General features: G+C 34.8%; 1 protein-coding gene and 1 long non-coding RNA gene across 3 annotated transcripts in view; one reads left to right on the plus strand and one right to left on the minus strand.

Annotated features, from left to right (window-relative positions):
• The first annotated feature begins 5873 nt into the window (after positions 1–5873).
• LOC136029948 (uncharacterized) lies at positions 5874–34934 on the plus strand. 2 transcript variants are annotated; one of them, XR_010618146.1, is made up of 3 exons: positions 5874–6006; positions 6798–7002; positions 34492–34934. It is a non-coding gene; the product is annotated as an uncharacterized LOC136029948 (long non-coding RNA). The 2 variants fall into 2 exon arrangements; XR_010618147.1 differs by having other exon boundaries at positions 5941–5959.
• A 5868-nt stretch (positions 34935–40802) lies between these two features.
• The window catches only part of LOC136029953 (mitochondrial E3 ubiquitin protein ligase 1-like), a 43150-nt gene continuing 11863 nt past the window's right edge, over positions 40803–72089 (minus strand). Inside the window, exons 2-4 of the mRNA XM_065708507.1 lie at positions 60238–60446; positions 53716–53948; positions 40803–41336 (exon numbers count right to left, since the gene is read on the minus strand). Of these exons, the coding sequence (XP_065564579.1) occupies positions 40879–41336; positions 53716–53948; positions 60238–60446 (900 nt within the window). The 3' untranslated portion in view covers positions 40803–40878. The remainder of the gene's footprint in view (positions 41337–53715; positions 53949–60237; positions 60447–72089) is intronic.

Consider the following 72089-nt stretch of genomic DNA (forward strand, 5'->3'; position numbering starts at 1 on the left):
ATGCACAGACAATGGGAAAGCCAAGAATGTTGTTTATTCGCAATTTTTACGTAGTTTGAAACACATATATAAATCTATCTATATTCACAGGTGGGACACAGGGACACAACTACAATGGCGCATAACTAATATGGCGCGTAACGACTTACGCGCGCGGGGGGGCTTGGGGGGGGCGCGAAGCACCCCACCAACTAGGTGTTGGGGTGGCGCAAAGCGCCACCCCAACAGCTAGTATATATATATATATATATATTTACTAGCTGTTGGGGTGGCGCTTCGCGCCACCCCAACACCTAGTTGGTGGGGGGCGCTTCGCGCCCCCCCAAGCCCCCCCCGCGCGCGTAAGTCGTTTACGCGCCATTGTAGTTGTGTCCCTATGTCCCACCTGTGAATATAGATATATATATATATATATATATATATATATATATATATATATATATATATATATATATATATATATATATATATATAATATATATATATATATATATATATATATATATATATATATATATATATATATATATATATATATATATATATATATATATATATATATATATATATATATATATATATATATATATATATATATATATATATATATATATATATATATGGTTTTAAACTACGTAAAACTTGCGAATATACAACATTCTTTGCTGTCCCATTGTCTTTGCATATAAATAGATTGTCAGGTTTACCGACTCTTGAACATGCAACATATAATGGTCCATGGGGAAAACAATCTGTATTCAGATCTATACCTCATGATTCTAATGATTGCCCTTGAGCTTTGTTGATGGTGATTGCTAATCGACCATTCCCTGTCCCGGTGTCCCGGTCGTCATTTATATCCCCCTGTTTCCCCCGGTGTCCCCGTTGTAGTTGTGTCCCTGTGTCCCGGTCGTCATTTATATTCCTGTGTCCCGGTCGTCATTTGTATCCCGGTGTCCCGGTCTGTATATACATTCGTTTTTTAGTTTTGTTTTTTCTCCTTTATTTTTTTCCTTTTTTTTTCTTTTTTAGTTTATTTAGATTTTTAGATTTTTTAGTTTTTTTTATTAGTTTTTAGTTTTTTTTTCTTTTTAGTTTTTTTGTAGTTTTTACCTTCTTTTTAGTTTTGTTAGTTTTTTTTTTTTTTACTTATGTCCTGGTCGTCATTTATACTCCCTGTGTCCCGGTGCTTTGTTGATTGCTAATCGAACATTCCTTTTGTCCTGGTCGCTTTCTCTTTGAGTGTCGTCATTTATTTTTTTCTTTTTTAGTTCTTTTAGTTTTTACCTTTTTTAGTTTTTTTTATTTTTAGATGAAAATTTTTTTTAGTTTTTTCCTTTTTTTCTTTTTAGTTTTTTATTGGTTTTTACCTTTATTTTAGCTTATTTTTCAGTTTTTTCCTTTTTTTTAGTTTTTTTTTATTTTTTATTTTTTTTTAGTTTTTTTACCTTTTTTTAGTTTTTTTAGTTTTTTTAGCTTTTTTACTTTTTTTATTAGTTTTTAGTTTTTTTTGTAGTTTTTTGTAGTTTTCTATTGGTTTTTACCTTTATTTTAACTTATTTTTCAGTTTTTTTCCTTTTTTTAGTTTTTTTTTTTTTTTTTTTTTTTTTTAGTTTTTTTACCTTTTTTTAGTTTTTTTAGTTTTTTTTAGTTTTTTAGCTTTTTTACTTTTTTTATTAGTTTTTAGTTTTTTTTTTGTAGTTTTTTGCCTTTTTTTTAGTTTTTTCAGTTTTTTTTTTTTTTAGTTTTTTATTGGTTTTTTACCTTTATTTTAGCTTATTTTTCAGTTTTTTTCCTTTTTTTTAGTTTTTTTTTAGTTTTTAGTTTTTTTAGTTTTTTACCTTTTTTAGTTTTTTTAGTTTTTTTAGTTTTTTAGCTTTTTTTATTTTTTTTATTAGTTTTTAGTTTTTTTTTGTAGTTTTTGCCTTTTTTTAGTTTTTTTTAGTTTTTTAGCTTTTTTATTAGTTTTTAGTTTTTTTTTGTAGTTTTTGCCTTTTTTTAGTTTTTTTAGTTTTTTAGGTTTTTTATTTTTTTTTCGAACATTCCTTTTGTCCTGGTCGCTTTCTCTTTGAGTGTCGTCATTATTTTTTTCTTTTTTAGTTCTTTTAGTTTTTACCTTTTTTAGTTTTTTTTTATTTTTAGATGAAAATTTTTTTTTAGTTTTTTCCTTTTTTTCTTTTTAGTTTTTTATTGGTTTTTACCTTTATTTTAGCTTATTTTTCAGTTTTTTCCTTTTTTAGTTTTTTTTTTTTATTTTTTTATTTTTTTTAGTTTTTTACCTTTTTTAGTTTTTTTTAGTTTTTTTAGTTTTTTTAGCTTTTTTACTTTTTTTATTAGTTTTTAGTTTTTTTTTGTAGTTTTTGCCTTTTTTTTAGTTTTTTTCAGTTTTTTTTTTTTAGTTTTTTATTGGTTTTTACCTTTATTTTAGCTTATTTTTCAGTTTTTTCCTTTTTTTTTTTAGTTTTTTTTAGTTTTTTAGTTTTTTTTAGTTTTTTACCTTTTTTTTTAGTTTTTTTAGTTTTTTTTAGTTTTTTTAGCTTTTTTATTTTTTTTATTAGTTTTTAGTTTTTTTTGTAGTTTTTTGCCTTTTTTTTAGTTTTTTTAGTTTTTTAGCTTTTTTATTAGTTTTTTAGTTTTTTTGTAGTTTTTGCCTTTTTTTTAGTTTTTTAGTTTTTTAGCTTTTTTATTTTTTGCCTTTTTTTTAGTTTTTTCAGTTTTGACCTCACCTGATCCAGTTTTTTTTCAGGTGACGTCACCTGATCCATCCACAGATCCACACACAGACAACTTATTTTTATATATCCCCCCCGCGCGTGTAAGTCGTTAGGCGCCATATTAGTTACGCGCCATTGTAGTTGTTTTCCTGTGTCCCACCTATGAATATATATATATATATATATATATATATATATATATATATATATATATATATATATATATATATATATATATATATATATATATATATATATATATATATATATATATATATATATATATATATATATATATATATATATATATATATATATATATATATATATATATATATATATATATATATATATATATATATATATATATATATATATATATATTCATAGGTGGGGACACAGGAAAACAACTACAATGGCGCGTAACTAATATGGCGCCTAACGACTTACACGCGCGGGGGGGGGGGCTTGGGGCGCGCGATATATATATATATATATATATATATATATATATATATATATATATATATATATATCGCGCGCCCCCAAACCCCCCCCCCCCGCGCGTGTAAGTCGTTAGGCGCCATATTAGTTACGCGCCATTGTAGTTGTTTTCCTGTGTCCCACCTATGAATATATATATATATATATATATATATATATATATATATATATATATATATATATATATATATATATATATATATATATATATATATATATATATATATATATATATATATATATGTTTTTAACTAGGCAAAACTTGTGAATGTACAACATTCTTCATTGTCCCATTGTCTGTGCATATAAATAGATTGTCACGTTTAACGACTCTTGAACATGCAATATATAATTGTCCATGGGAAAAACAATCCGTATTCAGATCTATACCTCATTATTCTAATGATTGCCCTTGAGCTTTGTTGATGGTGATTGCTAATCGAACATTCCCTGTGTCCCCGTCGTCATTTATATATCCCCCTGTGCCCCCCGGCGTCCCCGTTGTAGTTGTGTCCCTGTGTCCCGGTCGTCATTTATATTCCCCGTGTCCCGGTCGTCATTTGTGTCTCGGTGTTTTTTTCTTTTTAGTTTTTTACCTTTTTTATTTTTTTCCTTTTTTTAAGTTTTTTTCCTTTTAGGTTTTTTCTTTTCTTTAGCTTTTTTCTCGCCATATTAGCTACGCGCCATTGTAGTTGTGTCCCTGTGTCCCACCTGTGAATATAGATAGATATATATATATATGTTTGTAAAACTTGCGAATATACAACATTCTTCGCTGTCCCATTGTCTGTGCATATAAATAGATTGTCAGGTTTGTCCCGGTGTCCCAGTCTGTAATTTCTCTTTGAGTGTCCCAGTCGTCATTTGTGTCCCGGTGTCCCGGTCTGTAATTTCGTCAGTCGACAAACATGACTTCAGTCAACAGACACACAAACAAACAACTTATATATATATATATATATATATATATATATATATATATATATATATATATATATATATATATATATATATATATATATATATATATATATGTATATATGTATATATATATATGTATATATATATGTATATATATATATATATATATATATATATATATATATATATATATATATATATATATATATATATATATATTATATATATATATATATATATATATATATATATATATATATATATATATATATGTATATATATAAATAAATGTAGGGTCTGTCCGTCCGTCTGTCTGTCACTAAGTATGACGTCGATATATATATAAAAAAAAAACTTAAAAGAATTAAAAACTATTTTCTATAAGAAAAAGACTGAAAAAAGGAAAAAAAAACTAAAAGAAAACTAAAAACAGGAACAAAACTAAAAAAAAATAAAAAAAATAAAAAGAAGCAACTAAAAAATAAAAAAAAATAAAAGAAAAGAAGAAACTAAAAAAAATAAAAAACAAAACAAAAAAACAACTAAAAATATGGAAAAAAACTAAAAAAAGGAAAAAAGTTAAAAATAAAAAACTAAAAAAAAGAAAACTAAAAAAACGACAAAAAGACAAAAACTAAAGAAAGAGAAAAAATGAAAAAAAATATTAAAAAAAGAAAGACTAAAAGAGAAAAAAATAAAAAAAAAGGTAAAAAACTAAAAAGAAAAAAAACAAAAAAGAACTGAAAAAAAAATTTAAAAACCTAAATTAGGTAAAAAACTAAATTTGATGTAAAATAATCCTTTGGCCGCATAAATCCTTCAAATAATGACCTGCGTACTTTATCCCCCCTTTTTTTCCATGAAAGTTAAAATTGATACTGGGGTAAGGAAAACTAGATTTCTGATGTCAGATTTAGATTTGTAATGCTTGATTTTATAGAAAACGACCACTTAAGCTCAAAACTACGTCCAAATTGAAATTCCGATTTTTCCCCCCTTCAAGGGGGTTTCGGATGGTTGTGCAAGAGCATTTCTGCTTTTTTTGCGTGATTACGCTGCTTTTTCAAAAATCTGTTACAATTTCCTCGAGGTCAAACCGTTTTTTTTCCTCCACTCATTTCATCTAGTGGGATTTGCTTTCATATTGCCTGTTTATACTCTGTGCTAAGCCATATTTTTCTGTGGTGTTTTACGGGCTGAGTTTATTTGTCTTTACATATGCTGATGATATATTACTTATTACCCGTTCAAAGTTTAGCGTAATTAAGACGACCCAGTTTGTTTCTAAGTTGTTTAAAAAACGACCTTATGCTTAACGCTTAAAAGTGTAAATGTTTACTTTTCAACTCCAAACACTGAAGCAGGGATCTGAGTCATGATTCCTTTGCAGTTAAGATAGTTCCAGCGTTGCGTTGGCTTGGGATTAATATTTCCTCTTCTGTATCAGTTATCTGTTCTGGTGAACTTTTACACGTTGAGACTAAACTTAAAGTCGGTCAAGCTGAAATTGTCCCGAATCAAGGCCATTATTCTCTTATCCCCCCCCCGTCATAGAGTCACCTGTCCCTTCCTTACACAAAATGCTATGTACGCCCATGCCCCAAGTGTGATCTTCATTTTGGTAAAATTACACAAACATAGTTAATTGGAGTCGTAAGCATATTAATTTGGCTATGGATCAAAATTAAGTAAACATTTTCAGTCATTTCATCAGTTTTCGGAAGGCTTTTTGTGTGGAAGTTCTATAATAAGGAAGGCTCTCCCCTGGGATAATCAAACTTAGATAAGCCAGTTTAATGATCCAAAGTTATTAAGCTTTGGTAATGCTCCTCTAGTATACTGTTATTACTTCAGTAGTGAAGAAAATGTAATATTATTTGTTTGTTTATTCAAGTGAATTTTCTCATTATCAAGAGTATGTTCCTAAGTTAGATTGATATTTTGAATTGAACAAGGAAATGAGTGAATTTATGTTCTTTGTCCTGTGGTGGCGCAGTGGATTTGACCTTAGCTTGGTAATACGGGACCCAGAGATCGAATCACGCTGCAGTAATGCACTGCAGGGCCGACGCAAGGACCTTAGTAGTCAAGAAGCGTCGTTAATTCTTAAATAATAATAATAATTTATGTTCTTTTGTGGCTTATTGGCAGTTCATTTTATAAAAAGGGAAGTGATTAGCGAAGGAGAAAATGCAGTTTGATAAAATCGCAAGAAGCTGTCTTGTCTTAAGAGGGGTAATCAATTAACCTCAAAAAATGTCCTTCTCAAATGTCAATTTGAACAAGTTCGTTTCTTTTAGGCTCTAGCTTCAAAGCATAGAGTTGATTATTAAGTGATACATTTACAAGGGCATTTCTTAAAAATAAGCATAAATGCTAAAAAATGACAAAAGAATTCTTGAGTTGATTTGGTTTAGCCCACATTAAAATACACTGAAGAGCGTCACCATACTAAAACACATGCAAAAAAAAAAAATAATACAAACAGAGTCTTCGCTAAATGGTTTGTAAACTAAAATCAAAACATATAAAGAACCCCCTTTTTGGGATTTCTCCTGCTGTCTGTTTTGTAGTCTTGATAAAATCGTATTCTGCATGGCATGGATTTCATGTCTCTAATTTTGTAAGTATCAAACACTGTCACATTTTCTTTTTAAGGGAACGGAAGGCTCCATACCTCGATCAAAGCCGTTCAAGTACACTTATGAGAAGGAAATAGTGATGTATGCATATTATAAGAAGTTAGATTATTTTTCAACTGAATGCATTTATTCCCCAAATGCTTACCGTGGATTTGCAAGGACGTACTTAAAAGATCTGGAAAAAATCAGGCCATCTGCTATTATTGACATTGTACATTCAGGTATGTGACATTCACTGCATCCATCTACAAATAATACCCAATTTATTAATTTTACCTATATTTGTTAATAATATTAATACTTCTGATAACTGAAAAATAATTAAAAGTTGTCAGTGTGCTAGGGTACACACCACCAGGACCGGATCGACTAGGTCATGGGCCCGATTGGAAGTTTTTTGGCGAGGCTCCCTCTAAATATTAAAATGTAAATAAAATTTAGTGATATGTATATATATATATATATATATATATATATATATATATATATATATATATATATATATATATATATATATATATATAGTTTATAGCACCGGGAGACCAACGGCTACGTCACAGACTTTTATGTATTGTCAGTGTCACTAGTCTATATCCCAGCCTGTTGCCCCAGTGAAGCAACAGGTCGCTTCTCCACTTCTCGCATTTTTATGTAACCCTTAGCAAATTTGTATGTGTGTCGCAATATTTCTTCCAAGAGATCCATGGGATTATGAGAGATCCCATTATTTAAAAGATGTGCAAGGTGTTCTTTATCGGGGTCTAAAAAGTATATGTGGTTATATGAATGTGGTTCGAAATCACCTTCAGGGGTCTGTGACGGTTTTGCTGCTAAATTGGTTTTGTGATAAACTTGTCCAGCTACTTTGGAGCTGAAAACACTCCGACTATTGATGGCTCAATCATCGCTTACTTTGAATGAAGCTAAAGCAAAACATGAATTAAATTTTGGTATTTGTTTGTGGAATGCTTTGGAAAGCAAGTTATGTACTATAACAGGCCAAACCAATTTATTTGGAAATGGTGGAGAAAGCAATGCAGTTCGACCAAGCAAGCAGCAACGTCCAAATAAATCACCTGTATTGACTATTTTCCCAAGGGAAATTGGAAGACTTCACAGTGAATACATACAACATTGAAGGGTGCCAATGACTCTTAATTAAAACCTGCATAGTTGACGAAATCTTTGCAGGTTTTTAGTAAATTTTGCGCCACAATTTGTTGGCTTCGAAGATTGCGATGGCGTTATTACTCTAACATAATATTCTTTCTTCTTCACTTTCATTTTTGACTCGTTCTGATTCTCACTGTCGCTTGTCTTCTAATAGCTTAGTTCTTTGTTCTTCGTTGTCATTTTTGACACTTTCTGATACTCGCTTTCACGTTTCTGCTAACCTTAAAGTTCTTTGTTTTTCACTTTCATTTTTGACACGTCCTGACTCCTGCTTTTGCTTGCAATTCTTACTGCCACTTATTTTCTAACTGAATATTTCTTTGTTCTCGGTGTCGTATATCTTCTAACAAAAAAATTGTCCTTTGTTTTTTATTTTCATTTTGATTCGTTCTGATCCTCCTTGCCGCATGTCATGTAGCTGCATATATTGTTTTTATCTTCACTTTCGTTTTCGAGTCGTTGTAATTTTCGCTACCACTTATCTTTTAACCTCATATCTTTATGTTCTTCAATTTCGCTTTTGAATCTTGTAATTGTTGTTTCGCAAGTATTATAACTACATATTTCTTTGTTTTTTATTTTTGTTTATATTTACTTAGGACGTTTTTTCTCTGTCCTTTGTCTTTGCTGCTCCAATTGGTCTTGTCACTTTTGATGGTTTGAAGGTTGTTCATCTTCACCTGTAGATTTACATTTTTCGTTCTCTTCATCTTGTCTCATTTGATGGTCCAATTTGTTCATTTTGAGCTTACATTTTTGTCCTTTTTTTCCCCTCATTTTGAGCTTACATTTTTGTCCTTTTTTGTCCTCGTTTTGAGCTTACGGTAATTATTTTTTATTGTCCTCTACATATTATAAAGCTGCTGAAAATACCTCTTGAAACTTACATCACCAATTATGAATGCATGAATTTACACTTTTATAAGTTTTTGTTCAATAAATCCTTCTAAAACTGGTTGAAAATCTAATTTCCTTGAGTCTCTTGAGTCCTGATTCACTGCTTATATCAGATAGGGTTTTTTTTTGGTTTTAGCCTGGAAAACGACCCCTCTCCAAAAACAATGCTTACTGGAATATTTAGTAATAGGCTGTTTCATCATTTCTAAAAAAATGTTCTTTCTCAAGCCAGCCCGGGGTCCTTTCAAATGCAGGGCCCGGTTGGGCCTAATCGTTCCAATCGCCCTTTATCCGGCCCTACACACCACTGGCGTTTTATAACATAATTTAATGATTTCGTCATGTTCTAACAGTTACCATGGCGAATTTTAAAATTACCAGATATGTGTTGTTTTCCGTCAGAGTAGAGGGCTATTTCGTCCTTAACTGCAAAATAATTTAAAACTACAAAAACTAAGGATACTTTACATAGCTTAGTGTTCTAAGTTACATAATTAAACTGTTTAGAGAAGATAAGGCCATCTGTTGACATTTTTCATTTAGGTAGGTTTGATTTGCTAATATTTAGTATTAGATCATTCTTTACATGTAGCAAGGATAAATCTACCTGAATTGATACTAAAATGAGATCCAGCTTATTAGGATTGTGGTTTTTCAAATACAAACGACTCCGATAGGAAAAATATGCATTTTGGATGTTTGGTAACTTATATTAGAAATTGCGGAATTAACAAAAAAGCAGACTTCCGTACGAACATACCACGGGGAAAAGTTATGATCTAATAAAGATGATTTTTGTTTTTTAGACTATTCCTCCTGAAAATTCTGATTTCACTTCTCCCTTCCTTTTGTTGCACTGATTTTGTTATTCCTAGTTATTAAATCAATGGGCACGAGTGTAATTGTTCTGAATCGTTTTCTTACAAGGATCCAGGCCTAGCCCTTTTGTTCTTACAGCTCTTGCAGTTCTATCCTTTATAGCACTTATCTCAGAGTTTTTATTGTTTTGTTGGAATGACGGATGACTGTCAGTATTGTTTGGTGTTTGTGGGAAACAGCATAATTCTCTTCAGTGTAACTTCTAATTATTTATTAATACTACTATTAGTTACAGTAGCAACTTTTGACTATTCTAAGAAACTTTTGTTATTCTAATTTTATTACGCTTACAAAACAGTGTCCTCCGACACTTTCAAAAGAAAAATATTCATTTTCCATTTTTGTTAATATGCAATTATGTCAATAAACCATCCTCCTTCAGTTTGTGCTGCCTTCACTCACGCTTGCCAACGTTAGTTTTTCATAGATTAAATGTAAAAAAAACGAGTTTTCATTAACAAAAGTAAAGAGCGAAAGTATTTCTTCAGCAGAGTAAAAAAAATTGACATTATAATGAAAAATCAACTAAAAGTTAAAAGCAACAACCTAAATAAAATTGAAATCTATAGCCTAATAAACTTATCAGTTACAAAAATTAAACTAATATTCAACTCAAACTCAAAGCGAATAGAAATTACTAAATAACTGAACAAGGAAGTTGTCTTTCTCGTACCCCAATTATATTTTTTGAAAACAGTTATTATAAAAGTTAAAACAGTTAAAAGAAACTGATATTAGACTTAATAAAAAAATAAATCAGTAGCCTAGAATGTACCCAAAATAAAATTGATGCATGTTGTGAAAATTACGAGTTTTGGTTGGGGGGGGGATATCCACCCTTCAATCGCTCAATCTAAAAAAGGACACTGCAACTTCTGATTACCAATCCAATAAGCCCATTCCGAAGTTTATACGATCACCCTTTCTGTAGCCTTATATGTCCCCAGGGCATAACTTATAACCTTGTCCTGAGGGCTCTGGGGGGTTGTCATCCTCAAAGACATGATTCCCGGAACTTTCATTTACGTTTAACAAAACGACTATCTCAAAATTTTGATTTGATGTGTTTGGGAAAATGGTGGACATGGGATGGGGTTAGTTTCCCTCCAATCACTTCCGACTATTATAAATAGCACTAACTCTTTCAATTTTAAATTGAATGAGCTTTCTTCGAAGTTTCTATGACAACAAGTGGACACATCAAAATTTCTATCAAATGCATTCCGGAAAAATACGAGGTGGGGGGGGTATCCACCCCACCATCATTCTGAAGCTCCAAAGGGCACTAAAACTTCTGATTAGCAATCCAATTAGCCCTCCTCAGAAGTTTATACGATCACTCTTTCCGTATACATCTTATTTGCCATAGGACATAACTTACAACCCTTGCCCTGAGGGCTGTAGGGGCGTTGACATCCTTAAATAAATAATTTCTGGATCTTTCAACTACGTTGAACAAAATGGCTATCTCAAAACTTTGATTGGATGTGTTTAGGGAAACGGTGGGCCTGGGAGGGGGGCTAGTTGCCTTCCAATCACTTTCGACTATTAAAAAGGGCACCTACCCTTTCAATTTGCAGAATTAGCTTTTTTTGAAGTTTTTACGACAAATCCTTCAATACGAAATGCCCTAATTAAAAAAAAAAAAAAAACAATACAAAAAACAAAATACATTGTGCCCTCATCGCTCTTTACTTAGGCAGCGCTATTGCGCTACCTATGATAGACAAGTGTAATAAATCTAGTGATGATTTTGAATATTGAAAAAGAACCAAGGAAATGACATTCAAAAAAGATGTAATGATCTTTTTAGACTGAAATTTTAAGTAATAAGTATACAGCAAATCATGAACCAAACTTCATAAAATGTTTTTTTTTTGGGGGTTTTTCATCTAAAATTAGATTTCAAATTCTTCAGGTTGAATTCTGAGGTTTCACAAGATATCTCACAATGTGTTAAAATATATATTCATTCAAAAAATATCAACGTAAGGTCATCAATTAGATAGAAACAACAGAAAACGTACGGATTTCGATTATTTCAAAAAACAAGCAGAAAATATGTCAATGAAAGCTCACATTAGGTTGTTAGAAAGTTCGAGTATGGCAGTCATTGGCATCTTGTTTCAAGGTTTAACTACATTTCAAAATAAACACTAAACAAATAATAATAAGCTACAAGTCACCATACTTATAATGAGGTATCTGTTATATTAGTTTCAGATTTTCGTGCCTCTTACGCAGGCTTAGTGAGTGTTTGTCAAAATGCTTGACAGTATTCAGTCAAAAAAAAACAAAAGACACACTTGTATCTGGCAATTACAAAGGGCTACCGCTGGAACTGTCTGATATGTTAGTATATTATGACTTTTTTTTTTGAAGTGTCATATCAAGTCTAGTGAGGTTCAGCCGCACTGCTTTCTTCGTTTCTTTTTTTTTCTGTCTATTTTTAATGGGTTTTTCTACTGGCTGATAGCAATGTAAATATTGGATTTTTTGGAAGGGATATTTAGCCTAAATAACTAAGCTTCTGGCGTTTTTTTTTGTACATGTTAATATGACGTTAAACGTCAAGTTAAAAGCTAAGCACTGTCTTACAGTGAACGTGCTTTTACAGTTTTTTCTGTCAACAATCAAGATAATAAAACTTTCTAACCTTTTGTCTTTGCTCTTCATTAACAGGATGATGCTTGCCAGCCTTTATTTTGATTGTTCCTTGGGAAATGAACCTATCCCATCAATAATTTAATACTAATTAAGCTTTCAAAGCCTTCTAAATCCTATTTTGGAATATGTTTCTAGTCTTGGATTGTTTTCATTTTGAATGCAGGAAATTTGTCGTAACGATTTGTCTTTCTGGATAATTTGATTATTGTACCTTTTTTGCTTAGTAATTGGACGTTGATAAATTGAGCGGAGTGTAGGTAGATAGAAATGGGTGTTTTGGGAGTTTTTGACTCGCTTGGTGATTTGTTACGATTTTGTGTTTCCTTCTATAGCAGGTTTTCAACTATAATGGTAAATCTGTCAACGAGAATGACAGAAAATGAACTCTAATCATGAATTTTTTATGAAATGAGTTAAGATCAAGGATTAGACGTCAAAAATCGAGAATTTACAGAAAATGAAGGCTAAGTTAAATTAACATGTTATGAACTGAGTTAAAATCAAGATGTAAGCGCTAACACAAAATGGAATCAAAAGGGGCTAATTTATTGAATGTATAAATAGGTAGGCAATTTGTGTTACACACTATTGTCATACAAACAAATATACACGAAGAACTTATAACTTATAATTCTACAATTAATCATTTGTCGAGCGGAAAAAGGTTTATATAAATTACTTTTATTAAGCTTACAAACGTTGAAAGTGTTGTTTTTTGTTGCTTTTGACTCCCAAATATCCGGAAAATAAAATATAATATCTCGAATATTTTCGGAGAGGAAGACGTTGATACTCACAAAAAATGTGTCCTATTACTGTCCTAAACATCTTCTCATGGGTTAAATTTTATTCCATTTTCCCATTTTATTGCATACAATCTACTACACACTAGTTCAGTTTATTATAATGTAATTGATAAATGTAATGAAGTTTTTTTTTTCTTTCCTTCCTTTTCTAATAAGTCAAATGAAGTGATTGTCTAAAAGTAAAAAGAAAAGAGCTTTGCCTAGTTGAAAATGAAGGGTGAGCTTTCGCATCTGTCGCAATCAATGACCACCACTCTTTATGAATTGATTAGATTTGGCGATTGAGCTTTCAATAAAAAAAAGAAGATGCGCCTGAATACAAGTGAGTGGCTACAATTGGTACTAAGCTAACACTAATATACAGCAATACTAATCTTTATTATCCATTGAGCTAGAGGGACTGAGTAATCATTTTACTTATTGAATGTATTGATAATAAGGTCTGGAAATGTGGGTAAAACTTTTCAAAAGAGACTTCAAAATGCACTTTTCATTATCGCTTCCAGTTATAAAAGAGACCGGTTATCTTTTGAGACTCAAGTAGTACTTTTTTTGTAGAGTACAGCTTGAATTAATTAAAGAAAGTAGCTTATGCCTATGTTAAATGAATGCATAATTGAGTATGCTTGAGTGAACAAGATTCTTTTTTTGAACTATAAAATGGATGGTTGAGTCGTTTTGCCTCCTCCACCTTGCAGTCCCCTTCACATTACATCCTTTTAGATTATGCTGAATTGCTGTGTATTATACCTCTTTACCTCCTCCGCGAAGACGTACTTTCTTTGAGGCATTCAGTCGTATTTGCATTGTTGTGAGAAGTAAGTTTGTTCTTTAAATATGGGAATTAATAGATACTTTTTATTAATTCCTGTCGAGTAGATGAATGTTCCTATAAACGCATGCCTGTCATCCGTAGACCAAATCTATTTTTGCCATTCAGACTTTGAACTCACCTTCAAAAGTTGCATTAAGAACCCATTTGAACTCTTGGGCGAGTCTACCTTAGAGAAATTCCAAACGCCCATATTTTACAGAATAAACTCCAAACATTTTTGGACAAATCTGTCAGTGACGGTCAACATCCGTCAACATTGTACATTAGCTTAAAAGTTTATATTGTGAAAGGTTTCTCGTCTAGTTTTGTAAATTTAAGTATCGCTGTCTGCTTCCACCTTTAATAAAAATGATGCTACACCAAAATGGACCCTGTATGCTTGTTTTTCCAAACTATATAAGTGATTGTATTAGAGACACTGAATAGCAGCAAATGTACTTATTTTGCTTATCAGGACGAAGTTGAATTGTGAAAAGTGCAGCAAAACAGTACTTAGAATTAAATTTTTTAACAGTGTAAGAACTGCTTACTTTTCTTTTCCTGTTAGAATTATGGTGTACCTTTTATTTCGAATTTGCGGTGCTGAACACAATTTTGAAAATGGTAACAAAAACGTAATCAGAAGATGACATAGACCAAAAAGCATACCTAGACTTAATTTAATACTAAGTAATATTTTACTTGGTAATCTGAAAGTACTACTAAAACTAAATATCTTTATATTTTGGAATAGCTGCTGCAGTAAATAACAAATTGCATTTTGGTCTCCTTCTTGACTTTAGTTTCGTTTCATTTTAGTCTTATGAAAACTGAGGTACATTTCCTGTACTATTCAGCTGTACTTTGTTTTTTGGCACAAACCAAAAAATGTGGGAAACTGATTATTACGACACTTTGAGCGCTTTAATATGTATTTAATAGGAATTAGAAATTACTTCTCGTACTAATAATGTTGCCCGACATAACTTGAAAAATTCAAAACAAGCTTAATTTCGGTTAATTAAAATTTCTTGAAATTAATTTATTTCAAATTTGGATTGCAGTTTAATAGCTGGGTTTATTTTAATTGAACTTGAGATTGCCTAAAAGTTGACACATTGTTTGTTCATAAACTCTTGTTTGATTATAAAAAAGGAAGGCCTAGGTTAGAATGACGATGACAAGCTGGGCTAAAAACCAATGCATGCGTCTGCCTATTGTACCTTTTGGTGAAATTCCGCAAATGTAAAGCAAAAGTAAAAATATTGCTGTTATTTTAATTTAGTTGATTGTAAATTTGGTTGGATAACGCAAAAGGGCCATTTTTTTCATAGAGAAACTTGTTTCCTATTCTATCAGTTCCCGCACTCTTTGCTGCAAACGTTGTAGCATTCTTTTTGACCATACTTCAAAGTTTGAAGTTAAAAAAAAAAAAATGTTCTGTCACAATTTGCCCATATTAGATCATCAGAAGAGAAATGGCATTAAGCTAATAGTAAATGCTAATATTAAGCTAGTAAACAGTAACATTTATCGTTACGTGTTGACCTAAAATAGGCTAGGGGAACTCATCAAACTTTGAATGAAGTGTTCAAACCAAATATATACGTCTTTTCATGTCGCTATTGACGACATAAGCGTGAAAATGCAAGCGGCTCTAAGTGTTGTAGACACTTTGTTAAAGGCACTAGCCAGTGCTCGTCAGGACTTCCTCGGAGAAGTGGCTTGAATTTGAGTTTTCTTCGATTAAAGCTCCCTGTCGAGTTTTCTCGTGCCTTAATGTGGCTAAAATCGTACCTTCAGAACTGAACAGGAGAGGAAAGATCAAAGGGGGTTGCATATAGCTGTAAACCAAAATGTTGTGGTGGATACTGGTGGTCTTATAAGCAGCTTTGGCAAGAATTTGATATACATTAGAATATGAGAAGCATCACAGAACTATCTGTTTGATCCAGAATCCAGAAAGGCTTGTAAATAGTACAGTTCTATTGGGTTAATCAAACTTTTTTGTAATAATAAATAAGCTTAGAACTAACCTTACATGCGAATTCTCATAGAGAAGGAGACATTGACAATAAAAGACTGAGTTGATAGCAAGTATTTTAACTTCTGGCAGCTCTTAGCTGACGGACTTCCCTCCTGAACCAAAATACTAAATTAGTAAAACGAGCATCTAAAACCATCCTTGGACAATTCCTATTGAAAGCATTTAACTTATCTTTCTTTCTCGAGCTTCGAAAATGGCCAGAGTTCAGAGCCATACTTGGCCACTGTCATTACCGCAGCCTCCAATATTCTAGTTTTACTTCAAAGCTTATTTTACTGTTTTTCCAAACCTGCTTTATCTAAAAAAAAACAAAAAACACTAAGCCTTGGCTATTCTACTTTTCATTCTTTTACTGTAGTCCCCATCCTTACTAATAATCTTGCCCAATTAAGGGAAGCTATCCACTTGATTAGTTTTGTCGCTACTTAACATCACATATTTACCCTCATTTATTCCTAGTCTAAGGGATTTAATCTGTTTAACATTAATCCTCAGGCCTTCTCTTACACCTTGAACCCTCAAAACCTTCAAATGCTTATTAACTTTAACAAAAATTCTGTCTAGTACCCTTGAATCATCGTCTTTAGTCTAGGACAATTATAAATCAAAACTTAATTTCTTTATCGTGTTCCTTAAAACAAATTCTATCAAAAATCTGTAGAAACAGAAATAGGACGCAACCTTCCTTAACTCCTGATTTCACACCCAACCAATTATTAAGTTCACTTCCTGCCTTAAATGCTGCATTATTCTTGTACAGAGCCCTTATCATTTTAATGTAGTAATCTAGTATGCTGTACAAGGAAATCAATTTATCAGCTAAATCAAATGCCTGTTTGTAATATGTAATACTGGCGACTAAAGTTTTCTGGTGATCAGACATTTTTCAATTATTAACCTAAATAGAGAATTTTGGTCAGTACATACAGTTTTTTCTTAGAATTTTATCTGGAGCATCTCAAAGTGTAATAAGTTCTACCATTCTAAGTAGTTCACTTCATGCAAAAATCAAGCTAATACTGCTGTAATTACTACAGTGATTCTTTTTTGCAGGGATTCTTCTTATAATTGGATTTATTTAAAGTTTTTCCAAAGTCACTAGATTCGTTGCCTTTTTCAAAACTCGTGTTTTTGTTCTTTATTATCTTGTCTCTTTCTTCGCAAGCACCGTATTCAAAACTCATTTACCATGCCATGAGCACCCAAGGTCTTTTTCAACCATTTTAATACTGTCTCTGACTCTTCCTTGCAAATAAATTTTCCCTGACTCCCAAATTGTAGATAAAAAAAATAAAAATCTATTCTTTATCATTTCATACAACTTTGTCACTGTTTAGAACATTCTCAAAATGTTCTGGTGTCTCTCCTTGACACTCTCACCTTCGCTATTTATAATTGGGACTAGTCTGAATTTGCAACTTCCTCTCGATTATTAACATGTCAATACAGTATCTTACTATATGCCGTCTGGCCACATCTTCCAAATCCTTGATAATTTATTCGTTCGCTCTTCTTCAAATCTCCTCTATTCATATTTTGATACCTTCTCTACTTGCCTTATTTATCTCGTTCTCGTAAAAATCATCACTCAGAAACTTCTTACGCTAACCACTTCTCTCTTATAAGGACCTTAAAATGGTTCCGCTATTATTCTTAGCTGTTTCTCTAACGTCCTTCCCTATATTTTTTTCTGGTACTTCGCAAACTATTCTCCTAAAATTGCTCCTTCAATCTTCTGCGTTGTCCAATTGTAGACTCTGCAGTTTTATTTCCAACTGTTCTTGGAAGGTTCTTTTCAAATTTTCATCTTGGAGTATGTCAACGTCAAAATAACTTTCCGGGGTATATTGCCGTTCCTAAATTTCAGCTTCAGATTAACTCTAGATAGTACTAGGTAATGAGGTATTTACTTTTAACATCAATAGCGGCACTCTTATATATCCCAGTGTCCTGTATCAATCCTATCAGTCTTTGATTTCAAATAACAAAACCAATAAGATCAGTCGTCTTAGGATTATGTGAGTACCATGTTAACTTATTGATCATTTTTTTTACCAAATACCGTATAATTGTAATAATATTGTTGTATCTTCAAAAATTGCAGCAGTCTATTACCATTGCTTTTTTTTTAGTTCCTACACCGAATTAAAGAAAATTAGGAACAATATTAAAGCTTAAAACGAGCAGAAATTTCTTTGTATATGGGGGGGGTTGCCCCCCCCCCTCAACATCCCGTTCATCACGCTGAAGCATTTTAGAACTTCAAAAAAGTTTCTTATTCTAATCAAACAGCTATTGTGTTTCAGGAGTCGTTTCTAAAGAATGAAGATTAAAAGTCGAACTTTAGCATAAAAAGCAATAACATTTCAAAGGAACATTTCTGTTTCTTTTGAAATGTTATTGTGATTCCTTACTTTCAGTTTAAAAAACTTGTTTTTTTTTTAATTTCTGATCATTTTTCAAATAATGCTGGGATATTCAGCTCCCCTCCTTGGGAAATTCCCTCCTCCAGCAGATCTCAAAGTGAAGTTTCTCTCACGTTAAATCTCCTTCCGAACATTTTTAGTCTAACTAAAAATCCCCCATGAAAATTTCCTGAAGATGATTACGCCCTGAAAAATTCTTCTTATAATACTTTAATTTGAAAATGGCTTTAATTTCTGATCATTCTTCAAATCATGTCGGGAATCCACCCTCCGTAGAAAATTTATCACAAAATCCCCCCTCCCAGTGGAAATTTGCTCTCGTGGAAAATTCCCCCATGGAGAATTTCTCCCTAGGAAAATACCCCTCCCCCATGGAAAAATTCTGTAGAAAATTATAACGCAGCCGACATTTTTTCCCGGAATGCCTTCACATGTTAAATTTAGTCGGCAAAGACAAAGTAAGACAAATGAAAAGAATATTGTATACCAATGCGGACAAATTCCTCCCACATTAAAGTTTCCCCTGGAAACCTCGCACCCCGGAAATCTCCCCACGGAAATTTCTCACCATGGAAAATCCCTCCAGTCAGAAAATGCCACCACCACCACAGAAAAAAAAATTTAAAATGTCTGTATACTTCCCAATTAGAAACGTCGTGTTATCTCTTACGGAATAGCTATTGGACCTTTCAACTAATGGCTATATCAAAATTTTGACTGTATTTCTTTGGGAAAAATCGGCATGTGAGGGGGCATAGCTTCCCTTCAATCTTCCTGATCACTTCAAGAGTGCACTCAATCTTTTGATTCCCTATCAAACGAGTCCTCTCCCGATCTTCTAGAATAGCTGGTCCGATACGATTACCGTGAAAAAAAAAAAACAGCAAATAAACACGCATCCCTAATCTTTTTTCAGGCAAAAAAAAATTGCAAGATTCCACACATCTGTATATAGGAGCTTGAAACCTCTACATAGGTTTCATTGATATACTGAATTTAATGGAGGAATTTTCATTAAGATTCCTTGACTTTTTGGGCTGTTTTCTCCCTTTTTCCAAAACTGGGCAAATTTTCTTGGGCTCTTAACTTTGTTGAGTAACATTAAACTTAGTGGAACATTACATTTTTTTTTTAATCAGCATAAAAATTTTATTCTTTTGATGTATCTATTGCTATAAAAACTGGGTTTTTTTTTAGATTTTTGGTTACAGTTGAGCCGTGTCGCTCCTTAGTTACAGTTTGTTACCATAAATTATTTTATTTATCTAAGCTAAGATACCATCTATTCCTATTTGTACCGACCTGGAATCTCGTTTATCTATCTATCTATATATATAAAAATAAGTTGTCTGTGTGTGTGTCGAGTGACGTCATGTTTGTGTGTCGACTGACGTCATATTTGTCGACTGACGTCATTTTAAGGATTGAGCTGTATGCGTCATGAAGTTGTTTGTCGACTGACGTCATGTTTGTCAACTGATGAAATTACATACCGGGACACCGGGACACAAATGACGACCGGGACACAGGGAATATAAATGACGACCGGAAACCTCAAAGAGAAATTACAGACTGGGATACCCGGACACAAATCACGACGAGGACGCAGAGAATATAAATGAAGACCGGGACACAGGTACACAACTACAACGGGGACGATGGGGGCACAGGTGGGATATATAAATGACGACCGGGACACAGGGATTGTTCGAATAGAAATTAAAGACCGGGACACCGGGACACAAATGACGACCGGGACACTGGGAATATAAATGACGACCGGGACACTCAAAGAGAAATAACAAACTGGAACACCGGGACACAAATGACGACCGGGACAAAGGGAATATAAATGACGATCGGGACACAGGGACACATCATTAGAATAATGAGGTATAGATCTGAATACGGATTGTTTTTCCCATGGACAATTATATGTTGCATGTTCAAGAGTCAGTAAACCTGACAATCTATTTATATGTATAGACAATGGGACAGCGAAGAATGTTGTATATTCGTATGTTTTACGTAGTCGAAAATATATATATATATATATATATATATATATATATATATATATATATATATATATATATATATATATATATATATATATATATATATATATATATATATATTTTCGACTATATATATATATATATATATATATATATATATATATATATATATATATATATATATATATATATATATATATATATACTAGCTGTTGGGGTGCTAGCACCCCAACACCTAGTTGGTGGGGCGCTTCGCGCCTCCCCCCCAAGCCCCCCCGCGCGCGTAAATCGTTACGCGCCATTGTAGTTGTGTCCCTGTGTCCCACCTATGAATATAGATAGATTTATATATGTGTTTCAAACTACGTAAAAATTGCGAATATACAACATTCTTGGCTTTCCCATTGTCTGTGGATATACAAAGCTGTATGTACTAATAATGACGTCATATGCAAACGATCTTTTTACAAACAAACAAACATGCATACACACAACTCGTTTTTATATAGATAGATAGATAGATAGATACAATACAAATTAACTGCGTAACACTTGCGAATATACAACATTCTTCGCTGTCCAATTGTCGCTGCATAGAAATAGATTGTCAGGTTTACCGACCCTCGAACATGCAACGTACAATTGTCCATGGGAAAAACAATCAGTATTAAGATCTATACCACATTTTTCTAATGATTGACCTTGAGCTTTGTTAATGGTGATTGCAAATGCTAATCGAATTGGGAATTGCAATCTTTTAAATTGAAAAGGCAGATCCGTTGGAATCATGGGAATGCGAGGAATAAGAACAGCCTCACCCTCAAAAGGCCCTGTCAAGATTGTGGCCTCTATTAGGTTTTCCATTGTTTTTTTTACGGCAAGTCGCGTGCCATTGCAAAGCTTTGGTGGGTTGATATTTCTTAAAAGTATTATTGGTACGCCTTTTTTTAGTTGTAGCACGTGTGGTGGAAACCCTGAAGGATCTATGGAATTTAAAAATTCAGATGGATAATTAACCGCTTCATTTGGTTCCAAAAATGTGTCGACTGACTTGTAAAGGACTGCCTGGTCTCGAATCTTGGTCAAAACAATATTGTTGATTTCGTGGACGTCTATATTTTTGGGTGCGAGAATCACTCTTTCACTTAGCCATTTATTATTTTTATAATTTTTTAGAATATTCGGAAATACTGTTTCAATCAATTCATTTTTGGACGTCACTAAATTACAGAAATCAGCAGGTAGTTGTATACGTCCTGAAATTGAGTCTACTGGGAGCTTTCTGTTTCCAATTGCCAGCAATTGATCTGAAAATGTTTGACCAGAGTCTTGCGAATATACAACATTCTTGGCTTTCCCATCGTCTATGCACATACAAAGCCGTATGTACTAATAATGACGTCATATGCAAACGCTCTTTTTACAAACAAACAAACATGCATACACACAACTCGTTTTTATATAGATAGATAGATAGATAGATAGATACAATACAAATTAACTGCGTAAAACTTGCGAATATACAACATTCTTCGCTTTTTTATATAGATAGATAGATAGATACAATACAAATTAACTGCGTAAAACTTGCGAATATACAACATTCTTCGCTGTCCAATTGTCGCTGCATATAAATAGATTGTCAGGTTTACCGACCCTCGAACATGCAACGTACAATTGTCCATGGGAAAAACAATCAGTATTAAGATCTATACCACATTTTTCTAATGATTGACCTTGAGCTTTGTTAATGGTGATTTCAAATGCTAATCGAATTGGGAATTGCAATCTTTTAAATTGAAAAGGCAGATCCGTTGGAATCATGGGAATGCGAGGAATAAGAACAGCCTCACCCTCAAAAGGCCCTGTCAAGATTGTGGCCTCTATTAGGTTTTCCATTGTTTTTTTTACGGCAAGTCGCGTGCCATTGCAAAGCTTTGGTGGGTTGATATTTCTTAAAAGTATTATTGGTACGCCTATTTTTAGTTGTAGCACGTGTGGTGGAAACCCTGAAAGATCTATGGAATTTAAAAATTCAGATGGATAATTAACCGCTTCATTTGGTTCCAAAACTGTGTCGACTGACTTGTAAAGGACTGCCTGGTCTCGAATCTTGGTCAAAACAATATTGTTGATTTCGTGGACGTCTATATTTTTGGGTGCGAGAATCGCGCTTTCACTTAGCCATTTATTATTTTTATAATTTTTTAGAATATTCGGAAATACTTTTTCAATCAATTCATTTTTGGACGTCACTAAATTACAGAAATCAGCAGGTAGTTGTATACGTCCTGAAATTGAGTCTACTGGGAGCTTTCCGTTTCCAATTGCCAGCAATTGATCTGAAAATGTTTGACCAGAGTCATCGTTTTGCAATCGGACACGCATATTTGTAGTTAATTTTAATATTTTTAGGTGTGCCCATAAATTAGAATTTTTCAGGCAAGCATTCATTTCCTTGCTGTTCTTTTGATTCCTCGGCACGCTTTCTTTTCTGACTTTCTCTATCAGCAGCAAGTTTTTTGGCATAGACTCTTTGAGCATCTTCATCGGCTTTTGCCATTGTAAGTTCATCAGTCATTGTAAACTTAAACATTAATAGATTTCTACGTGAACATATGTCTTAAATATCTTGAATGACGTCACCGTCAAAGCAAAAATAACGACAACTAATTTCATGACGTCAGTCAACACAGAAACATGACGTCACCTGATCCACAGACAGACAACTTATTTTTATATATATAGATATATATATATATATAATGTCTATCTCTATTCACAGGTGGGACACAGGGACACAACTACAATGGCGCGTAACGACTTACGCGCGCGGGGGGGCTTGGGGGGGGCGCGAAGCGCCCCACTAAATAGGTGTTGGGGTGGCGCTTAAGTTGTCTGTGTGTGTGTGTGTGTGTGTGTCGAGTGACGTCATGTTTGTGTGTTGACTAACGTCATTTTTGTCGACTGACGTCATTTTAAGGATTGAGCTGTATGCGTCATGAAGTTGTTTGTCGACTGACGTCATGTTTGTCAACTGATGGAATTACATACCGGGACACCGGGACACAAATGACGACCGGGACACAGGGAATATAAATGACGACCGGGAACCTCAAAGAGAAATTAGAGACTGGGACACCCGGACACAAATCACGACCGGGACACAGGGAATATAAATGACGACCGGGACACAGGGACACAACTACAACGGGGACGCCGGGGTACAGGCGGGATATATAAACGACGACCGGGAAAAGGGGATTGTTCGAATAGAAATTACAGACTGGGACACCGGGACACAAATGACGACCGGGACACAGGGAATATAAATGACGACCGGGACACTCAAGAGAAATAACAAACTGGAACACCGGGACACAAATGACGACCGGGACAAAGGGAATATAAATGACGACCGGGACACAGGGACACATCATTAGAATAATGAGGTGTAGATCTGAATACGGATTGTTTTTCCCATGGACAATTATATGTTGTATGTTCAAGAGTCAGTAAACCTGACAATCTATTTATATGCATAGACAATGGGACAGCGAAGAATGTTGTATATTCGCATGTTTTACGTAGTTAAAAACATATATATATATATATATATATATATATATATATATATATATATATATATATATATATATATATATATATATATATATATATATATATATATGTCTATCTCTATTCACAGGTGGGAAACAGGGACACAACTACAATGGCGCGTAACTAATATGGCGCGTAACGACTTACGCGCGCGGGGGGGCTTGGGGGGAGGCGAGGCGCCCCACCAACTAGGTGTTGGCAGCTAGTTTTATAATAACTTTGTGTAAAAATTTTTTTTCTCTCTCTCTCTCTGTTTTTGGAGGGGCATACGCATGTACTACTATGACTGATCCTTGTTCTTTTCGGTCATCAAGTTTGCTGCTCGAATTTTTTTCATTAATATCTTTCCAAGCAAGATTTAAAATTCTCCTTATTGATCATTAGTACATGCCATTCCTAACCTGCAAGCATAGACACTCTTTCTGTTTTCTGTTTCTGTTAAGTTCATAATAAAAAGCAGAAACAGAATAAAAAAAAAAGACGGTCTGTTTTTTATTTACTTGTTCTGTTCCTGTTTTTAAGTTAAACATAATTTTAAATTGTGAAGAAGCGGGCTTACACATAATACCACATACAATTTTTGGAATTGGAGAGCCAATATCAAGTAGAAGTAAGTAAGATGATGGCACTTGGTGTGTATAACATATCAAATAATGCAGCTATATTGTTTTAGGTAGGCCGAATAAGGGGCCTAGGAGTCAGCTGAAAGTAGATGTGTGTCAATGGGAGAAGAGTAAAAGCGCAATTTTGTTCCCCCTGATAAAAACAAATTATTACTTACTATATGTTAATCAGTCAATTGAGCATCAAAATTGCACAGATACTGTACAGTAGAAGCAGGATATAAACAAATTACTTCTTGTTGTACATCCTGGTTCTATTGGCAGGACCTCTACATCCTCAACTACAGGGGGAAATAATCTGCACCTTTACTTGTATTTACTTAGAATCTTGAACGGTAAATTGAATGATATGCTTATTTCGGAGCTGTGTCATTAGAACAGTACAGTAAACCTAAACAATGTAGATGTGTATAGATGATATTTGATAGAAGAAGATTGATATTCATAGTGATTTTCATTTTTCAACTCTAAAGCTCTTTCAAAAAGAAATATTTAAAGAGATAAAAAACAAAATCAGCAAAATTAGTTCAACATGATTGAAACCCTATCTGAACAGTTTATTTACTTCAAACACATGGGAAGCCCGTCATCTTCTCGCACGGTTTCATTCAATCAATAGAAAGTGGTTTTGTCTATACTTTGGTTTTGTCGACTGCAACTCATTTTATACAACCAGCCAAACCGAGAAATAGCTGCATAAAAAGAATGCTAATGGAATCCGATGATTTACATTTGTTGAATATTTGTACCAAGTATTTCTTTGCATTTAAAATGCGAATTCTCCTATTTTTCTGGCGTTTTTTGCAAATGTTTTACTTGATTAAGATGAAATCAGCTGATGCAACGAAGTGAAACTAGCCTCAAATTTAGGAATAAATGGAATTCACGATTGCCGCAAGTTATAATTATAATTGTCAAGTAAAATTAATAATGCAACATATCAAGTTTTAAGATACCATTTACTTTTTTTTTTGCACAACCTCAAATTAGGTTCCAAAGTTCGTAAAGCTCCTCCTCATTCCTGTTACGTTATAAATGAGCAGGTGTAATGATTTCTACAATATTGCAAAACAAACTAATAAAAAAAAATTTGAAATAACAATTTGCATTTTTTCTGTTTTTCAACAGAAAACGTTATTATATGTTTTTGAAACCATACAGTAGGTACTAATATAATTGAATAAATAAATTTTAAAACGAGCCACACTTAAATTGAATATGCAAATCAAGCTTGAAATAAACAAAAATCACAATAAATAAATGTTGGGTATTGCGTCCTTCTGTCACTGTAAAAGTGTAAAAGCTACTGCGTCATTGGCGCTTAACTGAAAACTATATGTGTCATGAAAAGTCTTGGAAAGTACAAATAAAATCAAACTGAATATTTGACATATAATGAAAGTAATTTTTGAAAAATCATCAGTTCAAGATTTTATTTCACTGTAATTTTTATTTTCATTTTCAATGCTGTAATAACGGGAAAAGAAAATGTTTGTAATTTAGTTCGTTTCCAGTGAAGCGCCAATGACGTAGTATGCTTTAAACTTTAACAGTTAGGGAAGGGGGCAGTATCCAAACTCTTGTTTGTAGTGAAACTATATTTGCTTTGAACATTCTTGGAAACAACTAATAAAATTAAACTTAATATATTATATATAATAATGTTAATTACTGGAAGATCATCAATTCAAAATTTAATTTTGCTGTAATTTTCATGTTTATTTTCAATTTTGTAATAATTACAAAAAATATTTTTCTTATAGTTCGTTATTAGTAGAGTCCCGATGACACAGTAGGTTTTAGACTTTTAAAGTGAGAGAAGGAGGTAATATCCAGAACTATTATTTGTTATGATTTTTTTTCGTTTCAAGCTTGATTTGTATATGCAATTTATTTTCGCTCGTTTTAAGCTTTATTTATTTATTTACATTAGTGCCTACTGTATCTTAGTTTGCTATGGTTGTTTATTTAATTTCTGTTCGTTTTGGGTTTCATTTATACTTCAAAGGCAAAACATTTTTATTCATTTTAAGCTTGATTTGCATATTCAATTTAAGCTTTACCCGTTTTAAGATTTAATTATTCATTTATATTAGTAGGCTACCAGTTGTATCTTTTTTTCGCTATAATTGTTTATTTAATTTCAGTTCGTTTTTGGTTTAATTTATTCTTTAATAGTAATTTTTTGTCGTTTTGAGTTTAAGCTATTGTAGATTTCGATTTCTTCTGATCGTAAGTGTAATATGGCCTTTACTTTTCTTTCAAAAACTTCATTTTGGAAAGTTTTTAAAAATTAATTTCATAAGTAACAGGAGGCTTGAAAGCACCATCCAGGAGAGATCTAGGAAGATCCATCTTCAGATGAATATTTCTGCCAGAGAAACACAAGTTAAGCTAAAGGCTACTGTAAGGTATACCAATCAGGCCAGCTGGACTTTAGACTATTGGTCTGCAAAGGGATCTGGCAATATAGAGGCCCTTGCCTATTACCCCAGGGAAAATGAAAAACGAGTAGAAGTTGCACCAATGTACTTTACATTTCAAGAAGGTTAAACATTCTTTCAGCAATCCAAGTTTCACTGAGGAGGTTTGCGCGGACATATAATATGTTTCGTGTTGTGACTGATTCTGGGAGCAGTTTCGTCAAAGCGTGCAGGCTAGGAGCAAATTCCTGATCTTCATGTTTTGCAAATTCTCATCATTTATATTTGGCACGCGCTCTTGGATTTTGGTTCTCTCGAAACCAATTATACCCCCGAAGAAAACTGCTCGGAGTTCCCTGATGAAGCCGAAGATGTCAAGCCAACTGGTGGAAATGATTCTGAATATAAAAACTCCGGAAATGAAAATAAGTTCTTTGAAAAATCTGATGAAAATGATTAAATGTTTACGGAAGAGTATGACGAAATTAGTAGAGAAGAAGAGTCGGGGGATTGGGGTGAGTCAGGAAACGATATCGCAGCTCTGGTTATCCCAAGACACGCTTCACCTGCGTAAACCATTGACGAAACTGTGAAAATTAGTGAAAAACATAAAATTTTTCACTTTCCAGTATGATATTTTCAAAAATACTGCAAAAAGGGTGGCTTTAATCCTCCTTTCCTTGTTGATAGGAAAGTGCGGAGCCTTTGAACTTTTTTTTTACATCCAACGGTGGCAATGATACCATTAATAATCTCTGGCTTTCGTCTAAGAGCTTGATTGTGCTAGAAGCTGCTATTTTTGTGCATGCTCCCTTTTGCGACGCCACTGTAGTCAAAGTGCTTCTTTATATGTAACTGGCAGTCGAGGACACTTAGTAAGGGCTTGAATTTTTTTTGTAATACTAGAGCCAGTGATGGCCCCATTGTTGTACTCCTTAGAGAGCTCATAGTCGTGGAGTTAAAGAAGTATTTTATGACAAGCCAAGATTTGTATCTTGCTCTTTTCCTAAAGACAGCATCTTGATTCTTCTGCATTCGAAAATTTCTCACTTGTTGATCACTCAATCTTTGAAACCATCTTAGTGGGTTGATCTGGTTCTCAGTCTTTGACGCCATTTCTACAGGAGGTATTAAGTAAGGCTGCTGAAACCGCAAGAGTGCCCACTTCAACTCGACTTTGCACAGCTACAGTCTTTGATACTATGGCCGAATCCAGTGAGGAAAGCTTGTTCAATTCGTTTTTAAACACATCAGATCTCAAAACAGTAAGGTTACGCTCCTGCAACGTCAGCAACTTTGCCTTAAATGGCTTCAAATCGTACAAGGAGGAATTCTCTGTCTGTCTATATGAACGCCGTAAAACCGACAATCCTGTAAGCTTTTTCTTTTTTCATTAATTTGCATAAATACAGTAGCACAAATTCAGAAAAATCATGAGGAACAGTGCTTAAGAAATTATTTTAATTTTTCTACCAAAAGGTGTATTTACACCTTTGAAGTAGTGACAGATCTAGAATTTCGGGAGCTCGGCTAAGAAATAAAATTACCATTCTTAGACTGAGTACTTATAGTAATTATAGCCAAGGGTGTCATTTTCCCTTTTCCTTTGGGAATAGACACCAAAAATGTGGCTACAGCATCAAAATCAGGCAGTGGTATAAATTTCTATAATAGAACAAGTTATTTTTAACAATAAGTTTTCAGAAATCTTAGAAATAAGCTTTGAAAAAGTGCAATATTTATTTTTTATTTTTGCATCCCTTTGAAAAACTTTTTAAGTGAAAAGAATACTTAAAGAAAGACTCATGCAGCAAAGGGTCCAAGTTTCTTTGACATTCAGAGTTGAGTGCTATCGTTTTACTGATTCGCTTAAGAATGAATTCGTTGGATGGTCAGAACAATATTTTCTGGTGCGAAGCACCGCAAGAATATGTGAACTACCATTAAAACGTGTATTTTTCTTTTGATTTGTCTCTTGCCCTCGTTTTCTAAGAAATAATTAAGCTTAAAAGGCTGTTTTGAGCCGCAAGGCGACGGAAATTATTGAATTGTCTGTAATAAGTGTCATTTCCTGGTGTATTTTTGTTCTTTCACTCTTTCGTTTATGCTTCGAAAATCAAGTTATTTCTGCTAGAAAAACGAAGAATTTCAAGCTAGCACGCGAATTTCAGGGGTTAGTAAGTCGCCACCAGCATTTCCTAGACACCTTCACTTCGAACTTGTTTACAAAATAATAATCTACTTTTCATACCAAATTAAGTAAATCTAAACCATATGTAGACCTACATCTTAAAATGTTTTTTTTTCTCATGTAAAAAGTATACTAATGTGTTTTTGTATTTACTGTACATAAATTTATTCCTTTTAACTTTGCATAATCCGTTATTATTTGTTTAAATTCAGCATTAAAAGTTGCATTAGGAATACAATAAAATACTTGGAAGCTTTTATGTAAGAGAAACTCAAAACGCCTATATTAAAGAAAGAAACATTATCAGACTAAACCTACCGGTAACAAATAAAATATGATGACATCATTTGAAATTAGTGTGTAAATCTTTATTCCGTTCATGATGTAAATGCCATTGCAGCTAATAGTGTTGTTAGTATTCCTTTTGCTGCTTCCATCTGTAATGAAAAACGATTCTTTTGGAAAATTGACATTTCGCGTTTCTTTCCAAGATGAGTTAGTGATTATACTCATGCTGGTTTCTAAAACAAGCAAGTCTGCTGATTCACCGTGTCAAGACAAAATCTAATTTCCATGGAAAAGGTAGCAAAGAGTTTTCAATATAAAGGAAAATGTTTTTCCGCATTAGAAAAGTGGTGATAATGTATTTCTTTGAAGCAGGCTGAACTCCGTCTGTATTTCCAACCGTAACTGTAGTTCTCCTCCCTTACTGTCAGGTAGTTGCCTGCAATGCTATGTACTTACTCCTGTTATTAATTACAGGTTTGATCACTTCTAGTTTGAAATTTTGTTGGTATAATTTAATCAAAGGTAAAGTGAAAAATGAATAGAAGCCCAAATAACAGTCCGGCATTTGTTTTTTGAGATCAATATTAGATAATCATTTGTATTTTCACCAACTACAGCGAAATGTGAAATATTATTAGTGATAGTCTTTTCGAATTGTTCAGGCTTTTACAGCTTGTAACCGAGCGGGGTTGATTTTCTATGGCAAACTTGTTTAATTTTGATCACCGTATCCGTCATTCATCCTTTCCCTATTTTTAATCAAGGCATTTTCTAGTGGATCGAAGAAAAAGCAGAAAGAAGGACTACGTCTAAGAAAGAAAAAATCATGCCCAAGCAGAATGATTCATTTAATAATACAATTTACTGTATGGAAAAAAAGAAGAAGGACAAATCACTTCCCAATTTCTTGACAGTAGGCGCTGGGGAAGGAAAACAGATAAAAAGAGAACTTCCCTCTTTAATTAATGTTGACAGTATAAATAATTGATTCAGAAATGAATCAGTGTTCTTGGAAAATAGGTTTTCTCTTCGGGATTTTGTCAGGCTTTGTTACAAAAAACAAGCTTGTGGTTCAAGTCGGCTGTGTAGCAAGATATTTTAATCATCCAGTCTGCGAGAGCCTGAAGATGCTTACATAACAAAATTTGTTGCTTATAATCCTGAGCACAGTAGAAGATGGAAATATCAAACAGTTCGTGGTAACGAACTGTAGTAAGGAGCGATCCGGCTCAATAGTAAGAGAAACTTTAAAAAATAGGATTTTGATACTAATAGATACATCAAAAGAATTGAATTTTTATGCTGATTTTAAATATATAAGTTTCATTAAATTTGGTCTTACTTATCAAAAGTTACGAGCCGAGAAAATTTGCCTTATTTTGGAAAATAGGGAGAAATCCCCCCCCCCTAAAAGTCATAGAATCTTAACGAAAATCACACCATCGGATTCAGCGCATCAGAGAACCCTATTGTAGAATTTCCAAGCTCCTATCTACAAAAATGTGGAATTTCGTTTTTTTGCCAGAAGACCAATCACGGGTTCGTGTTTATTTGTTTTTTTTTTGTTTTTTTTTTTCCCAGGGGTGATCGTATCGACCCAGTGGTCATAAAATGTTGTGAGAGGGCTCATTCTAACGGAAATTAAAAGTTCTAGTTCCCTTTTTAAGTGACCGAAAAATTGGAGGGCACCTAGACCCCCTCCCACGCTCATTTTATTCCCAAAGTCAACGGGTCAAAATTCTGAGATACCCGTTTTGTTCAGCATAGTCAAAAATCTAATAACTATGCCTTTGGGGACAACTTGCTCCCTCACAGTCCCAGGGGGAGGGGCTACAAGTTACAGACTTTGACCAGTGTCTACATATAGTAATAGTTATTGGAAAGTGTACAGACGTTTTGAAGGGAATTTTTTCCTGGATAGGGAGGAGGTTACGTGGGAGGATCTTTCCATGGAGGAATTTGTCATGGGATGAGAGAATTTCCATGAAGGGGGCGCAGGATTTTCTAATATTATTTACAACAAAAAACAATGAAAAGATAAATATGTAAAAAGTTTTTTCAGCTGAAAGTAAGGAGTAGCATTAAAACAAAACGAACGGAAATTATTACGCATATGAGGGGGTCATCTCCTCCTAAATACCTGCTCTTTACGCTAAAGTATTTTTAGTAAGTTCAACTATTTCTTCAACGGCCTTTGTGATTTAGGGGTATTTCTTAAAGAATTGGGACACAATTTAAGCTTTAGTGTAAAGAGCAAGGTATTAAAGAGGGGGCAAACCCCCTCATATACGTAATAAAAATATGCGTATATAGAAGTTCGTTACGAAAGTTAATTCGGAACTTACTTATATTTTTTATTAATAAAAACGATCGTAAAAAATTAAAAGTTCTAGTTGCCTTTTTAAGTAACCAAAAGATTGAAGGGCAACTAAGCCTCCTCCCCCACTCCTTTTTCCTTAAAATCGTCCGATCAAAACTAAGAGAAAGCCATTTAGCCAAAACAAAAAAATATGCAAATTTCGTTCTAAGTACTCACGTGCGGGGAGCCAAAATCAAAACATGGATTAATTCAAAAACGTCCAGATATTAAATTAAAAAAATAAGTTTTTTTAACTGAAAGTAAGGAGCGATATTAAAACTTAAAACGAACAGAAATTACTGCGTATATGAAAGGGGGCTGTTCCCTCCTCAACGCCCCGCTCTTTACGCTAAAGTTTTTCACTGTTTTAAAAAGCAGATTTGAGAGAAAGAGTCGAACTTTACCGCAAAGAGCGGGGCTTTGAGGAGGGAATAGCCCCTTTCACATACGGAGTAATTTCTGTTCGTTTTAAGTTTTAATATCACTCCTTACTTTAAGTTAAAAAAAACTTGTTTTTTTTTTTATTTAATTTCACTAAGACCAACCAAGATCCTTTCCTTCGAAAAATTCCCTGAAGCCCGCGCTGGTATTTTTGAAAATCCTCATGTTTGAGCGTAAAACGATTTTATTTTAAGCATTGATGCCACATTCCTATCTACATAAATTATTTATTTCAAGCCTATATATATTTAAAATTTCTGTCCCTGAGCTTGCAACTTCTATGGATATGAAAATAATATATTCATTCGAAACATTGCATAGAATTGTGCCTGTAGTATTGAAAGCTTGTGTCCCATTCTCGGTAGCTATTATTACCTGAGGTTTTACAGAAAACTTTGCCTCATTTGATGGGATTATGCTGATCATACTCATCATTAGTATGTATTTATGCTGATTAAAGTTTGAGAAACATCGTTTAAGAACCTGCTTCCCAATTGTGATCTATGGAAGCTTCAGGGAAGAAATTCTGAAAAACAATAGTCTGTTCTTTTTTCTACTTCAAACTCATACAAGAGGTAAAATTGAGCTTGTGGAAGTCTGCACCAGGAAACGAGGCAGACTTATTATCCTAATTAGGAATACAGTTGTCTGTCAAATGACTGAGAAATGAACATCTTTTGAAAAAAGTAAAGCATTCTGTTCTGAAGCTCATTATTTTCATTTTCAAATAAGATTTTTGTCATCATCTGTTCACTAGTTCCCATGGGCGGAAACTTTTGTAAAATGAGGGGATTCAACTTTTGGTTCATGCAAATTAAGGTGTACTCGAGTACTCTAAGTAATTTAAACGTTTCAGAACCCAAATATTAACTCGAGAGTTAAAGGTCTGAAAGCATTAGGGTTAATAAAACGTTGAGGGGAGGTAAAAGAAGTGTCTTGGAATGTAGAGTGGGATAGATGAATCATTTATTACCATTGATCGGTTAAGTTAGTTTTGTTTATTAATAGAATATATTTTTTCGGGGAAAAAAATTCTTTCGACTAAATTTCCTGGCTGGCCTATGAACTCACTGTAGCAAGTTATCCTAGGGGCGTACCAGGAATAAAGAGTTTTTTTTTATGAACAAACTACACAGCAAAAACTGATACTGCAAATAGCACCGTACATCTTTCCTCGCTGAGTTACCTCTGGAGTCACCGTAATAAAAACAACAAACAATTCAAGCATTCCTCTATCCTATTTCGTACATCTCAGACCACAATTGAAAAAAAAATCAAAATACGTTTTTTTCATAACTTTATTTCTAAATTTTTCAAACCTTTTTATTTTATTAATTTTTTTTATCATTACTACTCCATAATTTTATTCCTCGATAAATGAAGGGGTACTTAGATCTTGCAGTGATGGTAGCTAGAGCTGTCATCTCCTTCCTCACGGAGTATCGTAACTGTGGCAATCAGACGTAATCTGAAACGTGCCAGAGAAGCATAAAAGTATCTTATTGTTTTTTGAAAAATAAAAATCTCGTAAGCCAGCAGCTGCTTACATATTTAGCCTAAAATATTTCAGACCTCAGTGCAGCCAACGGTATCTACAGACGATTTCAAGATTGGGAATATGTTTAGTAGTGCGGTATTTAAACCTCCCAATGGTTCCAATTCCCTATTCAAAGGAAGTCTCTATTTATAGAAAATATGTAAATACATTTATGCATGTAAGTTGTCTTGGATCATCTCCGTATATATTGTCTTGGTCATTCCATTGTATATTTTCCCCACCATTGAGAGATCTCAAATGGACTTGGGTATACTGCTTATTTACATTTACAGGAATCTGTCGACATGCAAGGGGTGAACCCCCTGCCTTGGTTGCAGTTTAATTATGTTTAGTGGAAAAGCTTACCGGGAAAAAAGTTATCAGAGTTTTCCAACGAATATATTGAGGAAAAAAAGACAATTAATATGTTAATCAGTATAAGAATTGGCAATTCAGATGTTGTAGCTTCTTTAGTTAGTTATGATGTTTGTATTTTTCAGGGGAGCAACTTTCGATTAAAGAGGGAATTCGACTACCTATTCAAGGAAAATGTACTCGCTGTAGTTATATATCAAGTCAACCAGTGTGCAAGGCATGTGTGATGTTGGAAGGACTGAACAAAGGACGACCCAAGTTAGCTGTAGGAAAAAGTTCAAAAGTGTGGGATTTTTTGGAAATTAATGCTTCTATAGAGGGCAATGTTTTAAATAAAGACTGCAGAACTGAAAAAGAATGTTGTGGAAGGGGTGGTTGTCAGACACAGGGCTTGAAGTTAACGCCAGCAGAAATTAGAGAAATGACTGACAAGCTCGATTTTTGATTGCGGTATTGGCTAGAGTAGCTTCTTTTTAGTTTTTCCAGTTACTGCAAAATTTATCTTTATGAATTTCTGTCGTTGAATGGGGACTTTTTCAATGAGCGAATAAAATTGTTTCTTAAAATATACAGTTGTGTCTAAGTTGTTGAAGTGAGTAAACTGTAACCAAATTTTGTTTGCATGGGCTTGTAGAGTTGAGGTAATAGACCTTGTTGGCACCAGCTCCTTCCCTTGTTAAGCTGATCTAAGAGGATTCGAAAACATACTGACCAAGTTGTTCAAAACAGAAACAGCGATAGAAGTCTTAAATTATCTTTTTGTTTGTAATTTGAATCTGTCCTTTGAAATGAGATGATTGCCTTAAATTCAAAAGCCAAAAAGATCATTAAAATCTAATACACCAGTCCTTACTTGATTCGACCAATTTTCCCCGCAAATGACAGTTAAGGGGAAATAAGAATTTGAGATTTTAAGATGAATTTCAGATTTATCACTTTTAGTGGGATTAAATGAGTGGTTAAGGAGCAAAATCGTTCTTCTTCTTCTTTGACTTTTCTTCTTTTGGAGACGTCAATGCATAATATTTATGTAATGCCAGACCCTGCGGCAGTTGGGATCGAACTCCGTATCCCCTATTTCGAAACAGAGATGGATCCACCGTTAACATAGGGCTTTATCGTCAAAAAAAGATTAATGCATTCAACTTTATATAAGTTTATAAAAACAATATAAAACGGTAAAACGCTTTTAGGGTTCAGGTTGTAGCATCATAGACTTGACTTCATACTTTCATAAAGTGATTTCCAGAACACTGGGATGGCTACTCTAATTAAGAATAACGATGTAGATGTTATCATTCTAAGAAGCTAATCTTAGCTCGAACGTAGAGACTTACTCCACGCCCAGAGACTAAACTATCCTTAAAAAATAGTAGACTATAGCAGATGACTGAAAGTTTATAATCAAAACTAACTGTGAATCTTCTGTGTCATATTGCTCCCATCTTTAATGTGTCATCTTTCATCTACCGGCGGTGCTGATCTCCGTTTCTTGGCCCTTCAGCCAGGAAGTGCAATGGGGGGCTGCGGGGCAACCATCCTGTGCTTTCGCACATCCTTCCTGTTTACCTTCCCCAGATTTCTCCAGGTACCCATTTAGAGCTGGGTCGACTCTGGCTGAGCTTACAGAGTCACTCCTCTGACCCCCGTTTCAAACTAAATAATTGGGAAATGATCTTGTTCTGTTAGGCGTGGGACCAGCTTGGCTGTGGTAATTCAAAAGTCTTTATGTGACAGTTTTCCTAAAGAGCCACCAGTATTAAACGAAATGTGTAAAGTTTATTGTTCTATTCTGCTCTCAAGATATGGATTAAAGGCCTCTATTTTTTACAAAATGTAATACGCCTCCTTTTAATATAAATGACAAAAAAAAAAGAAAAAAATTTCAACTAAAAGTAAGGAACAATATTAAAACTTAAAACGAACAGAAAATTATTACCTATATGAAGGAGTTACCCTCTCCTCAGTACTTTGCTATTTGCGCAAAAGTTTTATTTGGAACTTTTAAAAAAGCTTATTATTCTAATAGTTATTCTAAATTAATTGGAACAAAATATCAAACTTTAGCACAAAGAGCGAGGTATTGAGGAGAGGGCAACCCCCTCATATACGTAATAATTTTTGTTCGTTTTAAGTATTAGTGTTGCTCCTTCTTTTCAGTTGAAAAAAGTTGTTTTTCTTTATTTAATTTCTGATCGTTTTTTCAATAATGCTGGGAAACCCGGCTCCCTCTCCATGGGAAAATCCCTCCCGCTATCCACGATCAATTCCTCCGTGGAAAAATCCTCCCATGTAACCCTCCCCCTCTTCCACCAGAAAAATTCCCCTTGAAAAACTTATACTTTCCAATAACCAATACTATATATATATAACAATGGGCAAAGTTCAGAGTTCGCAGCCCTTCCCCCGGAGACTGAGGGGGTCAAGTCATCCTCCAAGACTTACTTATTACATTTTCGACTATGCTAAAAAAAAATAGCTATCTCAAAATTTGATCGGGCGACTTTGGGGAAAAATTTGGCGTGAGAGGGGGGCTAACTGCCCTCCAAAATTTTTGGTCACTTAAAAAGGACACAGGATTTTTTTTCGGTCAAATGAGCCCTCTCTCGATCTTCTACGATCCTATCCCTCGAGAAAACAAATAAACAAAAAAAATACGCATCCGTGATCTTGCTTCCGGCAAAAAATGCAAAATTCCACATTTTCCTACACAGGAGCTGGAAACCTCTACATTAGGGTTCTCTGGTATGCTGAATCTGATGGTGCATTTTCATCAGGATCATTTGATTTTTGTGGGCTGTTCCCCCCTTTTTCAGAAATTGGGCAAATTTTCTCAGGCTCGTAACTTCTGATGGGTGACATTATATTTGATGCATTTTATATATTTTGATAAGCATCAAAATTTGATTATTTTGATGTATCTAAAGCTGATTTTGCTTAGAAAGAATAGAATTTTTTACAAACTTTAACTGGAATATAGATCGCACAGAAATTCTATCCAAGACTTTTCGGGATCCGAAGGACCTTGTCTGATTTACATGAGTGAACCTTATTATGGCTTTTAGCGTTCATTCTTCTATATCCCCGTAAAATTACGATAAAGATGGCTGCTTGAATCAAACTAGTGGTCGCAGAATAGGGAAGAGGGTTCTTTCAAAGGGAAATTGCGAGCTCTATCGCCTGTTTTATGAGTTGAAACTAATGGGACAGTAATAAATCTTCTTCTCTGTCTTTTTTGGCACAAATCCGGTCGTTGATAAACATGATTTTTGAATAAAATTCACAACAGTTAATCTAAAGAACAAGATTAAAATACACAAAAAAAGGTTTTTGGAGCCAAAATTCCCAGAACACTCTGAAACCATGTTAAGAAAAGATGAAATGCTCGTTAAAAAACAAGTTTTTTCAGGTGAAAAGGAGCAATATTAAAGGTTAAAAACAAATAGAACTTAACCAGTGTATATGAAGGCTTGCCACCTCCCTCGACCCCCTTCAGCCTTTACGCTAGCACTTTGGCTTTCCCCCCTGGCGCTTCAAGAAGGAATTATCTAACACAAAAGCAACGTCGGATACGATTTTTTCTAGGTAAATTAGAGACTTGAAATCACTTACTAGTAATATCTTACGCACTCTAAAAGAAAATTAATTTGCGAATAAACTTTTCTTCTTGTTGTTCCCAACCTGACTGTGTTGAAATTTGCTTAGAAAGATTCACTATACAAAAAAAAAAAAAAAAAAAAAAAAAAAAAAAAAAAAAAAAAAAAAAAAAAAAAAATAAAAAATGCATCAAATGTATGGTGCCCTATAGAAGAACCTCGACAAACTATACCAGCGTTCTTCGTCACACTTTTCTTCAACTGTTTATTTATGGGAATGCGTGAATTGACTCAATTTCAGTCATCATCCAGCCACTGGTTGTCCTGCCCAGTGTCTTACTACGAGGCAGGTTACTTTTTGGAACACCCTGCCGAGATTAAATGGAATTAAGCCATTAACAGTGGCTACACTTATGGATGGCAGGTGGAATGTACTATTTCGAAAAGTACATTTTTTCTATTATCACTGAAAAATTGCCCCCCTCCCAATTGATTTTGGAAAACACCCCCCTCCCCCCACCCCTGTATTTTCATTAACTAGCGACACTAGCCAGTAATAGCTCAGAAAATCATGCCTAGGTTTAGAGGGGGGCGACCCTACTAGCCACTAGGAAGTGGCTCAAGAAAATATGCCTTCAGGAGGAATTCTAAGTAGGTAAAAGAAGTTCATTTGCTAAAATCAGTCCTGAGTATCAAGTGCCTCGAGACGTGGAGGCAACGGAACAAGCTTTTTTTTTCTCTTTTCAACACCGTTACATTAACGTGTAAATATTTTTCACACCAACTATGGGATCCCCTCATCAAAAAACTCTGCAGCCTGACCATTAAATTAATTAGTAATTGTTTCTTGTCATCGTTGAGTATGAAAAAATATTAAAGGTTATGCACAAAATTCAAAATCGCCGGCGCGATACCGTTCTACTTCAGGATAATTCACGGTTTTACGTTGCGGTATTCCACTATCTATTCCGGACTTAGCACCATGAGATTTTCATCTGCTTCGAAGCTGAGGAATTTATTTGTGGAGGGCGCTTAGAAAATGATGAAGGTTTGAAAGGGACTGCTACTAGCTCGTTTAACGGTCAGGTGGCAGAGCTCTTTGATGATGAGATCCAAAAGCTAGTCTTGAAAAATGTTTTGATTGTTAATCGTAATTGCGTCGGGAAGTAAAAAAAGGCGTACATGGTACAACTTGCGTTCATAATTAAAGTTATTTTGCTCTAACGGTTCTTACTTTCCAATGACCGTTGCATACTAATAAAAAGAAACTAACCTGATACTTGGTCACTGGTTATTGACTAGTCTGTTTGCTTTAACAGATAGGTTTCTTTTCTGTTTCACGCAACAAATCACTCAGTAAATGAATATTCTAAATAATCCGTAAATATCATGAGACAGAGAAAAAATTGTAGCTCGAGCTACTTCAATCAGAGTTGTTCAAACGGAGGGAGGGGGGTACAACCGGGGTGGCTGCCCCGGGCGCCGTTCTTATTTTTTTAAAGACGTAATTGGGTTACGCTCGTGGCAAAAGCAAATATATCTCCAGCCAGTGCAGTCAAATAAAATGTTTTCAAAGGCTGCGGTTGAAAAGCAGTGTATAGCCTTGTAGGAAAGAGCTTATGACACTCATAATAGTGTGTCGTCAACTTTGCGTGTAGCTTCAACTTCTAAATCAAGGTACCATTTTGGCAAATTGGGTACGCTCGTGCCAAGACCAAATATGTTGAGTCCAGCAGCAACAACGGTTGAAAAGCAGTATTTAACCATGTAGGAAAGAGCTTATGAACTCCAGATTGTGTCGCCAACTTGGGAAGTAGCTTCAGCTCCTTAATTGCCATATAACTTTCAAAGCTTTCATTTTGTAGTTTTGTCTGATGAATGGATTTGATGATCTTAATATTAGGAAATTCATTCTAATGGTAATCAAATTAGTATTTGACCAAGGTAATGTGTGATTTCTAAAGACATCGTAAAACGAAAAAAGGCTGATTGGCCTTTTATAAAATAAATTAGAAATTGCCTTAAATATTTCATCAAAACCTTAAACTCAAATATTCTAATTTATCCTTCTAGTATCAAAAATTGTATGTTTAAGAAATTGAATCACTTTTTTTCTTAAATATAAAGGAGTTATCGAAAGATGCAAAAAGAGCACAAAACAGCTTTTTTCCCTTTTGTTTACAAAGGAAGAAAAAAAGAAGAAGAGAGATTAAGCTCAAGGTCACACGGATTTAACATAAATTTTAAAAGGTCCACGTCATATCACAAAATACCCAGCATGCTTCTCGATATCAAAGTCGTGACATAAAAAGAAAAAAAAATAATAGTAATAATCACATCAGCTGGCTGACATGTATTTATAGGCAGCAAATTATAACTTCAGGAATTTATTGTAATTCATTGCTATGCTACAAATATGAGTTTAGCAAAACACTGCAATTTGAAAGGGTTTAAAGTGTGTTATATCGTACCAGCAACTTTTAAAGCAAATTAATCAACTTCCATTATCAATTAATGGCAAAATAGGAGCCATAGAAAAACTTTGTGTTTGAAATTCGAGACCTTGGGTTACTGCTCCTTCGATACGGAGAATTCGAAACTCTCTCGCTCTTGCAGTACATGTCCCGAGCAGGTGTCTTAAGTAGTCAGTTGTTCCAAAAGGTCAGGGGAAAGGTTTTTAACCAAACAGTCCCAAATATTACAAAATATTACACATTTGACCCTCCGCCTCACCGGGTCCTGGACCCCCCTTCTGCCTCACGGTTTCTGTGTATGCCCTTTGTTTCAGTGTTTTTCTTTAAACGGCTTAGCTAAAAGCTGACAAATATGAGAGGAATGCGTAAGTTAAAAACAATATATTTTACCATTAGCATATTTTGCCAAAAATAAATGTAAACATCTAAACGACGAAACAATTCAACTAATAAATGCACGTGACATATCACTAACCCTGGCTCTGCATACTGGACAAGACTCGCGAATCCTAATTCCACAGTCCAGACAAGTGCACACATGTCCACAGGGAAGCAAAATCACCTCCTTCGGATTCGTAAGACAAACAACACAGAGTTGGTCTTCCCGCGTTGTCTCAACTGAGCCTCTGTCCCTTATCACAGATTCATGCAACTGTCTAAGTCTATTCTTCTCTCTGTTTTGCTTAACTGCTTTCCAAGCAATGTAAAAGATGATAGCGATACCAATACTACTAGTCACTATCGTTAGGAGCTTGCCGCGTGTTTGCTGTTGTTCAAATAGGCGAATTAAATGAATTGGAGACATCGTTGAAAGTATAAACGGTTTTCCATTAGAAGGAGGTTGAAGAATGAGGGCTTCATCTTTGGAAACAACTTCTCCGTAAGCAGTAACAGGTGTTCCTACAGAAAAAGAACTAAAAACATGACAAATTTACGTAAGCCAAATCAATGTCTTTTACTTATACATTGAAAAGGCAGCAGACTTGCCTATGAAATGAAAACGCTAAAAACAATATACTCTTAACCTTGTCTCTCGCAGGCAAAAAAAAATTCACTGGATACACTAGTGTTGTGCGTTAAAACATGTGAGTGATAACATAATCAAATATATACATTTTGAATTCCGCCGAATTAAGTCACTATGTTGCAAAACTGAATAGGTGTATTTCTAGGGTTTTTTTTAGATTTTAGCGTCAAAGCCAATGACCTATTGTCAAGTTAAGACATTCACAAGGATACGTATTAACTGATAACAAGAAGTGAGACAAAAGACTTTAGGCTGGAATTAAGGCAATCACTTGAAAAATTGGTTAAATCTACATTTAGCACCTTTAGGTTTTAACAACAAGGCCTTAGATTGGCTCTCAACTTCGCTTATTCTATTATTATTTATTTATAATAAATAATTTATTATTATTTATGAAAAAAAAATCAAAGCTGACAAACACGTTTGGCTATCATTTCTTATTGAATACAAACTAGATCTACGTTGCATTGGCAACGTGAGGTGTTGCGGCAACGTTTGTTCGGCTTCGCCGAGCAAAGTGTTGCGAGAGCAACACTTTGGTTTTGTGTACTCGCTTTGATTAAACTCTGAAGTTGTTAATCTGTAAGGATCTTAAAATAAACAAGTCCCCTACATGTCTTACCACTGGAACCAAATTGGTCTTATCATCGAATACACCGGAAACAAATCATAGGTTCACCAACTAGCAAAATATGCGACTCATTACGATGATGTTGAGCTAATAGCAGACTGTTTTTTAAAACTCCCCTATATGTCTCACAATTGGTATCGGCCTATTTTTGGTTTCAGTGTGTACCTTACTACTGAAGTTGTCAACCCCTTTAAGCTTTAAAACTGGTACATCTCATGAAGGAATCTTTCAACCAAAAAATGGATGACATTTTTTGACACAAAAAAAATTATCTGTCTTAATTCAAAAGTTGACTTTTTGCCGTAGGCCAAGTTTCTAACGTCACCACCTAGAAAGGAGCAAAGGAATAAACTCTAATTTCTCTAGCAATGAGATAACTTTTAAAGTTTTAGAGACACATCTGATACACTTCTCTACTGCAATCCCAAGTGTGAAAAACCGAATGATAAACTCAGCTGAAAACGCGAACAGAAATGGGTAGAAACAATAGATAACAGCACTTTCGGACCCGTGGGAAAATACCACTTCTTTGTTTCTGTAATTTTTTCAATTTATCAGTCAAAGAAGATATATTGGCTGTGGGGCCGGGTAACTGTCGCATATATTAAACACTTATAGATTTTAGTCCATCTTCAATTTGAAACTGGTGCCTGCCTGCTTGCCTGCTAGAACGGAGCTTTCCATTCAAAAGCAGAAACATGATTTGATGAAACAAAAACTTCAGATAGTTCTCTCTGACATAGGCTACAAAATTCCACTTCACTTCACACACTATAGGCTCTGGCTCAGGGACAAGCAAAAATCATCCTTTTGGCCCCAGGCAAGAGTTCTACGAAGCTTTCCAAAATGTAGTCATATTCATCAATCCGACCTAAGGTCCAAACTTTCCGTAATAACCGCAGAGGTTAGACCCTTGCCACTTTCTAGGAATAAGCTGAATCGGGGTGCTAGGAACAAAAAAAAACATCACAAAACCAAAGTGTTGCTCTCGAAACACAATTTGATTAGTCCATACTAGAATGTATGGATACAAAACGAGCCAGAGGCTCGTTTTGGTTTTACAGATCGACTGGTTGCGTTCAGATCCCTTTCTATTCCAGAACCCTTTTGAAGGTAGGGGGATGGGTTAAAAAAATGGAAAAGTATATGTTAGGCTACAATTTTCCAAGAGGGGATTCTAACCGCACTTAGGGTAACCACCCCCTTTTCCTGCAAGGAGGCCATTGCACTGCCTGGCGACCCCATATAAACATAAAACAAAAAGATGAACACATTTGTTTTGATGATTTATTTATTAGGTAATAATATCAAATAGTTCGTGGTAACGAACTGTAGTAAGGAGCGACCCGGCTCAATAGTAAACGAAACTCTAAAAAACGGAATTTCGATGCTAAAAGATATATCAAAAGAATTGGATTTTTATGCTGATATTAAATATATAAGTCTCATCAAATTTAGTCTTTGTCATCAAAAGTTACGAGCCTGAGAAAATTTGCCTTATTTAGGAAAATAGGGGGAAACATCCCCCAAAAGTCATAGGATCTTAACAAAAATAACACCATCGAATTCAGCGTATCAGGGAACCCTATAGAAAAAGTTTCAAGGTCCAATCTACAAAAATGTGGGATTTCGTATTTTTTGCCAGAAGACAAATCACGAGTGCGTGTTTATTTGTTTGTTTGTTTTGTTTTTTTTCCCCCAGGGGTCATCGTATCGACCAAGTGGTCCTAGAGTGTTGCAAGAGGGCTCATTCTAACGGAAATAAAAAGTTCTAATGCCCTTTTTAAGTGACCAAAAAATTGGAGGGCACCTAGGCCCCCTCCCACGCTCATTTTTTCCCAAAGTCAACGGATCAAAATTTTGAGATAGCCATTTTGTTCCGCATAGTCGAAAACCATAATAATTATGTCTTTGGGGATGACTTACCCCCCACAGTCCCTGGGGGAGGGGTTGCAAGTTACAAACTTTGACCAATGTTTCAAACAGTTCGTGGTAACGAACTGTACCCGGCTCAATTGTAACCAAAACTCTAAAAAATGGAATTTTGATACCAATACCTACATCAAAAGAATCGCATTTTAATGCCGATTTTAAATATATAAGTTTCATCAAGTTTAGTCTTACTGATCAAAAATTACGAGCCTGAGAAAATTTGCGTTATTTTAGAAAATAGGGGGAAACGCCCCCTAGAAGTCATAGAATCTTAACGAAAATCACATCATCAGATTCAGCGTATCAGAAAACCCTACTGTAGAAGTTTCAAGCTCCTATCTACAAAAATGTGGAATTTTGTATTTTTTGCCAGAAGGCAGATCACGGATGCGTGTTTATTTGTTTTTGTTTTTTTTTTTTCCCAGGGGTGATCGTATCGACCCAGTTGTCCTAGAATGTTGCAAGAGGGCTCATTCTAACGGAAATGAATAGTTCTAGTGCCCTTTTTAAGTGACCAAAAAAAATGGAGGGCACCTAGGCCCCCTCCCACGCTAATTATTTTACCAAAGTCAACGGATCAAAATTCTGAGATAGCCATTTTATTCAGCGTAGTCGAAAAACCTTATAACTATGTCTTTGGGGACGACTTACTCCCCCACAGTCCCCATGGGAGGGGCAACAAGTTACAAACTTTGACCAATGCTTACATATAGTAGTGGTTATTGGGAAGTGTACAGGCGTTTTCAGGAGGATTTTTTTGGTTGGGGGAGGGGTTGAGAAGAGGGGGATATGCTGGGGGAACTTTCCATCGATAATTTGTCATGGGGGAAGAAAATCTCCGTGAAGGGAGCGCAGGATTTACTAGCATTATTTTAAAAAAAAAAACAATGAAAAAATAAATACGAAAAAGTTCTTTCAGCTGGAAGTAAGGAACAGCATTAAAACTTAAAACAAACAGAAATTATTACCCATTTGAGGGGCTCACCTCCTCCTAATACCTCGCTCTTTACGCTAAAGTATTTTTAGTAATTTCAACTATTTATTCTACGGTTTATTTATTCTGGGGTCATTCTTAATGAATTGGGACAAAATTTAGGCTTTAGTGTAAAGAGCGAGGATCTGACAAGGGGGCGAACCCCCTCATATATGTAATAAAAATATGAGAATACAAAAGTTCTTTACGTAAGCTAATTTATAAGTTACGTAAATCTTTTACTAATAAAAATATTCGTAAAGAATTAAAAGTTCTAGTTGCCTTTTTAATTAACCAAAAAATCGGAGGGCAAATAGGCTTCCTCCCCCGCTCTTTTTTTCTCAAAATCATTCGATCAATCAAAAAATGCAAATTTCGTTTTAATTATTCCTCTGCGGAGAGCCAAAATCAAAACATGCATTGATTCAAAAACGTTCAGAAATTAAATAAAAAAAACAAGTTTTTTTAACTGAAAGTAAGGAGCGACATTAAAACTTAAAACGAACAGAAATTACTTCGTATATGAAAGAGACTGCTTCCTCATCAACGCCCCGCTCTTTACGCTAAAGTTTTTTACTGTTTTAAAAAGAAGAGTTGAGAGACAGAGTCAAACTTTAGCGTAAAGAGCGGGGCGTTGATGAGGAAGCAGCCTCTTTCATATACGAAGTAATTTCTGTTCGTTTTAAGTTTTAATGTCGCTCCTTACTTTCAGTTAAAAAAACTTGTTTTTTTTATTTAATACATACAGTAATGGTTATTGGGAAGTGTAGCGACGTTTTCAGGGGGATTTTTTTTGGTTTGGGTGTGGGGTTCAGGGGAGTGGGATATATAGGAGGATCTTTCCTTGGAGGAATATTTCATGGGGAAAGAGAAATTCAATGAAAAGGGCGCAGGATTTTCTAGCATTACTATTAAAAAAAAAAAAACAATGAAAATATAAACATGAAAAAGTTTTTTTCAATTGAAAGTAAGGAGAAGCATTGAAACTTAAAACGAACAGATATTATTACGCATATGAGGGGTTCTAAAAATACTTTAGCATAAAGAGCGAGGCATTTAGGAGGAGATAAATACTTCGCTCTTTATGCTAAATTATTTTTAGTAATTTCAACTATTTATTCTACGGCCTTTCTGATTCAGGGGTCATTCTTAAAGAATTGGGACAAAACTTAAGATTTAGTGTGAAGAGCGAGGTATTAACGAGGGGACAAACCCCCCTCATATATATAATCAAAATATAAGAATATAAAAGTTTGTTATGTAAGTTAATTCTTAAGTTACGTATATTTTTTACTAATAAGAACGTTCGTTAAAAATTAAAAGTTCTAGTTGCCTTTTTAAGCAACCGAAAAATTGGAGGGCAACTAGGCCTCCTTCCCCACCCCTTATTTCTCCCCTTTTTGGCTTATTTAGCCAAAAAAGTAATTAATATGCAAATTTCATTTTAATAATTTATGTATGGAGAGCCAAAATCAGACATGCATTAATTCAAAAACTTTCAGAAATTAAATAAAAAAAACAAGTTTTTTGAAAAGAAAGTAAGAAGCGACATTAAAACTTAAAACGAACAAAAATTACTCCGTATATGAAAGGGGCTTTTCTTCCTCGACACCCCGCTCCTTGCGCTAAAGTTTGATTATTTCTCGCAACTCTATTTTTTAAAACAACAAAACACTTTAGCCTTAAAGAGCGGGGTGTTGAAGAGGAAAAGCCCCTTTCATATACGGAGTAATTTCTGTTCGTTTTAAGTTTTAATGTCGCTCCTTACTTTCATTTCAAAAAACTTGTTTTTTTTATTTAATTCATGTAGGGTACATATGAAAATAAATATTACCAGAATTTCTTTACACACATACAAATCTAAAACTAAAAATTGCACAAAGAGTCGCGAAATTACATTCATTATAGTTAAAAAAATTATATGCCCTATTTTTCATCGAAACTGCATCTTTTTTTTTTCAGTAGCATAAATAAAAGGGAATTTTGTTAACGTCTTAGTTCACTCAAATATATTTGAAGGCAGGGATTGAGTGGTAATTATTAAATTAAAAGCAAAGAAAAAAATTTAATGAGATGGATATGCCTAATTTTTTTTATTGCATAACTAATTAAATCTTGGAATGTTTGATGCTGTCGGATGTAGGACCTCTTGAACATTTTTTAGCGATGATTAATACTGAAATTTAACATGTATTAAAGCTTAGAAAGTAACTTGACATAAATACGTAGTGCCTACTGGCAGAAGAACATTTAACGCCATATCAGCGATTGCAGGCAATTCAAGTTCTGATTAAAATTCAGGTAAGGGCTGTTTTGGAAACTATAGTTTTAAGTTAAAGTCACTAGAAAGCTCAGCATATTCTTCTTGAGCTTTACGTGACAGGCGATCAATCTCACTTAGCCAATCCAAAACAGCTTTTGAATCCAAGCAACCTTTTTAAAATCAATATTTAATATAAAATATATACAGGATTGCGTTTCAAGAGCTTTTAAGCGATCTACAATAATTTCTACAATAAACGGTTTTAGAATTATTTCTCTCGGTTATAAAACTGTCGACACTGGAAAGCATTTCGAACAATTGTTTCCTACCATACTTTACCAAATGTTCATGTTTTCTTTTATAAATCTTTCATCTTTATCATTTAGACAAAACTTTAGGTTCTTTTGGGGGTTTTTTTTTGTATGTATTTATTGACCTTGGCATGATTTCTGAACTTTGATTTCTGGACTTTGTTTCGTATGTCGTTCCGATTTTGATTTATATTTTAATATTTAATGCAACAAAACATGAATATTAGCCTCGGAACCATCCCTCGTACATTTGTTAAGAGCACCTTGTATAATAAAAATTTTGCATGCAAGTTACGTGGTAATGTTAATTGTAAAACAACTAATGTAAATTATTTATTAGAATGTAAAAACACTGTTTACAATATGTCGGGGAAACAACTAATAATATGTATATGAGATTTTCTGGGCATAAAACAACAATTAATAAGGAACAAACTAATAACTATCTAGTTCAACATTGTAATAAGGGTACTTGTTCCATATCAGACATAACTATTACATTTTAGAAAATTTGGATTTAGATAACTTAAAGAAAGAAGAGGAGAATAGCAGACTGCGAAAACATGAGGATTTCTGGATCCATACTCTCGGTACAGCTTATCCTTTTGGGCTAAATGATCGAGTAGCTAAATATGGAGACATGTCTCAGGTTGTTGTTAAATGTATTGATGGTTTTATGGGCCATCCTTTTTTTTACTTGTTCTACTATACGTTAAAAACGATCGAGAGGGCATTTGAAAAATAATAGAAAAATGAACTGGATTTAAATAAGTTTTCTACGAATCTATGCCAGCTATTTTAGGCTAAGGGTATGACTTTTGTAATATAATGTTTAAATACGTTATCAGAAGGAATTTAATAAAACTATTCTGGATTGTTAAAAATGATACAGCTCTTGAATATAAATTTAAAGTAATATACGATGCAATTTGCATTCTAGCTACAACAAAATTTATTTCAAAACATAATAAGTCTTGTAAGATTGGCAGCAGGGATAACAGAATATATTTACCTGTTAAATTTACTTGTAAGCAGATCAAATATATTAATTTACTAGAAATTTTAAATCAGTGGGAGGTGAAACAGGTCCTTCCTAGTAATTTGAATTATAAAGATAGTCCAATTTTAACTTATAAATTTTCAAAAACTATTGGGCAAATGATTTTTAATTATATTTTAATGCTTAAAAGATTGGATAGTTGTATAAATTGGAAACCTGTGTGTAATTGTAAGCAAACTGGGTCCATTTGTAAATTCCACTTACCAACATGTTGTAGCAGGGGACTTATCAATATTGAAAAAGGAGATCTTCAAAATGCAATGATTAAAGGATCTAAATTCCATCTTTCCCATCATTTGAAACCATCAAGTATTCTTGGTAGCTTAGAAAATGATTTTGATTCATTTATTGATAAGTGGTGCAAGAAAGAGAATACAAATAAAAAGAGTTTTCAAAGTTGGAAGGATTTAATTATTAGTCGAATACGAAATAAAATATATGCTATTCAAAAAACCGCAACATTAATTCATTGTTTTATAATGCTAGGATAAAACAAGCAATTGCTCATCTACAAAATGAATTTGTAATTGTATCTATGGATAAAGCTAATGACAATTTTGCCATAATCTGTCAAATGCTATATTGTGATGTCTTAACAAGGGAGTTATGTAAGACCAAATTTACGAAAAGGTGAATCTAGAGAATCATATATGAATTGACAATACAATCCCTAGATCAAGATTCAAAACTATTTGAAAACGGTATAACCGAAGAAATGTTTTCAAAACAGATGGCATCATTGTATTGGATTTGTCCGGTACTCAAGATATGTCTATTTTTCGAACGAATACAGTACGTTTAGAGTGTATCTTTGCCGAACTATTGGAAGAGAGTGTTACATTAATGTCGCTAAATCAATTCGGAACCTGTTGGGAAATTAAATAAAAAAAACAAATTTCTTTAACGGAAAGTAAGGAGCGGCAATAAAACTTAAAACGAACAGAAATTACTTCGTATGTGAAAGGGGCTGCTTACTCATCAAAGCCCCGCTTTTCTGCTGTTTTTAAAAAGTAGAGTTAAGATAAAGAGTCAAACGTTAGCGTAAATAGCGGGGCGTTGATGAGGAAGCAGTTTTAAGTTTTAAGTTTTAATGCCGCTCTTTTCCGTTAAAAAAAAATTGTTTTTTTTATACTTAATTTCTGAACGTTTTGAATCAATGCATGTTTTGATTTTGGCTCTCCGCAGATGAATAATTAAAACGAAATTTGCATATTCATTTTTTTGGCTAAATGGCTTTCTCATAGTTTTGATCCAATGATTTTGAGAAAAAACGAGCGGGGGAGGAAGCCTAGTTGCCCTCCGATTTCTTGGTTACTTAAAAAGGCAACTAGAACTTTTAATTTTTTACGAAGGTTTTTATTAGTAAAAGATATACGTAACTTACAAATTAGCTTACGTAACGAACTTCTGTATTCCCATGTTTTTATTACGTATATATCTTTACACGAAAGCTGAAATTTTGTCCCAATTTCTTGAGAATGACCCCTGAATCACAAAAGCCGTAGAATAAATAGTTGAAATTACTAAAAATACTTTAGCGTGAAGAGCGGGGTAGTAGGAGGAGGTAATCCCATCATATGCGTAATAATTTCTGTTCGTTTTAAGTTTTAATGCTTCTCCTTACGCTCAGTTGAATAACTTTTTCATATTTATTTTTCATTGTTTTTTTTTAATAGTATTAGAAAATCCTGCGCTCCTTTCATGAAAATTTTCTTCCCCTATGACAAATTCCTCCAAGGAAAGTTCCCCCAACATACCCCCCTCTTCTCACACCCCCCCCCCAACCTAAAAATCCCCCTGAAAACGTCTGTACACTTCCAAATAACCATTACTATATGTAAGCACTGGTCAAGGTGTGTAACTTGTAGCCCCTTCCACGGGGACTGTGGGGGAGTAAGTCGTCCCCAAAGACATAGTTATAAGGTTTTTCGACTACGCTGAATATATGGCTATCTCAGAATTTTGATCTGGTGACTTTGGTAAAATAATTAGTGTGGGAAGGGGCCTAGGTGCCCTCCAATTTTTTTGGTCACTTAAAAAGGGCACTAGAACTTTCAATTTCCGTTAGAATGAGCCCTCTCGCAAGATTCTAGGACCATTGGATCAATACGATCAACCCTGGAAAAAAACAACAAAAAATAAACAAATAAACACGCATCCGTGATCTGCCTTCTGGCAAAACATACAAAATTCCACATTTTTGTAGATAGGAGATTGAAACTTTTACAATAGGGTTCTCTGATACACTGAATCTGATGGTGTGATTTTGAATCACACCATCAATGATTTTGAATGGTGTTTCACACCAATGATTTTGAATGGTGTGATTAGAATCTGATAAGATTCTATGACTTTTAGGGGTTGTTTTCCCCTATTTTCTAAATAAGGCAAATTTTCTCAGGCTCGTAACTTTTGATGGGTGAGACTAAACTTGAAGAAACTTATATATTTAAAATCAGCATTAAAACGCAATTCTTTTGATGTAGCTATTTGTATAAAAATTCTATTTTTTTAGTTTCGGTTACTATTGAGCCGAGTCCCTCCTTACTACAGTTCGTTACCACGAACTGTTTGATTACCACTGGTGGCAGTGTTCTATTAGAATTGGCGCCCTAAACTCAAATCAAATAATTAATGCATTCAATTTGGATCCTTATAAGTCCGAATACAAATGTTATTGCATACCTTCGGTATTCCTTGATCATATTGTTGACAATACCATTATCATTTTTAATAGTAGCCCATCATATATAAAGACGGGGCATTGGCTATGCATCTTTCAAATAGCGAAGAATATTGAATTTTTGGATCCTCTTGGCCTGCAGTATAAGTTCTACGCGCATCACATTAAAAACTTTCTTTAGCAAAGTGTAAAATCTGTTATTCAAAATCGGAGGCGAGTACAAGATTTATCAACCAAAAGCTATGGTTTTCATGCTATATATTTTATTTTTCAATGTCATGGATATACCTACAGAGAAGTTCTTAGCATTTATGGTGACAATCCTCACTTGGACGACTTTCTAGTTGAAAATACTCTCTCATACCTGCATAATATAAATTTTAATGCCCTAAGAGTGGAATGCTTTAAAAATGTTTGTAAATCTGTTTATTAATAAAATGTGTATGTACAAAAACTCTGTGTCCTTTAGAGTTCTTCTTCTACGTGTGAGTAACCATCAGAAACGATAAGTGGCGGTAGCTCCTCAGGATTCAACTTGTATTCATCTTGGCATGCAAAGTCAGGGTCATATTTTTTATTATATCTCTTCGTAAAGTCAATAATACTGTTATGATTCATATTATAAAATTTACATGTGTCAATTTGCTTATTTGAAGCAATGTCGCTCACTAAATCCTCATACTAAGAGTCACTTTCTGTAACAGCCAAATAAAAGTCTGTAGGTTTATATTCATAATAGCCGGTATCTATACAGCGATGTCGTAAAAACCAGACTCTCTTATTACTACAGCAATTGAAGCGTAGACCAGGTTCTTCTTCCCAAAACAATTTAAAAATCACGACGATACCACTCTCTTAAAAATAAACCGAAATGAAGCTTAGGGTTTTCGCAATTATACGAGGGTTAGTATCTTCCCATTAATCGCATTTATCATAGCGACAATTGGAGCATAGGAAACCTTTAACGTGAGAGTCACAAATCTCTTCAAGGCAGGAATTACAATCTTTGACCCGCACTGCGTATCCTCTATGCAATTAATATGGATTGCATAATCTACACTTTTCATTATAGTCAGCAAAAAAAGAACAATTTTCACAGGATGACCAGCTGCCTAATGTATACAAACATAATGGACATGTGTAAAACATTTTTCAATGTTGACTATCTCCCTTCCAAAGAGAAACTGACCGGGGGAAATGAAAGTCTACTAGGAGGAGCAGCGACGTCACAAAACAAGTTTAGACAGTATTTTTCGATTTATTTCTTGTCTCCTTGCAAAATGACTGTCTAGGTAGTGATTAAAAGCTAAGTCACAATATCATTTTGGCTTTTTCAATTAATATATCAATAAATTGAGTAAATGCATCTGACCCACGACGTAAAAGTTTCATGCCATAGTCCCATGATGGAGACTCATTTCTCATTCTATAGTTAAGTATTCTTTGAGAAAATATTTTCCTTTGAAGAGATAACTCTAAAAAAATTATCATCTAGAATCAAACATTTTTCCAAAGTCACTAGATCCCGTAGGAGTTTTCGTTTCTCAAATCCACTCATTTTTAATCCTGACACTCTCACTATGGATTATAAATACTAACAATAGATCTCGCTAGTAACGCACTTACTCCTTTTGATAGATTGATTCAGATCGTTGTCTTCAATTTTATTTCACTAATGCAATTAATCCATCTTGTAATCTTTGTATATGCATTATATTCACTTTTGCTGCAAAGCATGACTGTTCTTCCAACTTGAATTTGGTTAATGATATAACATATCGCGCAAACATATCGTCCAATTCTAGGATTAGCCGTTACCTCCTTGTAATTTCTACTGGGGCATTAGGTACTCTAGGTGTCATTTCGCCATTGTTAGCACCTTCAACATCCCATAGAGTAAAAGCAGCCGTTACTAAAGAATAATATCCTTGATCTTGATACACTGAACTCTTTTTCAATACTGAAGGAAAGTCACGCAAGTTGCATCACCCTCAACTTATGCGTAACCTCAATTACATAACATGCACCTGCATCTCCTAGAAAACATTTTCTATGACGTAACATTTACCTGCCTCTTGAGGGGGTCGCTGTTCATCTTGAACCATTAAAGGAAGAAAAGAGTAATGACTACGTGTGTCATTGAAACTATCTTGGGGATACTACTGTAAGGACAAACATTTAGCATCGATTCTAGAGAAAAATATAATTACAGCAGTTTTATTCACATTAGCACTAAAAAATCCTAATATTCTGCTATAATTTCGCTAAATATGTTAGAAGTCTTGTAGCTATCAAGTAAGAAGTACTTATAATACTCTTTTTCTCTAAACATATCTATAGATAAGAAAATCATTTTTAATGCAATAAGAGCCTCAAACTACAAATAAAAGCAGACAAACCTTCTAAAAGCATCCTTTCCGACTCTTGAATCCCTTTCACTCTTTCTCCAGCAATCCAGGATGCTAGTGCTCCCCCAAGACTGTAATTATTTGGTGTAAATTTGTCAGTTATAGTCTGAAGATGCAGAATATCAGCAAGCAGAGAATCAGTGACTTCCACCGTTGCATTTGTACCTTTCAAGGACCATGGGATCGAGTTAGCGACTGAATGTAAAGTTTGTGTACGATCGACCCTAAGGGAAAAAATTGAAGCATATATCAATTATGAAAAAGTCAGCCAGACGAAGTCCCTTTGTAAGGCTTTGTCATTTAATTGACTCATAACTTTTTCTATATAAAAACAGTTTCAAAAAGCCAGATTATGCACATTGCCAGTCATATTCTTAAAAGAAGCCCCTTTTGAATCTCCCCTTGAAAATTTCTATCCTGGTAGTGGTGAAGAGGTATCTTCCTTGTTTCAAGTTTTAGAAAGACCTCTTCTACTACAATCCATCTGTACTTCACTTCATTCAAGAACGTATGCAAAAATAAAGCTTCTGGACAGTTGACTCATCCGATGATTTATGGTTTTTGAGATCAAAAGCCGAATGAACTTTCTTTTTTTGGACTTGGTCAGATGAGCCTCTGGATGCTTCATATGCTAAAAAGAACTTTTAGGCTCTAAAACTTAGAAGTGAAATAAGACATTGACTTAAATCCCATCCGTCCTTGGAGTTCGTTTTGGGGCCCCTTCTTTCACCATTCTACTGATGTAACTCCTGTACGCACTTCTATCTTCGGCGAGGCAGAGAAGATGTGGTAGGCTAAGCGACGAGAAGTTGTCCTTCCATCTCCTTGGGGGGGGCCTCTAGGTCAGGAACCACATACCCGGCCATCAAAGGCTATCTTTGGGAGACGAGTACTAAGTATGCGTTGCATATGCCCTAGTCCTTTAAGCTGCTGCAGATTTATTCTGTCGAGGATGATTATTTTAACCTTGAGATTACGGAGAAGCTTGATATTGGAAATTATATCATAATAAGTGATAGCAGCAAGATAATGAGACATTAACTGTAGGCTAGGGGAAGACCATACATTATTCATCCATTTTGCAAACCAAAATACTGTATTTTTATTCTTGTCCATTGCAAAATGAGTTACTGCAATGTACCAAATTACAATTATAAAATCAAAAAGGCATACGTAAAAATTTTTAATTATGTAGCCTATATATAGGCTACCCATACAAATATATATATATATATATATATATATATATATATATATATATATATATATATATATATATATATATTATGCCGCTGCGTATTTTAGATATTTCAGAGGGCATAGACATTGGAACATTCCTGGCTGTTACTGAATTACACAGCAACGCAATGAAAGCAAAAAATATAGCGACTGGGGAAAAGATGGAAAAGTTGTTTCAGTATCTAAGACGTAATACAAAATTACACATGATTTTGAATGAATCCGAACATTCATAGCAAAAGACATGGAAAAATGTCAGAGGTATTGAAGCACAAACGAGAATTGCGGTTAGAAGACATGCAACAACAGGAATCACAACGAATCCCAAATGAAAATAATGGACAACAAAATTGAGGATAGAAAAACGACAAAGATGATCACATCAAATCGTACGTGAAATCTTCGGTTATAAGAGAAGCATTATCTCTTCGAGATAATGTTGCCTCAAAAGTAGTTCCCTTCCGCATTCGCACACTCCTATTTCGGGATTTCTATTATTTGTAACATTTCTGGAAACCAGTTTTTAGTTTCCCCAACTCCTCCGTTTCCTACTGATCGTCTTTAACTATGAAAAATAGGTCTCTTCAACAATCAAGGGTGCCAACTCAGCTGAATAAGATCACATTTTTGGCTGGTCCAATCTTTTTCACGGAGAGTGGCATGTGATCAGGTGCATTATCTTGACGTAAAGGCTATTCATTCTACATAAATGTGGCTTGTGGCTTCCCCCCTAGCATTTTTCAAAAACCTTTAAGTACTTCAGTGTAAAACTGTCGATCAGCAGTTTGACCAATGAAAATCAAGTCAATATAATTCCACCAATGACAAAAAAGGCAGATAACATTCATTTGAAAACTGTCTTTGGCAAACGCGCTTTTTGGTTTTAGGATCCTGAACATTTGCACTGCATTGATACAACTACAGTTAATTTCTTAAGTTTTGCAAGAAACCAACCATTCGTTCCATTTTCATGCTAGAGTTCAGACAAAGTGTAATTAACTCCATTTACTGGTTGATAAAAATACTTCTGACTTTGCAACCATTTGAATCCAATTTCGCTAGACTTATAAAAACAAAGGTGGGGTATGGGGTAACCAAAAGAATTAATCTAATTTTTTTTCTGCTATATGTCACATTATTTTATTCAATTTTGGAGACAAAACACAGTTGTAATTGATGCTGTTAGGATAGTTAAGAATATCACAAGATTTATAATAATTCTATTTCAGCCATAGTCATTCCAATCCCCAGCACCCTTTCAAACATTATAATGAAAAATTAATGGTGAAATAATAATAGGGGGCAGCATTCGTTTACAAGTATAGTTTCCCTCATTTGGTTGTTGAGGCAGCAAATATAGAATATATGGCCATGTAGAAAATGCTTAGTGGGTGCGGAATATTATCTAGGTCAATTCTCTCTTTTACAATGCTTATTAGTTTATATATGTATATGTCCGCTAAACCAAAAAGTATGGGTAACTTATAAGAGCGGAAACTGGGGCTATGGATATGCTGTTGCGGTCCATTTCAAATCCAAGCGTGCCATTCAGAGAGAAAATTCGAATTGCAAGAGGTGATTTCCGACAGTATTTACCAGTTCGACTCCAAAGCAACCGCAATAAAATACTTGAACTGTGAATAGAAAAAGGCATCTTTGGAATTATTTTTGACATATTTCCTTAGAACAAATATACGGGTCGATCTTGAACAGGAAGAATCGGAAAAGTACATTATGGTCCTGGGAAATGGAAATCATCCCAAAAATGACCTTAATAAAATTGAATTACCAGAAGATGGAATTTCCAGTGGTTATTTAATTGAGGAAGGATTTGCAGATGTCAACCAATTTAATGAAGGATCATGTTATTTTAGCTTCGATCAACAAAGAAGTTAGTTGAACAAGTGCGAAAATTGTCGATGGCCTCCCAGAAGAACACAAATCTTATAGAAGTCGTGATTCTGTAAAAAAAGAAAGAAAGAAAAGGGAGGAATTGAATTCACTCCAGAACTCCTTAATTCAATTCACACGACATATTTACCACCACGTGACTTTAAAATAAAGAAAAATACAATCGTTATGCTTTTACATAACTTAGATATTTCAGAAGGGATATGTAATGGAACCGGCCTTATTGTTACTGAATTATGTAACAACATAGTTAAGACGATACAATTACTGGGGGAAAATCAGGAAACGAAGTTCATTTTTCTCGAGCTACTCTAGACTCTAGTAAAGGTAAACTTGGATCTACTGTTCAACGGCACCAATTTCTACTTTGACCTTCATTTTCTATGACAACTTTCGTAAGTCGCAAAGGCAAAACTTTCTAATTTGCTGTCGTCGACCTTCGTAATCCTGTTTTTAATTATTGTATGTTTCGCGTGGCGTTTTCTCGTGTTAAAAGACAACAGAGCTTAAAAGTTCTGCTACCACCTGAAAAAGAACGACGAACATATAATGCTGCGTGGAAGGAGGCCCTGACAACTGCCAACAAAACGCCATATTGTATGGATTATACGTATTTTGGCCATGAAGTGCAGGGAGAAAAAGAGTATTGTGCACTAAATTTATTTAGTAGCAAATGAAACTTTGCACTCTGAAAGCTCTCAACTCTGAACTCTTTTTTAAAATTCATCAAACGATTTATAATTAGGTATATGTGTTTATAGATTTTTCCTGAAAATCAGTTACACATATACATTTTTTTTATATACGATATAGGTACAGGTACGCAATTACGGCGATTATTATATTTCTAAATTATCAAATTTACCGTCACCATAGACCCTGGCCGCAACTCTGCTTAGTTGACGATTATACGAGACTCGAAACTTCAACTCTATTGTACTATTTGTCCATTAGAAAAAAAAATCCACAAAAAAGCAAATTTTATATGTTTATTTGCTGTCTGTAGTCACAACAAAGTTTTTTTTATAGACGACGCCAAACAAATGTAGCACAACAAAAAATGTAAAAAAATATTTTACGGCCCTGTAGTTTCTAGGTTTTAGTCCCTCTCCCCCAGACTGTGCTTAAGGATGCATTCAATTGTATCATCACTGAGTGTTCTTCTTGACAATAGGTGACTTTTCAGACAGAAACTTACCTCTACTGACTACAAAACATCTTACGCTTACGGCCTTTTCAATGATTGGTGCAAAATGTGACATTAAGACGATGTACCCTTATTTGTGTTTCAAGGCAACACTACTACTTACGCAGTTTTTTTTTCGTTTTTTTTATCAAAGATCTGTACCTCAATAACGGTAAGACGTGGAATTTGTGAAACCTTGTCTGACATGGAGATCATAGAAAGGATAAGAGAAACCCCCGTAGAGTTTGCAAGGCTCCAACAACCCCCCCCCCTCCCTCAAAAAAATAATATTATTATTTTCAAACTAGTAAATAGTGTAAACAAAAAATAAAATGGGACTCCAAAATTGAACTTCTTAGGAAATGCATAATTTCCATGAGTATAGGTCTTGGAATTATCCGTTAGTGGCGTGGGATCGAACATTCAGTATCTTTTCAATATTTTTAGGAAATGATTTTGGAACAATCTGGATATCCAAAAATCTGATTTTATTTAAAAAAATTATTTCCTTTTTACGTCTAATTTTTATTAAGCCAGATATAATTTCATATTTGTGGTAAATGACTTGGCTATGCCTTTTGGTGATCCAGACTTAGTTTATGGGGAAGAGATCCCAATATTGCGGTCATAAGAACATCTAGGACACGGAGTGCTTCGGTTATGTTGTATCCTAGTTGTGCCTTTTTTTGAGGGGGGAGTTCGTACCCATTCTGATCCCTCAGGGGGGCAGGGATCCCAAGTTTTTTTTTTTTATCACATCTAGCAGAACACTTTGTTCTCAACCAAAATCAGCGAATAAGTGTAAAACCCAGTTAAAAGAGTAGGCGGTTCATTATCAACTAAACGCGGTTACAATTGACGTTCTAGTTTTTACTCTGGCAGATCAAGACCTGATCCAAACTCTATGGGGGAGAGAAAAGAGGATCCGAAGTTAAAGTCATCTGAACAATAGCCAGACAAGAAGCGTATGTTGGTTCTCACCCAAAATTATTAGGAAATAAAGTACGAAAGTACGGCTGTTATCAAGATTCGGTGTTATTAGTGCCTTTTGAAACCGTAGAAACGAAACACTACGGGGCAGAAGGGAAGGCAACCCTAGTCTATTATTACTAAGACACCTTGTAAAAAAGGGTATCCGTTTCTCACCCAAAATTAGTGAGAAGTAAGGCCTAATTGTGCCTTTTGGAATTACAGGCCATTTCCAACCTCTTTGGGCTCCAGTTGGGAAAAGGTATATCTAAGTCCTTGTTATCAGCACGTCTTTCAAAAGGGGGTATCAGATCCCAGCAAAACTTACTAAGAAGTAATAGTTATATCTTAGACTTTTCCCCGTGTGGATGTAATCCACGCAAGAAATTGGAATGCCTAAATTCTTACAATCAGGACATCGACTAGAGCGAGTTGTTCGTTTGCAGCATAATTTGGTGTAATGTGACATATGTCATGGCGTCACCGTGGGTTCGATTCAACCACCCTAGGAAAAATACGAATTCTTTCTTAAAGTTGTGACAGACGATACTGCACTAATACAAGCCGTGTTAGATTTTCGTCTTTTTAATATCAAATTCATTACAAAATGGACTATTATAAAATTATTTAAATATTTTCTCTGGCCTTTCATAGTATTATTGTGGAAACAAAATGTGACGTCACTACTTGTCTTTACGTCTTTAGTTTTATTTTACAACGAAAAAAAAAACATTCCTCTTAGAGCGAGGGGGAATGATAATTACTAAAATTTCAATTTATGGTACCCATTTTCATTCCTACCTGAGTGGTTAGCACGCTAAAATTAAATCCTTTGTCCACGAGGACTGGGGCTTGACTCCTGGTGTCACTGGTTATCTGGATTGGAAGGGGGTCAGTGGCGTAACTCTGTAATCTCAGCCAGAATCGACCCAGCTCTAGATGGGTACTTGGAGAAGCTAAACAGAAGAAACTAAACAGCAATGGTGTAAAAAAAGCACAGAATGACTTGCCTCTAACCCCCATTGCACCTCCTGGTTGAAAGGTCATGAAGGAGAGATCAGCACCGTCGGTAGGGACTGTAAAGTCCAATTATATAATCTTTACCTTATCTTTCAATTCTTCCTATGAGTTCTTGGGACCGATCTAGAGGAGGGATCCTCCCCCTTTGCGCAAGTATGCAAAGAGCCATGGTAATTAAAGAGACTTACCACAAGCCAGAACCTAATTGTGAAGTACGGTGCTCAATAAGAGCTGACAATTGAATAACTCCTTTTAAATCTGAGTGGTGACTTCTGATTGGCTCATGAACTGCTGACACTGTTCCTTTGAATGTAGCATAGGGAATTGAAGATGTTGGCGAGCTTGAAACCAGATTTTTTATGTCTTTAGCAGTGTTTAGATCTAAAGGTATAGCCGTCTGCAAAAAAAATCAAAAAAAAATCAAAGCACTGCATTTTTACTGTATGTTTCGTTCTTGATCAACTAATTCATAGGAAATTAGGAGAGACCTACATAGAAGTAACGTCCCAAATTCCTATCCCTTAGTGTGGATATATATAGAAATTTTACATAGAAGAGAGGAGTGAAAGGTATATTTATTGTTTCTTCTGGGTGCATCAGTGTAGAGGTAGACAACGTTAGGCCTTAGTTATCATAAAGATTATAAGAAAAATGAAAGGGATTCAAAAAGAGATTTGAATCTGTAGCATCTCAATAGCTCTGCCTGTAAGTAGTACCCAAATTTTATATGAACACAAACTACAAGTATTTCAAAGAAATAACTTTAAATATTTGAAAACAAAAATTAGATGTAAAATTAAAAGACACATTTAGTAGACAAAATTGATAACGCGATTATACTTTCAGCAAATAAAAATGTTACACTCACTTATACTGGTCTCCTTTTATCCTTCTAAATGATAATCTGCAATTAAAAAAAGAATTTCCTAAGCAGCCAATTGAGTAATAACCGACTATCTTCCTATGGCAAAGATATTCTTTACTACCTAAGAAAGAAAAATTTTTTTTTTCTCATAGGCTAATTAATTTTTAAGAGTTGAAAGGGAAAGAACATTAAACTGCTATATCATTTGCTAAATTGCCATTTAGCAGCTTTTACTCAGCATTATTCATTTATTTATGGTTAATTCACGAAAATTTCGGGAAGGGGCAAAATTTGCTTTTCAATATCTATGGGGAGAGGAGTGCAAAACTATTGGTCTTTTCTGTTTTTTTATTTGTTCAATGAAAGGCCCAAAAGGGTATTTTTCAAAGAAAATACCCCTAAAAAGGCAGGGAGACAAATATTTGCCAGACATTATCAAATTAAACAATCATTTAATTTGAGAGTGTACAGCACAAACTTGTTGAAAAAATGTGAATTTAATGATTTTTATACAAAAGGTCACGAACTAAAAAGCTAACAAACCTTGGTTATTGTTAAAAGAAAAAAAAACTGTGATCACAGTTCAAATAGCATGCGATAAAAGCCGAACTACTTTTTTCACTTTCTGATAAGATAATCCATCAAAGTCTGCTTTGTTTCTCTACCTGGATTTCGAAACCTTTTCTTTCTCCTCTTTTCGTTACACACAGTTCATTAGCAAATTTGAAAGGGCTCTGCATTGCCATCAAAGTGAACAATTGGTTTTTGAAAGTGTGAAATGTTCTTAACAATACCAGCAAGCGTTACTTTTGGAGAGAGATCATTTTCCAGGCTAAAACCCTTAAAAAAACATGTGATATCAACAATAAATGAGGATAGACTAAATAGTTTAGCAATCCTGTTGAATGAAAGTAAAGACACAAGGAAAATAGATTTTAAAACCGTTTTAGAAGCATTTGTAGAAAAAAATAATCAGAAATATGTAAATTTATGTGCCCATATTCGGTGATGTAAATTTCAAAAGTCATTTTCAGCAGTTTCATAATATCTAGGGGACACAAACGTAAATTAACGTTAGCACAAAACGGGTACAAAAAAGAACAGAAGAGGACAAAACCGTAAGGTGAAAATGGACAACCTAAACCATCAAAAGTGACACGATCAATCCAAGCAACTAAGGCATAAGGCACTGAAAAAATGTCTGAAGCAATGATAAACGAAAATAAAGATCAAAGAGATAAGTAGTTAAAATATTGGCGAAACCAACAATAAGAACAAGTCACAGATTAAGTGGCGGCAAGAATCACAACGACTCAAAAATGAAAGTGAAAAAAATGTGTATATAAGACATGCGACAATGAGGATCTGAGCGAATCAAAATGAATAACAGAAAAATGTGTGGTTAGAAGATCAAGATATACAACCGCAAGAACAAAGAAATATGCAGTTAGAAGATAATCAGCAGCGAGAATAACAAGCAACACCAGGAATCAGAAGTTTCCAAAGATGAGAGTGAGGATCAAAAATAGAAGGGCTAGAAGACATGCTAAAGCAAGTATCAAGAGTGTCAAAAATGACCAGTAAAGAACAAAGAACTGTGCTGCCAAAGGACAGCGAGAATCAGAACGAGTCAAAATAAAAGTGCAGAAAAAAAATTTACTAGTGTACATAACGGTGCACACTCGAGAACAAACCGGTTTTATCCGTCTGTACCAAGAGACAATTAACTTACGCGCAGTGGAAAACAACAGACGGGTGACAGTAAACATTGGACTTATATTATTTGGGCTATATATTTGCACATTAAGGGGGCGTCAGGGTAAAGTATTTGGACAGTGTGAAGTTAGAAAACACTTCATTCTTCATGATATGCAGAATAATTGTAGCTAACACATTTTTGCATGCAGACCCGCTAAACTTTACCCCCCCCCCCCTAATGTACAGATATGTAGCTGAAATTTCCTTCTAAAGCATTATATTGTCATTACATTTTGGTATATTTCATTAGGATTGACCTAACTTCACTTCTCAAGTCTGCACTATTATGTACGCAAGTACCGAAAAAAAATGTTATTTTAGAGGAATACCACCATCACAGTCTTCGATGCCAACGAATTGTGGCATAAAACCCAGTAAAAACCTACAAAGATACCGTAAACTACGCGAGTGTTTTTTACAAGTCATTGGGACCCTCCAACTCTGTGGGTATTCACTGTGGAGTTCTCATTATCCCACAGGAAAAGTAGCTATCAAAGATGATTTACATGGGGCTGCCTGCTTGGCCGAATTGCATTCCTGCGTCAACAATTTCCAAATGAATTTTCTTGGCCTGTTAAAGGACACCCCTTGCTCTCTAAAGAGTTCCAAAAACAAATACATAACTGGAACTCAAGTTTTGCTTTAGCTTCACTCAACGCAAGCGATTTTCAAACAGTTCGTGGTAATCAAACAGTTCGTGGTAACGAACTGTAGTAAGGAGCAACCCGGATCAATAGTAAACGAAACTGCAAAAAACGGAATTTCGATACTAAAAGATACATCAAAAGAATCGGCTTTTTATGCTGATTTTAAATATATAAGTTTCATCAAATTTAGTCTTTGTCATCAAAAGTTACGAGCCTGAGAAAATTTGGAAAATAGGAGAAAACATCCCCTAAAAGTCACAGAATCTTAACGAAAATCGCACCATCGCATTCAGCGCATCAGAAAACCGTACTGTAAAAGTTTCCAGCTCCTATCTACAAAAATGTGGAACTTCGTATTTTTTGCCAGAAGACCGATCACGGGTGCGTGTTTATTTGTTTTTTTGTTGTTGTTGTTTTTTCCCAGGGGTCATCGTATCGACCAAGTGGTCCTAGAATGTCGCAAGAGGGCTCATTCTAACGGAAATTAAAAGTTCTAGTGCCCTTTTTAAGTGACCCAAAAAATTGGAGGGCAACTAGGCCCCGTCCCACGCTCATTTTTTCCCAAAGTCAACGGATCAAAATTTTGATATATCCATTTTGCTCAGCATAGTCGACAACCGTAATAAATATGTCTTTGGGATGACCTGCCCCCCCACAGTCCTCAGGGGAGGGACTGCAAGTGTGTTTATATACAGTAATGGTTATTGGGAAGTGTACAAACGTTTTTCAAGGGGATTATTTTGGGTTGGGGGGATTAAGGGGGGCTATCTTTCTTGGGAGGATCTTTCTTTGGAGGAATATGTCATGGGAGAAGAGAAATCCAATGTTTTCAGCTTCAAAATAGCTGGACGAACTTATCAAAAAATCAATTTAGCGGCACACCCATCCCATCACAGACTCCTAACGGTGATTTTTAACCATATTCACATTGCCAAATGTACTTGTTAGATCCGAATGGACACCTTTCACATCTTTTAAATTATTAGATCAGCCGTAACCCAACAGATCTGTCGAAAGAAATATTGTGAGACACAAACAGCACTACTAAAGGTTACGTTTAAATGCAATATATAAGTACATCATAAATATATATATATATATATATATATATATATATATATATATATATATATATATATATATATATATATATATATATATATATATATATATATAGTTTTTTTTCAGCTGAAAATAAGGAGCAATATCACAACTTAAAACGAACAGAAATGGTTATGTATACGAGGGGGTTGCTCTCTCATAATACCTCGGTTTTTACGCTGAAGTTTGACTTTCTGCATCAATTATTTAAAAATGACTCCTGAAACACAAGGGCCGTTTAATTAGAATAGTAAGCTTTTTCAAAAGTTTAAGAAAAAACTTTACCGTAAAGAGCGAGGCATTGAAGATTGCGCAATCCCCTCATATATGTAACAAATTCTGTTCATTTTAATTTTTATTAGTGCTCCTTACTTTCAGCTAAAAAAAACTTTTTTTTTATTTAGTTTTTGGTTATTCTTTAGCGATCAGAAACGATCCCCCTCCATTGGAAATTCTCTTCCCCCCACGAAAACTTCCTCCATGGAAAGATACTCTCATGTACCCCCCCCCCCCAAAAAAAAAACAAATCTGTATACTTCCCAATAACCGATACTATATGTAAACAATGGGCAAAGTTTATAGCTTGCAGCCCTTCCTCCGGGGGCTTTGGGGGGTTCAAGTCATCCTCAAAGACTATGGAAGACTTTCAACTATGATAAACAAAACATCCATCTCAAAATTTTGTTCGGAAAACTTTGGGGGGGAGGACGTGGGAGGCGGATTAGCTGCCCTTCCATATTTTTTATTAAACAGTTCGAGGTAACGAACTGTAGTAAGGAGAGACCCGGCTCAATTTTAACGAAACTCAAAAACGGAATTTTGATACTAATAGATACATCAAAAGAATCGGCTTCTTATGCTGATTTTAAATATATAAGTTTCATCGAATTTAGTCTTTGTCATCAAAAGTTACAAGCCTGAGAAAATTTACCTTGTTTTGGAAAATAGGGGGAAACACCCCCTAAAAGTCATACGATCTGGACGTATATAATAAAATCATAAAATCACACCATCACATTCAGCGTAACAGATAACCCTACTGTAGAAATTTCAAGGTCCTATCTACAAAAATGTGGAACTTGGTATTTTTGCCAGGAGACCAATCACGGGTGCGTGTTTATTTGTTTGTTTGTTGTTTTTTTCCCAGGAGTGATCGTATTGACCAAGTGGTCCTAGAATGTCGCGAGAGGGCTCATTCTAACGGAAATTTAAAGTTCTAGTGCCCTTTTTAAGTGACCAAAAAATTAGAGGGCACCTAGACCCCCTCCCACGCTCATTTTTTCCCAAAGCCAACGGATGAAAATTTTGAGATAACAATTTTGTTCAGCATAATCGAAAAACATAATAACCATGTCTTTGGGGCTGACTTACTCCCCCAGTCCTCGGGGGAGAAGGCAAGTTACAAACTTTGACCAACGTTTACATAGAGTAATGCTTATTTGGAAGTGTACAGACCTTTTCAGGGAGATTTGTTGGTTGGAGGGGAAGTTGAGGGGAGGGGGCTACGTGGGAGGATTTTCCTTGGAGGAATGTGTCATGGGAGAAGAGAAATTCCCTGAAGGGGGCGCAGGATTTTCTAGCATTATTTAAAAAAAAACAATGAAAAAATAAATATGAAAAAGTTTTTTTCCACTGAAAGTAAGGACCAGCATTAAAACTTAAAACGAATAGAGATTATTACGCATATGGGGGGGGTCATCTCTTCCAAAATACCTCGCTCTTTACACTAAAGTATTTTTAGTAATTTCAACTATTTATTCTACAGCCTTTGTGATTCAGGGGTCAATCTTTAAGAATTGGAACAAAATTAAAGTTTTAGACTAAAGAGCGAGGTATTAACGAGGGGACAAACCCCCTCATATACACAATAAAAATATACGAATATAGAAGTTCGTTACGTAAGTTAATTTGTAAGTTAAGTATATTTTTCATTAATAAAAACGTTCGTTAAAAATTAAAAATTCTAGTTGCCTTTTAAAGTAACCAAAAAATTGGAGGGCAACTAGGCCTCCTCTCCCATCCTTTTTCTCAAAAGAAGTCTGATCAAAACTAAGAGAAATCCATTTAGCAAAAATACAACGCAAATTTCGTTTTAATTATTCATTTGCGGAGAGCCAAAATGAAACACGTATTAATTCAAAAAACGTTCAGAAATTATATTAAAAAAAAAAGTTTTTTTAACTGAAAGTAAGACTTGAAACGAACATTACTGAACATTTAACTGACATTAAAACTTAAAACGAACAGAAATTACTACGTGTATGAAAGGGGATGTTCCCTTCCTCAACGTCCCGCTTTACGCTAAAGTTATTTACTGTTTTATAAAGTAGAATTAAGAGAAAGATCCAAACTTTAGCGTAAAGAGCGGAGCGTTGAGGAGGGAACAGTCCCTTTCATACACGGAGTGATTTTTGTTCGTATCAAGTCTTAATGTCGCTCCTTACTTTCAGTAAAAAAAAAATATTTTTTTTTATTTAATCACTTAAAAAGGGCACTAGAACGTTTTTTTCCGAACAAATGAGCCGTCTTCCAATCTTCTAAGATCACTGGTTTGATATGACCATTCATGAAAAAAAAATGCGAAATTCCACAGTTTTCTATACAGGAGCTTGAAACCTCTACAGTAGTGTTCTCTGATACGCTGAATCTGATTCTGTGATTTTTATTACGTTTAATTGAGATTTTGGGAATATTTTTCACTTTTTAAAAATTTGACAAATGTTCTCAGGATTGTAACTTTAGATGATTACATCAAAACTGATGAGTTTTATATATTTTCAATAATCATGAAACCCCTGCAGTAAAGTTCTCTTATTTGCTGAATCTGATGGTGTGATTTTCATTAAAATCACTTGATTTGAGGGTATTTCCCCTTTTTTAAATCTTACAAATTTTCTCAGGCTCGTAACTTTGGATGGTAACATTAAAATTGATGATTTTATATATTCTGAATAAACCTAAAAATTTGATTCTTTTGGTGTATCAATTGTTATCAAGCTTCTGTTTCTTAGAGTGTTGGTTACTATTGAGCCGTATCACTCCTTACTTACAACTTGTTACCACAAACTGTTTGATTTGAAAGTTTCTGTGTTGCAGAAAAAGCCACTTTTTGCTTCTTGATCTCTTCCTGAAAGTTCTCTATAGTTAGTGTTTTCCTTCCAATCTCACAACAAACCCTTCTCTCTCCTTCATTTCTTGTTGTGTCTTTGCACAGGCAATCCTTTGGCCAACCAGCTTACTCTTGTCCCTCTGGCTAACTGAAGTAAAAGTTGATAAATCAATATCAATATCGGGGAGATCCTTTAGTTCAAAATTTGCCATTGGGGCAAAGCTAGTGTCGTGAGTCGTTTTAGGTATTTCTTGGCCAAGGGATAAAACAAATTCCATTTTTAGTGAATTACCGTGACACTATTTATTAAGTGAATGCCGAAATCAAATGAAACTAGACCTACGTTGCCTGAGCAACGTGAAGTGTTGCGGCAACCTTTCTCCGGCTTCGCCAAATAAAGTGTTGCGAGAGCAACACTTTGGTTTTGTTTCTTTGCTATCGGTTAAACGCTGAAGTTGTCAGCCTATCAAAGCTTTTAAAACGTTATGTTCAAAGAAGAACGCGATCAGTAATCAAATGATCAAAGGCTATTCCTCAGCGTTGAAAAAAAACAACAATAACAAAAGAATATCGAAAGAAGGGACTAAATTGACTTTGCAGCCAGTTGAACTTTATCCTTTTCAATCGTAGGCTCGTTACGGATGAAAACTTGGAACAATATCTTACATAATCTAGTTGGTATAATAAAGCTATCCGTAACTTTTCAGGATTAAAATACCATAGGTGACACTAATTATTACGAAACTACCTCATTGTTTTACGTTATCGTTTGTACTCGTTGCGTAAACACTTAATTCTAGGTTACAGTGAGTATGGGTAGGCTACACCAACTAGCAAAAGCTACAAACCCCTCTTCCCTGAAGATGATTGTAGCCTAACAGACGATTATTACTTACAAGTCCCCTGCATGTCTTACCACTCGAACCAATTTGGTCTTACCATCAAATACACTGGAAACAAATAATAAGTACACCAACTATCCAAAGTTGCAAACCCCTTATTGCCGAAGATGATTATGGTCTAACAGCTGGCTTTGCTTACAAGTCCTCTACTGCAGTTGTTCCCAACCGGTGGTACGCGTACCCCAGGGGGTACGCGAAGGTCCCAAAATTAATTTAGTCTACATCTTTAAAACTTGTTTCTGACTCAGTTCCAACATTTCCCTCAAAATCAGATAACATAACCCATTGTACGTAATTTCAGACTCATTTTCAAAACTTTCGCTTTCAGTAACCCGCTAATTTTTCTCCATAGCCGTAAGGTCTCGATGCTAATTTTTCTCCATAGCCGTAAGGTCTCGATTTAAACTCAGCGAGTTCAGTATCTTGTCATCTGTTGAAACACGAAGTTCGTGAATTGTGGTTGCAAACAAAGATGGATAGATTCCTGATCAGGAATAACAAGAAGCCAAATGATGGTACCCAAAACTCTGAACCTGCACCTAAGAAGAAGAAATATGACGAATCATCGGTCAAAGTGCGTCGATATTTGTCAGAATACCTAGGGCTCGGATTTAGTGCGACAAAGTCTGATCGAGTGAATGCACAGTGCGTTCTTTGTGGTCAAGTCTTGGCCAACAGTTCCATGAAACCTGCGCATATGAACCGGCATCTCAGTACTGTGCACCCTTCTCATGTCGGTAAGCCCATAGAGTTTTTCAAGCGTAAACAAGAAGCATTCGCTAGTAACTGTTTGGAAATTGCAAAAGTGGCATCAGTTTCTTCAAAGGCTCTCCGGGCTTCGTATGCTGTTTCATATTTAGTTGCGAAACAGAAAAAACCGCACACCATCGCCGAATGTCTGATATTACCAGCACTAGTGAAAGTCAGTGAAATAATGTTTGACACGAAAACTGCTACTGCCCTTCAGTCTATACCTGTGTCGAACAATACCATTTCAAGAAGGATAGAAGACATTGCAAGCGATATTGTCATGCAGATTATTGAGCAAATAAAGTTGACGAAGATGTTTGCGTTACAGCTTGACGAAAGCACGGATGTGTCAGGTGAAGCCCAGGTGATCGTCTTTGTTCGATATCAAGATTGTTCTGACATAAGAGAAAATATTCTGTTTTGTCAAAACCTACAGTCAAGAACAACAGGAGAAGAACTATTCAAGGTGATTGACAAATTCTTCGCAGAAGGGGGCATCTTGTGGGACTGGTGTCTATCAGTTTGCAGTGATGGAGCTGCCGCCCTAACAGGGAAGAATAATGGGCTCATGGCCTGGATAAGGAAGAAAAATCCAAAGGTGAAGTGGTTGCACTGCATCATTCACAGGCAAGCTCTTGCATCGAAAAGGATGAACGCACATCTGCACGAGACCCTCAACGAGGCTGTAAAAGTGATCAACTTCATCAAAGCCCGACCACTGAACTCAAGAATGTTCAAGTTGCTGTGCCAAGAGATGGGTTCAGAACATCAACATTTACTTCTGCACACAGAAGTTCGCTGGTTGTCTCGTGGGAAGATTTTAAACAGACTTTTCGAGCTTCGACAAGAAGTTCATATGTTTCTTCTGGAGCAAAAATCTGCATTCAGTTCACTTTTTGAAAACCAGGACTGGGTCTGCAGGCTGGCCTATCTTGCGGATATTTTCGACAAACTGAATGACTTGAATCTGTCAATGCAAGGTTTCCGGACGGACGAACTCTCCCTGAATTCGAAGATGTGTGCTTTCATCAAGAAATTGGAGTTCTGGCTTAAAAAGGTTCAAAGAAACAGCGTTAGTGTCTTCCCGACCCTTGACAAGTTTGCGGACGATAGTGAAATTGATAACCTCAACACAATCTGTGATTGTATTCGGAAGCATCTGACAAAGTTGCGAGATGAACTTGTGTCATATTTCCCATCGATTATGAACCAAGATAGAACGCAGGATTGGATCCAAAATCCATTTGTTGAAGACGTGACCTCAAGCTCCGGTCTTAGTGACAAGCTTACAGAGAATCTGATCGAATTTGCCAGTGATCGCGCCTTAGAACTGAAATTCCAAAATGTAACTGTTTCCCAGTTTTGGCTGGAGGTGAAAGGAGAATACAAGGAACTAAGTGAAATCGCCATGTCTGCTTTGTTATCATTCGGATCCACTTACCTTTGTGAAGTGTCATTTTCGGCAATGTCATTGATCAAAACCAAACACAGAAACAGACTGAGTGTACAAAATGACCTTATAATTGCCGTTAGTGACATCGAGCCAAGATTTGATAATATTTTAGCAAAAAAGCAGCCTCAAGTTTCTCTTTGATTTTGTACGTACATTTAAGCACCGTCATATTGGACAATAAATCTCGTGTTTTTGAAAATCTGATTTTAGTTAAGAAAAAAGTAAAACAACGATTCTCAAGAAAGGGGTACGCAAACTTTTTGGGCCTTGACTAGGGGTACGCGGACCGAAAAAGGTTGGGAACCACTGCTCTACTTGTCTCACAATTGGTATCGTCCTATTTTTGGTTTCAATTTGTACCCTACTATTGAAGTTGTCAACCCCTTGAAACTTTCAAACTAGTATATCTCATGAAGGAATTTGTTTACCAAAAAATGGACGACATATACTTTGATCAGCTCATCAAAAGCTATCGATTGCCGTAAAAAAAAAAAACAATTCTATCTGTCTTAGTTCAAAAGTTGATTTTTTTTTGCCGTAGGCCAACTTTTTAACGTCACCACTTTGAAAGGAGCAAAGGGTAAGCTCCAATTCCTTTAGCAATGACAGAACTTTTAAAGTTTAAGAGGTACATCTGATAAGATTTCTCTACCTCAATCCCAAGTCCCGAAAAACAAATGATAAACCCAGCCGAAATCACGGCAGCACTTTCGGACCCGTCAGAAAATGCCGCTTTTTTGCTTCTGTGAATTTTTCCCTTTATCACTCGAAGAAGATATATTGGCTGTGGGACCGGGTAACTGCCGCACATATTTAACACTTATAGATTTTAGTCCATCTTCAATTTGAAAGTGGTGCCTGCCTGCTTGCCTGCTAGAACGGGGCTTTCCACTCGAAAGCAGAAACATGGTTTGATGAAACGAAAGCTTGGCTGCACAACTTCATATACTCCCCTCTGGCATAGGCTATACAACTCCACTTCACTTTGCACACCATAGGCTCTGGCTCGTGGACAAGCAAAAACCATCCTTCTTGGCCCCAGGCAAGAGTTCTGCGGAGCTTTCCAAAATGTTATGTCATATTCATCAATCCGGCCTGAGGTCCACACTTTCCGTAAAAACCATACATGTTAGACCCTTACCAGTTTCCTGGAATAAGCCGAGATCGGCGGCAAGGAAAAAAAAACGGGACAAAAGCAAAGTGTTGCTCTCGCCACACAATTGGCAAAATAGCCCGTATTTGTCTCGTCCCTTGGCGTCTGCTATCCCAATCCATATAGGGCCCTATGAAATGCCTTAAAAAACTGGCGACACAACACCACTCTAATAATAGACTTTGCAACTAAAAAATCTCCCCAAAATTGATACTGACTTATCTACTAATATACTTTGGTAGACAGCATGTTGAGCATTTACTGAATTATTGCTCTTTCTACATCTTTCATTAATTAGAATC

Source organism: Artemia franciscana, chromosome 1 (genome assembly GCF_032884065.1).
Source record: "Artemia franciscana chromosome 1, ASM3288406v1, whole genome shotgun sequence".
Lineage (NCBI taxonomy): Eukaryota > Metazoa > Arthropoda > Branchiopoda > Anostraca > Artemiidae > Artemia > Artemia franciscana.